Consider the following 72,089-nt stretch of genomic DNA (forward strand, 5'->3'; position numbering starts at 1 on the left):
CTTTGGTTCGTGGACTTCCTGCCTGGTCCAGTGACGTCTGTATGGTGGGCTCATGAACAGAGACGTCTCAGTGTTGCCTTCAAGGCTCCCGCTCTTCCTGGCGGGTTCTTTGGACAAAAGCGTTTCCATGTCTGCACAGTGTGTCTCACTGTTGACTGGTGGACGCATCACCCCTTTGAGATGTGGGGTCTCTGTCCAGCCTTCTGCAGAGCTCCTGATCGTGAAATGTGTGAAAGAATACTCCAGAGTTAACTCAACCCTGGGTCCGTTCATCGGAGATCTGGAGGTCCAACTTTAATCAAGGACCAAAACGGAAGTCGTCTGAGTTGGACAAGAACGTCAGCATCGTAGTCATGAATGTTGGCCCAGGGGCTTCTGAGGAGACTCAGGAACATCATTCCACTTATGGAACTTTTCCACTAGCACCTACTCAGCTCTACTCATCTAAACTCAGCCTGGTTTCTTTTCCATAACAATTCAGCACCTGGAGCAGAAGTAGGAGGTTGGAGTGAAGCTGCTGTGACGTATTTGATTGTGTGATCTAAACGAAGACAACGACACTAAAGATGTAGAACCTGGAGGAGATGATAGATGTGCTGCTGGGTCTGTGGCTTGTGTTCAATATCAAGTTCAAAAATGAGAGTGAGAGAAGCTTCAAGCTGCAACGCTTTTTAATTCTGTTTGTTTGTCTTGGCACTGCTGAAAAGTCAGCTCGAGCCGTGAGCAGCTATGAAGTGACAGAGCTCCTGGTAGATCTGGTCGTTCCTTATCGCCCATCTAGATCCCTTTTTAATTCTCTCCTCAGCCACCAGGTTTATGAACATCTGCACCTCAGAGTTGGATCATGAAACAGACTTTTGCTGCCATTGCATGTTGAATAAAGTGAACAAGAATCTGCCGTCAGAGTCTCTCTTTCACTGATGTCACATCCTGACTCAGACGTCTGACTCCAACCCCCCGATCAATCGGTGGCCTGTAGTGTGATGATGTCAGATACAGCCGACTCAGCCGCTTAGAACCTCGGCAGAATAGTTACAGAAAAGTATCTACTTGGCACGTTAGACCCCTAGTGGAAAAGAACCAAACAGAGTGGAGGCGAGCCGAGCTGAGTAGGTACTAGCGGAAAAGCGCCATTGCTGAGAGTACAAGAACTTTAGAAAAGAAAGACATGTTTTTCTTGGACGTCAGCATCTTTGGTGGTAACAGACGAGTCCATGTGTCCTGTTCTGCTGCTTCCTTAGAACTGAACCCGTTTGAAGACAAATGGACAAAGCCTGAACAGAGAATGAGCTCATCTGGACATCGATGTGTCTCCATTGGTTCTAGCAGATCCATGTTTGCAGACGTGTGATGAACTGATACATAATCAATACCTGCATCATTCCCTTCCAACTTTTATTCCAGATTCTGATACTCGCTGACGGTGAAACATTATTTGTTTATGTTCATTTCCAGATTACGGTACGAGTACGAGTATTAGGGCCAAGCAGGAGAAAAATAAAAATAATATTTTAGAGGAGGAAGATTTTTTTTTCATTATGCACTTCATTATGCACTTCGTCGAAATGACGAGAAAAAAGTCAAAATGTCGAGATTAATGTTTATTTACTTTATTTGACTTTATTCTTGAAATTGTATTTCAACATTATTCTCGTCATTTCAACTTTTTTCTCAACATTTCAACTTTTTTCTCGAAGTGGACAATAAAAAAAAATCCCTCTTAAATATTTTTTCTCCTGCATGGCCCTAATACTCTTCCATACCAGATACACCCTTACAGCCAATAAGCTTTTATTTCTCTTATATTTGAAATATCAGCTCAAAACGCTGAGCTGAAACTGAAGCTGTCTCCTTTCATCTCGTCGGTAAACTGATGGCACCGAGGTCTTTATTGAAGGGTTTTTGTGGACAAGTGTAAACACGTGTCACAAACAAGTGGCTGCAGTACACGGACTGTCAGGTTTGTGTTCAGGGCCGTGTCTGGCGTACATCTGTCTCAGTTCCATCTGTGGCTGTGACTCGGATCAGTTTCATTAACGCAGCGGTTCTGTGTCTTGGTTCAGGTTCGTTGTGGTGGACGGTCGGACTTCTCCCCGATGCTCCTTAAAGCTTCGTGTTTGTGATGTTCTGTAAACGCCTGCATGGTCGGAGCGCCGACGCCAGTAATTACAGAGCAGAAACCTGCCGTTTCCAGCCACCCACAGAACAAAACCAGGCCCACGCTTACAACCTGGTCCTGCTAACTGCTAATGTGAGAGACGACACCAGTGTTGCACAAGGTCCTACTTCTCATGAACTAGTTCAAAGTTCAGTTCACATAGTTTAAAAATGAATAATTCACATTCATAGTTGACCATTTTCATTTTGAACTAGTTCAAATTCAGTTCATTTCAATATTTTTAGGTGAGAAGTACAAATGAAACGCCACCCTATACTAAAACTGTTCACTGTTTACAATCATGTATCGTCCTAGTGGCTTTTCAACTTTACTCAGAGGCTGTAAATCTCCAACAATATAGTCCATTATCAATTTGTCTACCTGTTGCTGGGAAATCAAACCCCAGCAGTTCAAACAGTTCAAATTCCAGTTCGTGATCTGCAGAATGAACAAGTTATTTACAAATATGTTGCATATTAACTCGTGGCCACGCATTGATTAACTCGTGGCCACGAGATATTAAGTTGTGGCTCCTCCTCTGCAGAGGAACAGACCTGCGATCAGAGCGCCGGAGGGACGCCAGAGTTACCGCTGGGACCTGTCCCCCCGCTCAGACCCCTGGACGTCCCGTCCAACCCCCCACCTCCTCAGCACAACCTGCTCCCACGTCGTCTCTGAGGTTCTGTCTGACCCGAGGCCTGACAGACGACCAGCGCCGCTGTGATCAGCACCAGGAAGCAATTAACCAAACTCACCACCAAATAACTGTTGCAAACCTTCAGTTTCTCTCCAAGACGGGTCCAGGAGGATTTAACGTCAGGTTTATTTGTTTATTAATTAGGATCCCCATTAGACATCACTCCATTGTGGGAGTAATGGCTATTCTTCCTGGGGTCCCCACACAGGACACAATTATAAACATAATAAAAAGATACAGAATAACAATAAAGTATAGAATTATACGTGGTAGTAACACGGAAAAAACAAGAATATTAAAATAATTAACCACAGTGTCGACTACTAATTACAATTGGAAAAGATTGTTAAAACCTGTTTTCACACCAACTCAATACTTAGGCTTATGAAACCAAAAAATAACAAAAACAAAAGAAACCAAGAAATTAGATATTAGTCAGATATTATACACACACCTTTCTTAAATCATCTTTTTCAGTTTGCTTTTAAAGCTACCTCTGCTTTCAGGTAATAGGAGTTCCGGTGGAAGCTGTTCACCTCTACAACAGTGTTAGTTCTCCGCAGATAATGTGAATCTGTTGTTTACTGCTTGTCTTGTGTCATGGTTATGTCTGTTATTGGTCGGCACTAGTTGTAAATATAAGCAGTTAGGTTTATCAGCAGAATAATTGTGGAAGGGAAGGTAACAGGCAGTCTAGCATTAGCATCAAGGCAAGGGGCGGAGTGTATAAAAGAGGGCGGGAAGCTCACCTGGGCCTTTCTTCCTGCACTGAGACACCTGAGAGAGAGCAGCTCAGGGCTGCCTTTGTTTGGTGATGATTTGATTCTTCATGTTTGGTGAGGGACTAAAACTTGGAGTGATTGTTTACATCAGCCAAGGAACAAGATTCCAGTTGCATGTCTGATTGGGGGAGGGGACTGTGTTCCAGGCCACGTTTACACAATTATTTACAAAAACGGATCCCCCTCTACGTTTTTTTAAAATACCATCATTTACACGAACCTGCATAAATATAGTGTTAAGGTGCTATGAGCAGCCAGACCTACAGGGGGCAGTGTAACGAGAAACATAAAGTCATGCTAGCCAATCAGAATCCTAGAAAAAAACGTCAACAAATGACACATGTAACTTCCAGTTACTTCCAAGATGGAACGAGAGTCTTTTGTTTGGTTTCGTTTCGTTACTTTTAAGTGTGACATTAGAATATAAAACAAGTAAAATACAAGAAAATATTGACGGTGGCCAAACAAATTGTAAACACAGGTCGCACTCATGACGCTGGTGACGTTTCTGTGACGTTCTGAAGCCTAAATGTCCGTTTCCCTCTGGGCCTTGTTATGCTAGTGTGTGCACTGCATTGTGGGTAATGTAGTGTGAAGTCGTCGTCTCGTCGAGTATTTTAAATGTGGTGAAATGTAGTCCGTAATAATTGGACCTAAACAGTGAAGCTGAAACTCACATAATCTGAACAGTTCAAGTTCCAGTTTGTGATCTGCAGAATGAACAAGTTCAAGTTCTTTATTTGCAAATATGTTCTCACAGAAATGAATGTGTTCAATGAACGCATTCATTTGAACTCGTTCATGCACAACACTGGCAGTGGCACCACCAAGGGGGGGCCAGGGGTGGCCACGGCCCCCCCTACAAATTTGCTGGCCACCCCACTTGCCTCAATAAAAAAAAAAAAAAAAACAGTTGCCGGTCACATAGATTCTATCGTCAGTTTTGCGTTTCATCCCAAATCATTTGGGCCAAATGCACAGCCAGCCAGGCCCAGGAAGCCGACCTTGATCTTCCATCTTTTTTCGACATTTCGACTTTTTTCTCGAAGTGCATAATGAAAAAAAAAAATCTTCCTCCTCTAAAATATTATTTTTATTTTTCTCCTGCCTGGCCCTAATACTCTTCCTAATAATTGAGTGTGGCAGACAGTTTTGATTTGAGCTGAATTGGGTTGTGTGTAGTGGTGTTTGCCTACATATTTTGTGACAGTTTCTCCTTCTTATGCATAACTGCACCAGCTTCCCTGATGATGCAGCCTTGATCCCACGTTGTGTATTTTTCCTCGTGGGTTCATTTACTGTTGATTTGGTTCATTGATTTGACTGTGTGGTTTAATCCAACCATTTTATTGAGGCCTGCATGTAGGTTTTCAACTGGACATACATTGATTGATTGATTGATTTGATTTATTTTGTACATGTAAAAGACAACAATTAAAAGAGAAGATAAGAAAACAAAACAAACAAACAGAAAAAACTACAAAACAACAACTTTAACACTTAATATCTTAATTTTTACAATTTACATAATTTACATAATCCTACCCCCATTCACTAATCATTTATTAACAAGTATTTATAATAACTAACTACACTATAATTATACTCACACACTTACCTACACATACATACACATAGTTGAATATTTTATATATATTTGTACAAACATACATGCCCATATAAATATTTATATAAATATACTTATTTACACCATACTATCTCTATATTAACTCCCTCTGCTCTGTATCTCTATATATCTATTTACACATACATATTCACACACATACACACATATATACATATACATACATATACATAAACATATATACACAAACATACATAAACATATACATAAACTTTTATTCTATGCATTGTAAATAAAATCTATATTTTTTGGTATAGCAGCCTCCGGCTCCAGTTTATTCTGGGTCTTGTGTATTGAGTGAATATTCTTTATAAACAAAATAAGACTGCATGTCAGTCTGTCTTTTACCATTGGTCGATAAGCAGATAAGAGTCATAACATTGTAAAAATCCCACTTGACCTCACATTAGGCAAACATTTGCATTCAAAACATGTGTTTGTGTTGAAATACAAGAACGACGCCCCCAAAAGCATTCTCACGCTCCGGCTGAACCCTCCCCCAAATACGACAGGAAGTGGGGGGTAGATGATGAAGAGAGGGTTGAGGGGGGGTGAAAAAGTCCAGAACGACTGTAATAGGACGCAGAACGATGGTGCCACATCCTAAATACACAAACCCGTTCGAGCGCCGGCCCGCGTGGGACCTGCATTTTCTCACCGCTCGTTTATTTTCAGCTTTTCTTCTGGAAGCAGCTGAGTTTCGCTCTAAAAATATCAATTAGAATAACACCCCACTGAAACGTCAGCCTTGAACCTCCTGGCTGTTTTATCTCTGCACCAGAACAGACTGTCCAAGAAAAACAACAAGAGTGGCTCAGAAAACATTCCTGGCAGCTGGAGCTCCTCCAGCAGCGGCGCTGCGCCCCGAACCCGGGACCCGGCCGTTCCACCATAAGAAGGCCACCGTAAAGAAAACATGCGGGTCACTTATTAGAAGCCGGACCAGAGTCTCGTAGTTGGAGAAATATGTTCATTTCTGGTCCCCGGCTTCATGCAACGCTGTTAACGCGGGAAGCAGGAACTCTGCAGGCCCCACAGGCATTTCTGCTACAATCTTTATCTCCTGTGGCATTTTCTCAGGCTTGAGAGGCAGCGACGGCCGCGCAGAAGGAGATAAGTGTGCAGCTCCTAAACCACGCTCGGCACAAACGCAGAAAACCAGAAGTAGCATCACAAGTCTACTAAAGAAAACCAAATCATCACAAAGCTGAGTTAATAAAGATGATAATAATGTTGGTTGGCATCATGTGGCGCTTTTCCACTAGAACCTACTCAGCTCTACTCATCTCAACTCGGCCTGGTTTCTTTTCCATAACAATTCAGCACCTGGAGCAGAAGTAGGAGGTTGGAGCGAAGCTGCTGTGACGTATTTGATTGTGTGATCTAAACGAAGAAGACAACAACACTAAAGATGTAGAACCTGGAGGAGATGATATATGTGCTGCTGGGTCTGTGGCTTGTGTTCGATATCAAGTTAAAAAATGAGAGTGAGAGAAGCTTCAAGCGGCAACGCTTTTTCATTTTTTTTAGTTTGTCTCGGCGCTGGTGAAAAGTCAGTTGGAGCCGCGAGCAGCTATGAAGTGACAGAGCTCCTGGTAGATCTGGTCGTTCCTTATCGCCCGTCTAGATCCCTTTTTAATTCTCTCCTCAGCCACCAGGTTTATGAACATCTGCACCTCAGAGTTGGATCATGAAACAGACTTTTGCTGCCATTGCCTGTCGAATAAAATGAACAAGAAGCCGCCGTCAGAGTCGCTCTTTCACTGATGCCACCGAGGAGGACTCCACTGTTGGAACACCTGTCTACAGGTGGACAGGTGTCCAGAGGACCAGAACATTTATTTTTGAAACTATTCTATTGAACCAAAATTAAAAAGAAATTAGATTTTCATTGTTTGATCCATTTAAGTTCTTCAACACTATCCAGAAAAGGTGAGACAGTAAAGCTTGTACCTCTTTGTAAAGGTTTCAACACTGGGAAGCTTTTCTTGCGTTGACGAAACCCGACGATGAAGAATTTCATGTCCTACAAACACGTCTTTAAATCTTAAAGACGGTTGGTGAGACTGGATGGTTGTATGTCTGAGCAGGTGCTGGGCAGCACCGGGGCACCACAGGGGGCTGTAGTCGTACCCCCCCTCTTCACTGGACACCTCAGATCTCCGGTAGGAGGCCCTGTCATCTGCAGAAATACTCAGATTACTATCTATTACTACTATTACTATCCGTGATGGACCAGATACTGAGGACAGAAACAACTGTGGACGACTTTGGTAGGCATCAATGTAGCTAGCACCATGGTAGCTAGCAATGTGGCCACTAGCTTCAGGGTGTTAGCTAGCTGCCATGGCTAGCATTACCAGCAAGCGACTTTGGAAGTTTTGGTAGGAAAGTGGCGAGACACAAGTTAACAATGGAAAGACTCAAAAAAACACATTTCTGAAATTTTCATCTTATTTTCACTTTGATTCCTTTGGACCATGAGGCCCAGATGTCCCTTGTCTTTCTGAGTCATCTTGATATATTTTACTAATTCCAGTCCATAGCACCTCAGGAGGGGTTTGGACTGTGTCTTGTGAATAATCCAAACATCCGCTCCCTGAATCTGTGATTCGCTGGTTCAGGTTGACACGAGCGTGAGTTTATGGTGGTACTTCAGACTCACTTACATGCGATTATAATGACGACTTAAAACAAAAACAGCATCCACGAGTCAGAAATGTGAGAGAAAATGTTTTAAAAGGCAGATTGAAAGAGATATGGAATTCACTTCCTCCCCACCTTGTCAAACTTTCTCATGAATTATTTAAAACATCTGTGAAACATATTTTGCTACATCAAACTTCTACTTACTCAAATTTGTCGTTCCTCATTTTTATACAGTATTGTAGTTTTTTCTTTCTTTCCTTTGTCTTTTCTATTTTTTTGGCTAAGTACTTTTTTCTTTTCTTTGTGTGTGTGTGTGAGTGTGCAGTGTGTGAGCGTGCTGTGTGCGGGGGTGTGGCGTGTGTGTGCTGCGTATGATATGCATTTATGTCCATGACAATGTCCATTTTTATGCTCATTTAAGGAAGTCCTCTTGTCAAGACCCTAGAGGGGGTTTTTTTTGGACCTCCTTGCATATATGCTATCAATAGAGGGTCTGACGTCACTTTCTCACTGACACGCTCCCTTACTCTCACTGAGTGGCAAAACATCAGCAAAAATGCTGATGTTTTGCAGCAAAAATGCAACTAGTGGAGAAGACGGGATAACAGCAGATTATCGGATTAAATTAAGGGCAGTTGGACTTGACAGTGACCCGTACAGTTACCTGAAGAACCAGTGGTCCATGGACATTAATATTTGACCACGAATCGAGTTTCCTGATATTTATATGTACTTAATTTCTACGCCGGGGAAATACACGAAGCAAAGCTTGAAGGCATACAAAAGTCTTGACGCTTGGTCCTACTTCAAGGCAGGATTTGTTGGCGAAATTAAAGTAATGAGGACACCGAACTTTATGATTTGACCGTTTAACGTTAGCTACCCAAAAATCCAACATTACCTGATACAAAATGGGAAATGCAAATCCACGTTTCGGTGCCTGAAATCTAGTTGTTTCTGAAAATTGCAGCGATCCATTTGTCTCTTAAGCTTATTTTTCGTCAGTCTGTAAAACGATAACTCCGATTTCCTGCTAAATCTATGAGTGCAGTCGATCGCACAACAGCTCTCTCCCATTTTAGATGTTTTCCAGTTGCTCAAACTGAAAATCTACGCTGCCACTCAGTCTTTCTGACACTCAGTGGACGTAACCCGCTGTGAAGTCGCCTCTGTGACGTCATGTGCATTCCCTCTATTGTTTTTTTTATGGTAATTGTATTACTGACCTTTTAGTATGTGCTAAATAAATAAAAATAAACAAATGCAATGTGGAGAAGCTTCAACGTGTGAAAAACAAAGGTGGAGGTCTGGGATTGACCCGACGGAGCTGCACCAGGAACCTGGGACAGCGGTGCTTCCTGCACGTCTCTTCCAGGGACGTGAGTGAAGCCTCTGGTCTGGTTTCCACGTAAATGAACGTCTCTGCAGACCACTGGCATCTCTAGGGATGGGAATCGAGAACCGGTTCTTGTTCAGAACCGGTTCCCAGTGTTTCAATCCCTTGGAATCGTTTGGAAATTTTGCAAAACCATTCGCACGTTGCATAAGTCACCAGTCAATAGTAAACACGGTGCCCAAGTGATCAAACGCTCGACAGTCCGGTAACATTTCAGTAAAAAAGAAGACAAGACAACTTGCAATACTTGCTTAGTCAATATTTCATCAAAGGGAGGAAATACTACCAACATGCAATAACAATCAATCAATGTGGCGTTTTCAATCCACTCCGGACCAACGTCAGAACTTCTCAACCCAGCAACAACGTTAGCATGTCCTTGGCTGACTCCATGCGTTACTGCAGGTAACTAATTAACGAAAATTGCCTATCATATTAGTCTCATTTGCCTCATTGTTTTCCTTTTTTCCCCAATGAGAATCGATAAAGGAATTCGATAAAGAACCGAATCGTTAAGCAGAATCAAAAATGGAATTGGAATCATAAAAATCGTATCAATTCCCATCCCTAGGCATCTCTGCAACACGCTTGAGCCTCCAGGTTTTCAGCTGCTTCCAGTCTGTTTTCCAGGCTGCTAGTCAAAGGGATTGAAGTGACGCTCATCTCTTCTCCAGACATCAGCGGGTCGGTTCCTCCTCCAGATAAATCAGAGCTCCGTCTCTAAGTCTGCTGCCCTGCCGCGTTTCCAGGACCGAGGCCCGGTGGAAGAGTGATGACCTGATCCTGGCAGACAAACACATATTTCACCCTGCAGAGGAGTCACGCGCCTGACTCCCGTAAACGAGGCTGCGTGCTTTCTGTCAGCCGTCGGAGTGCCGACACATTCCTGGTCACACACCGTTGCACCTCAAAGTGAGGAGAAGGGGCTGCGGTGGCCTCTGCTGACACCCTGTTTATTTGTGCATGTACGAGTGGTTTCTGAGCTTGAGAGAGTTAATCAAAAACAGTTCAGGATCTGCAGAGAAACTCTGTTTACTGAAGCTGCAGACTAGAGCTGAAGCTCGGAGAAGCTGCAGGCCAGAGGTGAAGCCTCCGGCAGGAGAGTCCCACCTTATGATCCAGGTCCTGGTCCAGGTTTCTTCCCTCCTAAAGGGAGTTTTTCTTGCCACTGTTTGGCTTTAGGTTTTCTCCCACTAGGGAGTTTTTACCTGCCATTGTTTATGTAATAATTGCTCAGGGGTCATGTACTGGTCTCTGGAAAGATCCTAGAGACAACTTCTGTTGTAATAGACGCTATATGAATACAATTGAATTGAATTAAAGCTTGGAGAAGCTGCAGACCAGAGCTGAAGATGTTGGATGTGCAGTTAACTCTGAGGGCCCCGTTATGGAAGGGTGTTCAGACTTATGCAGTCAGGGCCATGAAAATTTATACTTTTTTATTTTTAACTGAGAATGTCTTGAATGATATTTAATTGTTTCTCCTCTATTTGTTTACGGAAGAGTATTAGGGCCAGGCAGGAGGAAAAATAAAAATAATATTTTAGAGGAAGATTTTTTTTTCATTATGCACTTCGAGAAAAACGTCGAAATGTCGAGAAAAAAAGTCGAAATGTCTGTTAACAAAAAGAGTTGAAATGTCGAGAATAATGTTGAAGTACAATTTTGAGAAAAAAGTTAAAATATTGAGAATAAAATCAAAATTTTGTGAATAAAGTTGAAATGTTGAGAAAAAGGGCGAAATTTCGACTTTATTCTTGAAATTGTATTTCAACATTATTCTTGACATTTTGACTTTTTTCTCGACATTTTGACTTTTTTCTCAAAGTGCACAATAAGGGGTAGGATTGCAGCAGGGAGGGTAGTTTGTTAGTTCATTCTTCATTTTTTCACAATTTAACTGTATTATTTACCATTCTATTTGCTTTTTTGTATTTGAAGTTTTCATGTGTGTGTATGAATGTATGTATATTTTTATTGTTTTGTATAAAGTTTCCTGGTGTGGTACAAAAACATCCTCCCCCTCCGTCGTCACGGATTTGAGACCAAGCGGTTCTTTGTCCCAGACTGTAAATATGTTAATTTTTCTCTAAAGTCGGACATTTGAACCTGGAGGTCAGTGGAAGTGGACCCGTTCCCATAACCTCTAGTGGCCAGTTGAGGAACTGCAGCCACTCCTTGTTCTACATGAACCTCCACCAGAAGTCAGGTGGTTGGTGCCAACCGTGCACGGGTTGAACGTCATTTCTGAAATGACTGTTTCAGATGTTCCCCAGGAACCAGGAGTTCCCCATCTACGGAAGAGTATTAGGGCCATACAGGAGAAAAAATATTTGAGAGGGGAAGACTTTTTTTTTTTATTGTGCACTTCGAGAAAAAAGTCAAAATGTCGAGATTAATGTTGAAATACAATTTCAAGAATAAAGTTGAAATTTCGCCCTTTTTCTCAACATTTCAACTTTATTCACAAAATTTTGACTTTTCTCAACATTTTGACTTTTTTTCTCGAAGTGCATAATGAAAAAAAACTTCCTCCTCTAAAATAATATTTTTATTTTTCTCCTGCCCTAATACTCTTCCGTACCCATCAGGTCCCTCCCAGACCAACATAATAATAATACATTTTATTTATAATGCACTTTACATTACTGAAAATCTCAAAGTGCTAGTTTGATAATTAAAAGGAAACAGAAATAATAAAATCAAGATAAGAGATAAAAGGGATAAAAAGTCAAGACATGGCAGAAAAGAGAATAAAACAATTAAAACCAGCAACTAGGGAAAAAAAACAGCATTGTTTAGTGATAAAATGCTTAGCTAAAAAAAGGTTTTTAGTCGTCCAACCCACCACATTTGATGTTTGGTAACATTAATGTGCTTCAGTATGGGTTTGTTGGTGTTTTACTTGTATCAGGCGTTACAGGGTCAAAGGTCACCTGAGGGAACAGAACAGCACCGACACCAGAAGACATATAAAATGACTTTATTTACAAATAGATACTCTGCAGTGACTGTAAAAGATTGTCAGAATAAAACTCTACTTCATGGTCTCCAACGTGCACCGTGCTGGACACAGCAGCACTAAACACATGCACACATCTGTACACTCTGTCACCAAAATAGATCTGATTAAAAATATAGTGCTCAGTAGAAACGCCTGCGGAACCGGCTGGCTCGGGTTTTTCACAACTTCTGAAAACGCACGTTTAAATCACGCTTCCTCTCGCTGTTGTACAGGAAAATATGGAACTGCACGTCTGCAGCTAGTCTCTGGCGGCGGCACGTCTGCAGGTTCAGCAGCAAACATGGGAGCTAACTGCAGATTTTCTCTTCAAAAGCAGTAAAAAAAAACAGCAGCGCTCCGGTGTGGCCTGTAAGGTCAGCGGCAGCCGACTGGGAAGAAGCTGCAGATCCGGCCCCGATCAGCTCAACGGTGGTGGATCCAGGTTTAATCATCTGATCTCAGAATCACCTGAATGCAAACTCCCCAGCACCAACACTTGGATATGAATGGTCCTAGAGGACAGATGAGAAAGCTCCACAACTTTCCTGAGACTTTCGCTGTTCTGGTTTAAATTTGTAATAAAGGTGACGATGAAACTAAAAATATAATAATCAGAGCAAATGAGAGACATTTATGGCACACGGCACCAACATTAGGGAGAAGAACCACCACCAGACAACAGCAACCTTGACCTGGAAACCCGTCCTGAACGCAGATCACCTCCCAGTGGGACCGGGCCGGACTAAACGAGCTAACGGAGCTAAACGGAGCACGGCTTCCTGTCATTTAAATATAAACCAATAAAACTGTGTCCATGACTCATCACACGGACATCCTCCCAGGAAACAAACCGTCGACATCAATCAGCTTCAGTGAGGTCCCCAAAGACGAGGACAATTTACAGAATGTGACAGCAAATATGGGGAATGATACAACCGGGAATCCAATGTTGTATGTGGCATTGTCCTGTAAATAAAACTGTCAGAAAATATGCCTCTAAAGCAACTAATATGACTGTTTTCACAGATTTAAAGTTAAATGAACAACTAGTAGATTTGAATTAATAATCAATGTTCCTCAAACTAAATTAAATAAGGAACCAACGAGAACAATCAGTGCTTTAAACCAGATTCTAACCACGACAACAGAAACTAACAGCAGAAGAAACATCACAGTAGTTAGCCTCGCGCAGCTCTAGCCTCGCGTGTGTTGTTTCTGTCAGTTTTAGCAGCAGAACTTTCATGTTGAGAGTCCAGCTCCGGCGTCTCGTCCCGCTCGTCTCTCAACAGTAAATCACTTCATGGAGGATGAAAGCAGCCGGACGACGCCATGACAACAATGTTTCCAGAGCAACCGAACACAAGAACAAAGACGTACTGGTGTTGTGAAGGAGACGTCAGCTCCACGTCTGAGACCGAGACAAAAACCATCAAACTTGGACTTGAAAATCAGATATCAAAAAACACTCGACTGGATCTGCGCATGTGATGGAGACGTGCACACAGATTATTTGAACAAAGAACATGTTGGATCATTGGTGTCCCAGGTCTTGAAGCTTTCGTTTATTGCAATTAATTCCCACATGTTCCCGTCACGTCCCGTACAAAAGGTTCCCGGCTCCGAGTCCAGACAGGTTTGGTGGGAGAGGAGACGTTCAGGAGCTCCAATCAGCAGCTAGTGGATGTGGACCTGGCTGAGCAGCAGTCAAATACTGCTCACGGTGTGGACTCACTTGGATCAGAGCACGTGGGCTCAGTTTAGGTGGCCGTCGTGGCCCGGCCAGATAACGCGCCTGTGGAGTCAAAGTTGGCCGTTAAAGAGCAGCAGCAGCAGCAGCAGATGTGACAGAGCTTCCCGATTCAGGCTCCAGGGCCAAGAAAAGCAAAAAGAAGATGGAGTGAAGTGGTTGCCAGACGTGTGACTGAAAGAGCAGCCAGCTCTCAGCGGTTCAGAGCTCCGTCTCCCCCTGCTGGCAGCGTCTGGTCACTACAACCACACCAGAACCACCGAGCAGCAGAGCCGGTTCTGCTTCCCCACACAGCTGACGTCTGAGACCAGCGGAGGCGCGGAGACGACCGCAGCCGCCGTCCTGTTTCAGAAACCCCCCCCCAAACACCCGAGATCCCAGACTACCGTCTCAGCTTCGGAGAGAAAAACCCTAAACTGTCTCAGTTCATCCTGGAAATGTGGATCAATGACGTTTTGTGACATGAAACAGGTCAAATCTGTGGACCCAAGAACAGCGTGTTCTAGTTATAGAGAGCGAAGACGCCGTCGGCCGCTCTGCAGGCTCGTCACAGCGAGCCCGGGAACCAGAGCCGTCCAACAGCCACCAGGTTCCCTGCAGCAGTTTAGCTCGGACCAGCTTCAGGAACCGCTCCATCCACGGCAGGCGGGAGGTTTTATGTTGGAAGGTGTTTTGTTTCGTGAACGGTACGATGGCACAGCCAGGGTTTGGCGTTGGACGCCGGTTCGTCCCGTGAACGCGTGTGAGGTGGCCGGGCGGCGGAGAAGCGCGTTAGCGGCTGTTCCGGCAGCGTTCAGGTCGACTCTTCCCGAGGACTTGATGGTGACGTGTGACGGCTGGGAGGAGTCAGAGCCACCGACCTTTCTTCCACCGTAAATCCCTCTCCCCAAACAAACAAAAGAAGAAGAAAAAAAGCCTCCGTCAATCATTGGGATGCCGCGGTTGGCGATCAGGAGCGGCAGAGCGAGCTGGGGGACGAGGCCAGAGTGCAGACGGGGGTGGGGAGGCCGTAGTAGGACGGGTCGGTGAAGGGGAACAGGAAGAGGAGGAATAGCAGCACGCCCAGCAGATACGAGGACAGGACCAGGATGCGGCGGGGGTGGTCCAGGGCGGCGCTGATGGCCGGGAAACCCATGTAGTTACAGAAGGAGTGGCAGAGCACCGGCCCCACCAGGTGACCTGCAACACAACACAACAGGAACAATTACAGGCGCCCCAACATGAATGAGGCTCCACCCACAGGCCACACCCCAACGTTAACGTGTCGTTTTTGGCAGGGGTTACGTTCCAAAAAGAACCCGTGATAAGTGAAATCTGCAAAGTAGCAACCTTTTTGAGAAAATGAAAAATGATATGAAAAAAATACAATAAGTACAGTAGGACAAATTGTGACTTGAACGTATTTCCCTGCTCTTCTGACTGTTGTTGCATCCTGACTCGCTCTGTAGCGTCTTTTTCTCCTAAAGGCGCGGTGCATATGTGTTTTTTCCAGAGAAGAACATAGTTATGGGTCGTTGTTGTCGCTCTTTTTTCATTCTGGGCAAAAAGATTCTTATAAACCGACATGCCACCATGGATTATATTTGAGACTGTAATGAACGATTCATCAAAGGCTCCCGTTCTTGAGCTGCTGCTGAAGCTCATTGGCCGTTCTCAGCTTGTTGCTAAGCAACCAACGTTATGACACAGGAAGTGAAGAAGCGGGGAGACTGTTTAGCCAATCAGAATGCAGAACACGATGCACAACGCAAATCCGTGAAGCAGCGAGACGTGAAAGGTGAACCGCGTTATAGCGAGGGATCGACTGTACTCATAGATTTAGCAAGAAATCAGAGTTATTGTTTTACAGACTGTCGAAAAATAAGCTTAAGAGAGACAAATGGGTCGCTGCAAATCACAGAAACAACTGGATTCCAGGCACCGAAACGTGGATTTGCGGTTCCCATTTTGTATCAGGTAATGTTGGATTTTTCGGTAGCTAACGTTAAATGGTCAAATCATAAAGCTCGGTGTCCTCATCACTTTAATTTCTACAACGAATCCTGCCTTGAAGTAGGACCAAGCGTCAAGACTTTTCTATGCCTTCAAGCTTTGCTTCATGTATTTCCCCGGCATAGAAATTAAGTTCATATAAATATCAGGAAACTCGATTCGTGGCCAAATACTTTGGGATGCTCCGATATAATTTTTTTATATATAGTATTTTAATTTGTGTACTTGCCGATACCGAGTACCGATACGATACTTCTACCACAAAAATAACTAGGCTAAAACTGCAATGAAAAGTGCAATGAATTGGAAGACAGGTTTTATTTGCAACAGATAAATTCAATAAAAATAAATAAAACTAGTAGAATAACTATTTTAAACCAAAAATATTCTGTGTAAATAAAAAGTCTCCACACTGGCACTGTCTTCACATTTAAGAAAATATCAAACATATAACATATCGAAACATCATATCGCGGCTCGAGTGTGTCGAGAAGACGGTGAAATCCTTCGTCTTCAACAACTGACGGTGGCTGCTCATCCAGCGCTATATAATGAGTTAGAGCCTCCGTTATTTTAACGGCCCGTGGGTTGTCTCTTGGCATTGTTTTGCAGAACCTGAGCTAATGTTGGCTGTTGTGGTCTTGCAGTAGCATTAGCAAACTCTGTATACTCCGCTTTATGATGCGCCTTGAGATGTTTTATCAAGTTGCTGGTATTAAACGACATATTCTCCTTTCTAGTCTGCCTTGCTTCTGTCGTCGTCCCTTATTTTGAAATATGTCCACACTGCTGACATCCTGCTGGCATTAATTGTCACTATCTTGCCTGAAATGGCGCTGCCAATCTCACTCATGGGTATCACTCTCTTCTCATCACCACGCTGACTGCAGCTCAACGTCTCCCCCTAGAGTCACTAATCAGTAACTACAACAACAATGAAGTGGTATCGGTGAATTTTTGCGAGTACGAGTATATGAGAGCAGTATCGGTATCGGGGCATCCCTAGCACAGAGCAAAGCTGCTCACCTGTTCTGATGAAGATGAAGGCGGTGTAGGCCCCGAACACGGCCGTGTAGGAGAACTGGAACACTGCAGCAAACAGGACAAAGCACAGTCAGTCCTCAGCCCTGTCCCCCCCCACTCGTCATGGCGCAGGTGGGCTCTCACCTGCAGACAGGAAGATCCCCGCCAGCGTCCCCTGCCGGAACCGCAGCAGCTCGATCACGTGGTGGAAGTGAGCTGGAAGACATTCACAGGTCTGAGACTGGATCTGGATCCTTCTCACGGCAGGCGTTGCAGATTCGCAACAGCTAAATTTGAATTAACTTATTACTCCACATCCATACTTCTTTTTTTTTTTTTACTCAGAAGTACCACTGCACGACTTAGTTGTGCATTCGTAACAAACTGTTTCCCACTAGGCCACCAGATGTCACTGCTGTGTCCTTTCCAAGATGTTCTCCTTGTGGTCACTGACACAAATTTTGTAGGCATCAATTTCATGTAAGTATCACTACCAACCTCCATAAATTCGAAACCAATACTGCATTAGATGAATTATGAATATATATATATATATATATATATATATATATATATATATATATATATAGTACATGCCAATTAGTAGATTTTATCTCCTCTGGGTTATTCCCCAGGGCAGCTCAATTTTGATGTTGCAATCTTGCAACATGTGCCAGACAGGTACCAATGGAAGCCACATGCTTTATCTACTAGTTTCCCTATATTTTGAGCAATAGTTTATACTACGGTTATTTTATTATGTCCCATGTTTACTAATTACTTTGAGGTGTCACTGAGGGTATATCCTATAGAAAATGAAATTATTTGGAGTGAAGTTACAAACTATCAGAGGTAGATTTGATCAAAAGCAATGGCATAATACAATGTTCATTTGACTGAGGAATGTAGCCTAAATCCCATGGCACATATATTAGCATAGATCTGTGTTTGACGGAAAGCTTTTTTTGACAAACTATCTTACAGAATACTCTCTAGGCAGGATTTGCAGCGTGTTATGGTGGGCCGACAAAGAATGTGTACAGTCAGGGAAGTCAGTGAGATGATTTGCATTCCTGATGGGATTTTATCTGACACAGAATCCATTCCAGATGATAAAATTCATGATCCAGATTTTCAGAAAAATTCCTGAAGTATACGAGTCTGACTCCAGCTTTGATGACGACGAGCCACTGGCAGCAATAGCAAGAGCTAATCCCAACCACCTTGATATTGAAATCCATGACGTACATGCAGACGATGATATGGAGGTCCCAAGTAACAATGAACCTCAGCCAGGCTTAGCCAGAGGGGCCGGGGCCGGCGGTATATTACTGTCCTTGTGTGACTGTATGTTCTCTCAAAAAAAAAGCAATAAACATATTGTTAAAAAAAAAGTGACCTAAAAAGAGATCTGGTTGTTAATAAAAGGTAAACTGGAGGTTTAAATAAAAGTTTACAGAAGCTCCATCTTACTGCCCCATGGTTACAGAGGACAACATCCAAATGTCAATAAACCCCAGTCAACTGATCATTATGGGATTTTTCCCATGTCAGAACCACTGATTTATGGCGCTTTTCCACTAGCACCTACTCAGCCCGACTCGACTTTGCGCTTTTTCACTAGGGGTCGAGGTGGGTGGAGAAGCTCTACTCATCTCAACTCGGCCTGGTTTCTATTCCATAACAATTCAGCACCTGGAGCAGAAGTAGGAGGTTGGAGTGAAGCTGCTGTGACGTATTTGATTGTGTGATCTAAACGAAGAAGACAACAACACTAAAGATGTAGAACCTGGAGGAGATGATAGATGTGCTGCTGGGTCTGTGGCTTGTGTTTGATATCAAGTTAAAAAATGAGATGAGAGAAGCTTCAAGCGGCTACGCTTTTCTTTTTTTTTTTGTCTCTGCGCTGCTGAAAAGTCAGCTGGAAGCTGCAGCTATGAAGTGACAGATCTATTGGAAAAGCGCCATTAGAAGAACCCCCAGCTCCACAGGTTGGACCAGACCCTCTCTAGACCGGGACGTTCCAGTTCAAGGATCCATCTCAGTCCTGCTCCACAGCAACTGCTGGACTCACCGACTCCGAAGAACAGAGGACAGGTGAAGACGGCGGTGGCCGGGCCGGCACACGGCACCAACATGGGCAGCATGCAGGCCCGGAACACCAGCTCCTCCGTCAGCGGCGCCACCACCTGGTTCCGGAGCCAGCGCATGTCGCTGAAGCAAACCATCCAGAAGCAGGGGTCTGCAGGACACACACACAATTGAAAAGATCCATTTTCCGATTCTAAATGGATTCTCATATTGATTCCTAAAAATCGATTCATATTAGGCTTGGGCGGTATCCAAATTTTAATACCGTCAAACTTCCTCCACATTTTACCCCGGTATACGGTATTACCGTGACTAATTAAAAATTATGACGTAAGCCTCAAGTGGTATTACCAAACTGTTGGCTTGAGCCTTCACCGTTCAGAAACTGAATACCAAACACTATTACTGAACAATAACAACATAACATGCTTAATATTAACAACGTTCATTAACAACAAATGCAGCTTATAAAAAATAGCAAATACAACAGTCGCGCACAAATCAATTAAGATCATGTCGGCGCCGACAGGATTTGGGAGGCGCACTTCACATTACCGTAAAGCCTGATTTATGGTTCCGTGTTAAATCGACGGCGTAGGCTCTGCGTTGGTGTAACGCAGAACCGTAAATCAGGCTTTACTCCTACCGTTTAAAATACAGCCATCTTTCTCCCCCTCTCTCTCCCAGTGCGTCTCTCTCCCCTCCGCACTGTCAGGTGATGACATCACGTTCATAAACTTTATGGAAAGTCTCAAAATGTAGACATAAACATATTCAACTATTTAAGTAAAACTGAAAGGTCAACCACACATAAGTGCTACTTTACATAGAATCAATTTTAATCAATTAAATGACTTTTATTTGATAATTGTTATCTCTTATACAAGTCCATTGCATTTTTTCATGACGGTATTGAAAATGATACCGCTGCTATTTTTAGACACCGACAGTATACGGTATTACCGTAATACCGCCCAAGCCTAGTCTAAAGATCGATTTTTTTTCCCCCCCATCATTACATTACAACTTTTTGGTATTTTTTTGTTTATGCATAAAAAAGGAGTTTTGTTGGACACGAGAATAACTAGTTCCATGTTTTTGCCTTTAAATAGGTTTAAAAGTATGAAAACATTAAAGTTTTCCGTTATAATTGCATACATTACCTATATTTCTTTGGTTTATATACTGCCTTGGGGTACATTTGCATAAAATGCTGAAAACCAAATTCTCAAAAATGATTTCATCCGTCTCTGTTTCCTCCCTGGATCTGTTTGGTAATTCTGCCCCATGATGTTTCTGAAAGCAGTTCTATCAGCATTCTGGGAGCTGATTGGTCCTTACAGCATCATTAGCCGCCAATACTTGCTGTTGAATCTCAATATAATACTAGTATTAATATGTTGCATAACTACAGTCATATAATTCATGCAACAGCTCAAAAAACTGTTTTAATAACACTAACCCGAATCGATATTGGAATCAAATCGGATTGAATCAAATCTTGATAATCGATTCTGAATCTTAAGAATTGCAATGAAATCGATTCTTGACATTTGAATGGATCCCCAGCCCTATCCAGCACGGTGGCTCGCTCACCAAGGGCCACCCGGATCCCGTCCAGGAAGCTCCAGGGACAGTCCAGGGCGAGCTGCAGGAGGGGCCCCAGGAACAGGACCTGCAGCACAGAAACACGCAGTTAACAAGGACAGAACCGGATCTGGAACCCAGAACAACCTGGACCTTCTCAACGGTTTAAAGCCATCAGAGAGGCTGCCGCTGCTGAGCAGAGGTCTGAACTGAACACTTCAACATTCACAACCTGTTAAAGATCGTGCTGGTCCGGGAACCAGCCCGGGGGCCTCGTGTACAAAGAGGGCGTGGATTCCATCGTGAATCCTCCCCGTCTCCTCCCTCAAGTAGAAACATTTGAATATGATAATGAGGATAAATATCCATAAAAAACCTTAACAAGGAACTTGCAAAAACAAGTAAAACAAAAAAAAAAAAAAAAAACTGTCTGTGAGCTGGAGATAGTCCTGTCAGAAGTTGAGGCCTGGAAAAAGTAATTTATTTGGGGGCATTTCTTCCGATTTAAGCTGCATTGCATTATGGGAATTGTTGTTCTTTGCTTTGTGTTGCGTTCCGTGAAGAGTTGTGGTTTTATTATGATGTAAGGGTTTGTGAATGGTGGCCCTGTGATGGACTGGTGACCTGTCCAGGGTGTAACCCCTGCCTCTCGCCTGAAAATGAGCTGGGATAGACTCCAGCAGACCCCCGTGACCCTGCAAAGGATAAAGCAGGTATAGATAATGGATGGATGGGTTTGTGAATGTTAATATTTATCGTTAGTGCATCATTACACTCTCCTTTTCTTGTTTGTATTTTAAGAACCGACACCAGAACTTAAGTTGGTGGATGAAAAACGGCTCCTCGTTCCGTTTGTGTGTCACACGTATTATATACTGACGGATTAAGACCAATGTACACCTTTTTTGAGTTTTACACATTGCGGATGTCTGCGGTCACCTCTCTCATAAGTATAACAATGTGAACAACATGAACTTATATTTAAAACATGAAGCATCACGATCTGATTCCCCTGCTGCAGAAATAAAGACAACTCGTGCCAACGGGATTATTGAGGTGCAAACGTGAGAAATAAAGAACAAAGTTGCTTTAACTCGGAGTGTTGCATCCGCAGGAGGAGAGACCGGTCTAGATCCCGGTCCATCTCCGGAGAAACACTTTCTGGATCCTGCAGCACCTGCAGCCGACTCGATATCAGACTCTGAAAGTCGCCTAAACATTCAATAACAACTTTATTCATATATTGCTAATCACATCAGTTCGTACCAACCAACCTTTCAGAGACATGTTCATTTTATTTTAAAAGAACTTTAGAGAACCGGTGATTTAATGTTTTTTCTGTCCAGACACAGTTATGGGATGTTTAGGATCTGGCTTTTATCTCCAGTAGTCCTCCCATACGGTCGTCATGGTGACAGAGATGTCCGACCTGTAGCAGCTCCAGCTGAAAGCATCATGTTGGTCTGAACCGGAGCAGCTGGTCCAGTTCAGGGCAGAGATCCAGGAGGATCCTCTTGGTACCTAAACCAGCTGATGGTCCAGTCTTAGTCCTGGACCAGCAGATCAGTGTGATCCCTGAAGACTCGCTCCTGATCCTGCATCAGCAGCTTCCTCTAACGGAGCCAAGGCTGCGATTGTGATTGACAGGTTCCCACCTTCATATGTTCATGTGGTTGATTGTGAAAGTGTTGCAGCTCCACTCGTGTGTAACTTATCTGGTGATGTGGGGACTGTCGTGTCCTTCATGTGGTCATGAACTTATTGTTGACGTCACGTTTCCTCATATTCTGGACTTTACTGCATCACCAGTGAGTGTCTCCAACGGACAAAACCTCAGAAAAGTGCGTACGCCAGACATGATGTGTGCGTGGAAGACCGCAACTTTCCACGTTCAAATCACTTTAGGAACATCCAACCGTGAGCGTGGAAAGTGGCGTACGCGCGTTTTTTGTGCACCGCACGTTTTGTACACGAGGCCCCTGGTGATGGAGCTCATCTCTCAGTTTCTGTGTGTTTCTTACCATCGTCAGCATCAGGGGAAGTAAAACCGCAGGAACGATGCCTTCAACCCGGATCCCCAGGAGAGCCAACAAGGAGGAGCTGGTCTGACACACACACATAGAGTTTAAATAAACAGTCACATATCTGCCTCAGGTTCCCTCTCTGCCTCTCCAACAACCAGTGGTGCTTTTCCACTAGCACCTACTCAGCTCAGTTCGATTCCACTCGGTTTGGTTCTTTTCCACTAGGGGTCTAACGTGCCGAGTAGATACTTTTCTGTTTCTACTCTGCTGAGGCTGCTGAGTCGGCTGTATCTGACATCATCACACTACAGGCCACCGATTGGTCGGGGGGTTGGAGTCAGACGTCTGAGTCAGGATGTGACATCAGAGAAAGAGCAACTCTGACAGCTTCTTGTTCATTTTATTTTACCAGCAATGGCAGCAAAAGTCTGTTCTGATCCAACTCTGAGGTGCAGATGTTCATAAACCTGGTGGCTGAGGAGAGAATTAAAAAGGATCGACCGAGGGCAAGTTGAGTCGAGCTGAGTAGGTACTAGTGGAAAAGCGCCACCGATGAAATGACCCGGTTTCCTCGGGGGCCACGTGTCTGAGCCAAACTCACCCTGGCCGACGTGAGCTCCCTCCAGACCCAGACGAAGAGCGGCGACAGCCCCGACACCACCAGCACGCTGGTGAAGCGCCGCTTGATCACCGTGGGATGGTCCCTGAGGAGAGAAGACGGCGTCAGCAGCAGGACTTCAGGGGTGGCCGAGGTCAGAGCGCACGGTTCTGTTCCTGCCTGTTCAACACAGCCCGCACCGCCGGCACATCTGGAGGGAAAACCTCTAAACCTTCCGCAGTCCTGACAGTAGGGCTGCAACGATTCGTCGACATTGTCGACAAAAATCGATAATCAAAATTGTCGACAATGAATTCCATTGTCGACAATTGTCGACAGACGTGTTTTTCCAATGGAGTGAGGCGTCTCACTTCAATACAATCTCTGCTGAGAGTCGCGCCTTCGCGCTAGCGGGTAAACAATAATGACGGCGTCCCATCCTGTAGTAGAGCAGCTGCATGTAACAAAACTTCTAAAGTTTTGGAGCCTTTTAGCCTCGATACGGTAAATAAAAAGATGACTTGCAAAGGTTTGCAAAGCAGACCTTGCTTATCACGGGAGTACGTTGGTAATGCACAAGCATTTGAAGAGAAAGCACGTTGGGTCTGGGTGACGAGTTTCAACAAATGATACACCAGTTCAACCCAGAGAACGTCCTGCCATCCAGAACCCATTTACCCACTTGATACAGAAAAAATATGAGACGTTTTATTTTATTTTTTATAAAACACATTTGCCTGTCCTTAAAAAATTAAAAATAATGGACAGAGATTTATTTATGTCTATACTTGTCCTTGGTTTTGATTTGTAATGAATCCAGAATGTATGACATTTTTGCATTACAGAAAATAAAGGACTTTATCACAACATTCTAATTTTCTGAGACAGTCCTGTATTTTTCATTGAAGTACACATCTTTCTTGTGTTTATTATCATTTGCCACATAATTAAAGCGACATACTAAATTTAAGAAAAAATTACTAATTATCCGATTAGTCGACTAATCGTTTCAATAATCGGTGACTAGTCGACTATTAAAATAGTCGTTAGTTGCAGCCCTACCTGACAGCCAAGCAGCTCTAACCCGTTTAATACAAGGCCAGAATGGGAGGATGGTCCTCTGCCGAGCCTCCACCCCCCGGTGGTTCTGGACTGTCCGGAGAGCAGGTCCAACACCTCAACCACCTGCTTTCATTCAAATCTACACGCTCTTCTTTGTTCTACTGTGGATAAAATAAAGTTGATCAAGTCTACCAATCACTGCGCTCTGTGGTTCCTGACACTGGTCGGGTTTCTCGGGTGTCTGGAGGTGACGGGGTTCTTGGCTGGTTCTAGTGGACCAGGGAGTCCCTGGCAGGGACTGAACCGGCACCACAAAGCCCAGCCCCTGCAGATGAGGTGTCCCTTATTTATTTTTCAGGGAGTTGGCAACTCTAGTTGAGCTGCCCAGGTGAGCCGTAGCGGTCTAGGACCAAAATACATGCTGGACCTGTTAGACCACATTCCACCGGTCATGAAATCACTGGCTTCCAGAGTTTAAAATCTTACTGCTGGTCTACAAAGACCTGTGGTCTTGGACCAAAATACATGGTTGATCTTAGTTCCTATGAAGCTCCCAGACCCCTGAGGTTCATCTGGATCTGGTTTGTTGTGGTTCCCAAGAACCAGAACCAAGCAAGGTGAGGCAGCGTTCAGTTATTCTGCTCCTCACCGGTGGAACACACTTCCTGTAGACCTGACGTCTGCTCCAACTGTAGATCCTTTAAATCAGGGTTAAAAACATTACTGTTTACTGAAGCTTACTCCTAAATTAAATACTTACCTGCTGTACTCTACTGCCCTTACTTTTTAACAACTTGTGCTTTTTATTATTTTACCTCTTTTCTTATCATTTTATTTCATTTTATTTGTTATTTACTGTTTAATTGTGTCTTGCCGCTTTTAATGTTGATGTAAAGCACTTTGAATTACCTTGTGTTGAATTGTGCTATACAAATAAACTTGCCTTGCCATAAAACAATAGAAAGAAAGCAGAACATCCATTCTGTAATAGTGCACATTTTTAGTGCAATAACAAAAGTGCAAACAGAAAACTTATAAACATATTTGTGCCTCAAAGGCCATGACTGTAGGCTACAGTTGTAGTAAAACAGAAAAAAATAAACTTATGAACTCAACAGCTCAATGACATTTTATGACTATTTTTTGACAAAGGGACAAAGTGTATGGAGCTAGAACAGTCTCATAATTTGCAAACGCACACACCGTTTCACAAATGCACACAGAACAGCTCACAGACAAAAAAAACGTTTGTAAATCAGGTTATATTTGTGTGTGCATCAAAAATACATGTGTATATCTTGTCCTAGGCACGTGTGAATTGTTCTGTTCATTTGTGAATTATGAGACTGTTCTAGCTCCATAAAAGTGCGTCCCTTTCCAGCTCAATACGGGACTTTAGTTTATAAATACGGGACGATTCAGTTTTTCACTACACCTGGGCAGCTCAGCTGGCCGGGGCGGCTCGCTACGGCTCACCGGGACGGCCCGCCGGGGCGGCCACTCACCTGGGCAGCTCGCTCCTCCACACGTACAGGCTGCCCACGTAGCAGCAGGCGAGCAGCAGGCAGGATAGCACGGAGGTCCAGCAGCAGCCCGCGGACCGAGCCTCGTCCCCGGGCATCCTCTCCTCTGCTCTCCCCCCTGGAACCGGCACGAACACCTGCTGGAACCCGCAGCGACACGCTCCGACCCGCGCTAGCACAGGCGAACACGAGCAGCGGCTACTCGCTCTCCTCTCCGGGAAGATAACGCGGCTAACGCGGCTAGCGCCTCCATTGGGCGAGCTACGTCACAGAGACGTCATCACGTCGTCTGAGTTCTTCTTCTTCTTTGTGTTTTTTGGCGGATTGTAATACCAGCTGTAAGGTGCATACCGCCACCTACTGACCCGGAGTATGTAGGACAGGATCTAGTTGTCGACTATATAGCTTTACATTAAATAATCTAATATAATAATAATAATGAAAAGAGAAAAAACCCTAAATGAAAAGAGAAAAAACCCTAAACAAAAAATAAATAAATAAATAAAATATAATAAAACAAATAAACCGCTATATACTCACTATATCCTGTAAAACAAGCCAGTGTTTCTAAGAAACTCTATGACCCCTCTCTGTGTCTCCCACACCTTATCAGAATCAGAATCAGAATCAGAATCATCTTTATTGGCCAGGTTCGAACATTGTTCAAAAAGGAATTTGACTCCAGTAATTTCGCTCTTTGGTGATAAAATAGAATATAAACAATAAAACAAATGTGGAATTTCTATTATACAGAATAAACAGTATAAACATTTAAAGGAGCTGTATGTAAGAGCAATAATACAACGAATCATAAAATGACCCCGATATGTCAACAGACATTTAAAAATCATGTTCATTTCAAATACTTATGTCACTGACAACAGCACTCAAGCCAGGATATTCCAGTTTAAAAAGAGGAGTTGCAGCCCTCAATTGATGTTTATGTTGTCATTTTTTGTTTTGGCCTGAAGCGCCACCCTCCACCTATCTCCCAATCACCAAGTCAGTATTGTTTCTGAAGCTCCACCCTCCACCTATCTCCCAATCACCAAGTCAGTATTGTTTCGGCATCCGGGTTGCCAGCTCGGCTCTAATTATCGCAGCCATGGCAGCCTACGTTCCTGCTGCATTCTGCAGCCTACCTGGCAAACCTCTGGTCGGGGGGAGGAGGGGGAGGGTACACGCTGCTCAACAATATTTTGAAAGTGACTGCAGTACCAGTTTTGGACATTTCTTACAGACGGCTCCTTTAAGGTGCAGCAGTTTGAGGTAGAGAGAGAAAAAGAAAAGAAAAGAAAAGAAAAAGGGACAGTTCTTAATAAAAATAAACATAACCTATTTACAATTTTACAGGGCAATTATACAAAAGAAATACAAAAAGATTATACAAATTATACAAAAAAATACACAGCGAGGGGTGCAGCTGAGTGAGGCAGACATGGTTGTCAAGGAAGGTGCTAGATGGTTTTTTGCACGTGATTGGTTACTCTGAGACTATTATTTGTGGGAGTTCATCAGAGCAACCGCTCTGACGTCTGGGTAGTGCTTATCACCCTTAGTTCCCAGTATCCCTGTCAGATTCCACTCCCCTGCCTCTCTCACCCTGTCTTCCAACCTGGTCCTTTCTTTGATATATTTAGTACATTGCATAATTACATGTTCAGCGTTTTCTGTTTTCTTACATATAGCACAAAGCTCTGAATTTACTTTTCCCAATAAAAATAAAGTCTTATTTAGTCCAGTGTGATCAAATCTTAATCTTGTTAAGACTACTTCCTCTCTTCTACTTATTCCCTTGATACTCTGTGTTTTGACTGTGTTTTGTATTCTATAATAAGTTCTGCCCTTACTGTCCTCGTCCCACTTCTTCTGCCAAAAATCAGATTTTTTTATTTTTATTATTGATTTAGCTTCACCTTTTCCAAATGGAATATCAGTGACATGTTTTGAGCTTAATGCTGTTTTTGCCACTTTATCTGATGTCTGAGTTTTTTTCCCCCTAAACTTTATTGAAACCCGCTGGTCCACAGTGTGTTTGTGTGGGTCTCCTTCTCCCTGAACTGACACTGCTAAAGGAAACACTTAAAATGCTCCAAATTACGTTAAGACTTTACTCTAATAATATTATCAGATAATTTTCATCATTTTCCGCTTTTTCTTTTAAAACTACAATTTGATTCTTATTACTTTCCCTGAAAAAACCTACATTATTCTTGTAAAGTTGACTTTATTCCCATAATTTACAGTTTTGTTCTTGTGAAATGATCTTATTGTTTTAACACAAATTCAATGTCAACGTTGTTTTTTTCCCCTTTGTACCTCTTCATCTGGTTTATGCTGTAGTTTCAATTCAATTCAATTTGAATGACATTTGAATGTGGAGGTCAATGGAGAATGATTCGTCTTCAGAGCCTGTCGTGGTCAGAAAAGGAACTGCAATTTTGTTCCTTCCAGGTTCAACATAGAATTTTTTTTTTTTAGCTTTTTTTTTTATTAAGTCACTTCAAAGTATCAGATGTTATGGATTGAGGTTTATAAGGCTTTTTCTTCCAGAGTTGTAGCTTCTTTGGGTCTGGTTTTCCAGAGTTCTGCCTTGTTTTCAGAGTTGTGGCTTGTTTTGGTCTGGTTTTCCTGAGTTGTGGCTTATTTCGGTCTTGCTTTCAGAGTTGTGGTCTTTTTTCAGAGTTGAAGCTTGTTTTGGTCTCTTTTTCCAGAGGTGTGGCTTGTTTTGGTTTTGTTTCCACAGTTGTGGCTTGTTTTGGTGAATGAATTTTCTGCAAACCGGCCACTAGGGGGACGTCCCAATTTGTTTGCGGTGGTTTTTGAAAACCTTATGTCCATAACTAACACCATGCCAAATATCAAAAACCTGTCACCAAGAACACATTCTTTATGATTTTTGACATATGCCCTCCCAGCAAGTGGTAACTTGGGTCTTGGCCTTGTTCTGCCACAGCGGGTTAGCTAAGCTGATCAGTTATCAAAGGCTATTAATAATTGTATAAATAATTAGTAATAATTAATAAAGTCAACTATTTATCAAATTGAATTATCAAAATGATAATAATTCTCGTATGGGGCACCACCCCGGGGCCTTAATCCAGGGAAAAATGATAACTTAACAGCAGAAAATCAGTCTCAGATGATTAAGGTTTAAGTATAGTATAATATAATTGAAGGGTGAGATTCGAACACTGGCTCTGCTCAAACAATCAGATGTGACCAAAATTGCATGAAATAACAACAACAACCACTCATTAAAAATCAATCAGAATTTATTTACATACGGGTATCAAAGCAGATGTAAATAAATACCCAAATAAATCCTGATGGCGCACTACATTATTATAAAACCATTAATTAACCAGAAAACATCAATAGAAATGAAATGAAACTTAAATGCATGGAATGAAAAAGAAATCAAGCGATAACAAACATGACATCAACGACCATCTACGGTTTAAAACATTTAAAGATGGCGGGGCGTCTGTGGTATTTAAAGATGGCGGAGCCCCCTTTGGGCCACGTGCGATCAGACAGGATGGTGATCCCGATGTTTAAACCGTGATCAACTGGCGAAACGGTGCTTTAAAACGTGAATGACTAGCAGAAAGTGGCGACGACAAAATAATCGAACACAATAATGATAGCAATGATAATGATGTATGCAGTAAACTCAGCTCTGAACACAGATTTAGCTCTGAAACGCTCTAAATTAAACCAGTACACTCAGACTCGAAACCTCACGCCTTCCGGTCGGAATCGGGAAGCTGCGGGTTCTGTCGGGGGTTCCAGTCCGATGCGGCCTCGTTTCTCTCGGCTCCTCCATGCGGCTCGGCTTGGCTCAGTCCTGCAGGGACCTCACGGGCAGGACGATCCTGCAGGGGTTCCCCGGGGCGGGCAGCCGCTCAGCTCCCTCTCCACGTTCCTCCTTCGAAAAGAGATGCAGTCTTGCTGCATGCGCACAGCCGGGTAGATCTCTCCGATCACGGAGGCTCTTGACGCGCCTCCAGGCGTGCGGGGACAGTCCACTGGAATCAGGGCCTTCGCCGTCTTTCACCAAGGCGCGGGCTCACGGACCTGGAAGAGTCTGGCTTCCCCCCCCCCAAAGGTCAAATCAAAGATCAAAGGTTGATCGGAAGTGAGAGAAAAAGGGGCAGTGGCGGCGTTTTGATCCAACGCGCGCTGCGGTGATGTCATCAGTGCCTCTCTCGGGATTGGGTGCACGTTGCTTGTAGGCGCCGCCGCCCCCCCCCCCCCAAGCAAGGCATGCTGGGGGTTATAGTCATGGATCTATAATATTAACTGGATACAGTGCCCAAAATGGCCGCCCATTCATTTCAATGCATTCTACTCAGCCAGCGCATGTGCCGAAAAAATCTCGGACTTCCGGGTTTACTTCCGCATACACTGGCCCATAGAGCATGCGCAGTTGAGTCACCTCCCATGATGCTCTGGGGCCTCCCATCATGCCCCGGGGCAATGACGCGAATATTAATATAATATGTATTAATATATTAATTAATGTATATTATTAGATGTATAGTATTACATATATTATTAATGTATTAATATAATATAATTACATAATATATATTAATATAATACATCCATGGAGTGCACGGACAAAACGTCAGCCGTGACGTCAGGCCCAGAAAAATACTTTTCTTTGACTTTTCTGGCCGTTATAAAACATTTTTGACAGATATAAAGTCCATGACTTAAAAATATAGAATACAAAGATTAGTAATTGCCGGTGATTACAGCTGGAGGTGTCCTGTGAACAGTTTTAGAGGCTTCTCTTTTACTATTGCAGTCTATGGGAAAAAAGCTTTCTGGGCCCCATGGGATTTTTTGTTGCAGTACCGCGGCTGGCCACTGGGAAAGATCGGCACACCTTCTGAGCGCGAGACTGGGGGGCTGGTTATATTTCATGCCAAGGCGGCCATTTTAGGAGGCACATTATAGCCGATTTTCGGCTGAGCAGTTTCAAAGTTGAATATACACATTCACCAAATGTTCATACATTTATAAGTTCAGAGTTCACATGAGCATATGGGCGTGGTCCAACAGCCTATAATCACTGAGTTGAAGATGAGAAGTCAGGAAGAATCAATGATGAGACAGATTCAGCTGGTTCACGGTCCGATGATGGTTTATTGCAGAGTAAATATCACCAACATGAGCAGTAGCCCGGGCTCAGTCTGAAGTTTCACTGAAAAGTTCCATCTTTTCTACAGTCGGGGCCTGAGGTTGTTCCTCCCCTCCTCCTATTATTTGGTGTATTTTCCCCAACATTCCATGTTCACCAACTTCCCTCAGCCCACATGTCCACCAGTCTGGTCGGAGCTCCGCCCACGTCACACAGTCCTTGTATCTGGTTGGAGCGTCGCTGTAGCGGTTCTGGAGAGTCCAGTCAGCAGGACCGAACCAGGTCCTGGTACGGTCACCCCTGCGACGGCTCCTCTGCATGATGTTTCCGTTGATGCTGTCTGAGGCCGAAACTCTGGTTGAACAACTTCCCGCAGAACTCGCACCAGAACACTGTCTCCCGGCGGTGGGTCTGCTGGTGGACGTCCAGGCTGTACTTCTGGGCAAAGCTCTTGCTGCAGCTGGAGCAGCTGAAGGGCTTCTCCCCGGAGTGGATGCGCTGGTGCTTCCTCAGCGAACAGGGACGCGTGAAGGTCCTGCCGCAGTCCTGGCACCAGAAGGGCTTGACCTGGCTGTGGGTCTGTCGGTGGTTCCGGAGGTTGCTGCCGTCCCTGAACGCCTTGCCGCACTCCTCGCACCGGAACGGCTTCTCCCCGGTGTGGATGCGCCGGTGCACATTCAGGTTCGCGGACTTGGAGAAGCTCCGCCCACACTGCTCGCACCTGAAGCGCTTCAGTCCGGCGTGGACACGCTGCAGGTGCACGGTCAAGCTTTCCTTCTGCGTGAAGCTCTGCCCACACTGGTCGCACATGAAGGCGTCCTTGCCGGTGTGAACGTTCTGGTGGCGCTTCAGGTGCGTGGAGGTGGAGAAGCCGGTGCCGCACTGATCACAGCTGTAGGGTTTCTCCCCGGAGTGGACCTTCAGGTGCCTCTTTAGACCAGACCCGAAGCTGAAGACCCTCCTGCAGATCTGGCAACAGTGGACCGGTTTCTGGAGCGGTTCCTGCTGGGTCTCCGGTTCCTGAAACACAATAACCAGAGGAACTTTACGTCTAAATCGTCTTACAGCTAAACTCAAAACCTCCGAACTGTGTCAAATCTCACTCCCTCAAAGGGTCAACAACTCCAACCTGATTCCGGTGTGAATCCAAGGTTTTGGGGGTTTTAGGGGTTCGGTTTAGCACCAGAACTCGTAGAATCATCCAACGACAACCTGGCGGCTCGTTAATCATCAGGTGGTGGATTCCTTCTTGACTTTTAACAAGAACTAAGCGGGAAAATGGCATGTCACCACAAACCGGCATCGTCAGAGGTCGTCCTCCCCCAAACCACCATCAGAGGTCGCCTTCCCCCAAACCGCCATCAGAGGTTGTCTTCCCCCAAACCACCATCAGAGGTCGTCTTCCCCCAAACCGGCATCAGAGGTTGTCTTCCCCCAAACCACCATCAGAGGTTGTCTTGTAATAATAAACACTTGGCCGAATACCGAATAATGGTTCTTCGCAGTTTTTTTTTAAATTTATTTTGCCAATTTTTTCACCATTGCATAAATCAAATAAATGTGCAGTGAAATATCCGCCAGTCTTATTGTATTTTTTCTCATAGGCCTAATCCTTCCTTTTCCCCCGTTCAAATCCAATTAATCGGGTTGCGGTGGGGCGGGGCTAATCTTTGCAATTTGAAGCCTTGTATAATAATTGTAAAAATCTGGGTTATTTTCTTGGAGGATCTCCAACATATCAGACAGTGAGAGTTCTCGCCCCTCACTACACACTGTCCGCTGTTTGATTGCGTCATCACACGCCGTTATTAATTGTTCGTTTTTTTCCCACTTATTCCACCGAACACGGAAAGTGTTTTTTTGCTATTTTCGGCCAAACAATTTCAGTTACTGAACATTCGATGCATCACTAATTATGGGTTTACTAAAAAATGTATAAAAATCTTGGTGGCCTGGCCCCCCCTCCCACCAACCCGTCCCCCCTCTTTTAGTGCAGTAGTCACACACCCTCATCACCAGGGGGCAGGACTGAGGTAGACTCGCTGTGCTGCCTGGGGGCATCTTTACAGGCCTTAACAAGAAATCAATCAGGCAGCTGCAGCTGATCCAGAACGCTGCCGCCAGAGTCCTTACAAACACCAGGGCTGCGTCCGAAATTGCATACTTCCACCCTAATGAGTATGCAAAATGAGTATGCGAGATTTTTTTGTGCATCCGAAACATTAGTACGTACTGTAGTGGTAGATGGACTAATAATCATTTGATTGAATGCTATTAGACGTAGAATGTTTTCAAGTCCAAACACTGAAGCTGGGAGAGAAACACCTGGGCAGTTCTCAAGTATAATGCTGATACATGTGTGTGTAACCTGTATGTAACACAAGTTTGCAACTCACTAAACTTTGAATAACCCTAAACTGTGATTGACCTTAAAACCTGTGACTGGGATATGGATGTATGGCCTTCAGGCCATATAGTCTCTCACGGTCGGAATGAAAGAAGGCTTTCAGTCTCTCACAGGAATGTGAGGGGAGTCTCAGCTGACTGAAGGAGGGATTTTCTTATGGGAAGTACCCGCTGAGTAGGAGGGCATCAGTGGACGGTGAAACAGCTGAATCTGTCTCATCATTGATTTTTCGTGACTCCTCTTCAATTCATTGATATAAGTATTAGGGGTGGGCGGTACACCGGTGTCATAGTCATCACCGGTGTGAGACTGCGCCACGACATGGATTTTGCCATACCGTCAATACCGTAATAAATCAATTATAAAATAATAAGCCTAAATAAGGCATTAAAAACGTCGGTGATATGCAAGGTTTGCTGCCGTGTTGTGACAGCAAGAGGTGGAAACACAAGCAACCTGTTTCATCACTTAAAAAACACGCACGCCCGTGAATATGAAGAGGCAACCCGGGCCAAAGCGAGCGCAAGCGGGACCAGCAGCTGCTGCTGGGACCGCTGCTCCGCTGGTGCTGGACCAGCACCAGCGGAGCACGTCCCAAGACTACACAGCTTTCAATGCAGGCATCGTTTACTGCTACACCTTACGACAAGAGTAGTAAGAAATGACAGGGCTTAAAGTATTCCCGCACCGTGCCGGATCTCCGGCGTACAGAGTTTTTTTTCTCGGCGTGCGAGTTTGACTGCTTTAAAAAAAAAAGGTTTGAGAGAAAAAAAAAGTTTGAGTCAACCGAGTTCGTCTACCAATGGAATGAGAGGAAAGCAGCTCTGGCTCAACCAAACTAACACTAGCCAATCAGAAGTAGAGCTGGGCGGGTCTTTGACGGCAGCGGAGCGCAGAGCGCTGTTTCAACCTGCTGGAATACCAGTCACCCACTTCAAGATGGAGAAAAAATTAATGAATGTCGGTTTATAAGAATCTTTTTGCCCAGAAGAAAAAAAGAGTGACAAAAAAATACCCATAACCATGTTCTTCTCTCGAAAAAACACACCTGTACCGCGGGCTTTAGAAGAAAAAGACGCTGCAGCGCGAGTCGGGATACAGCGGCTCAGAAGAGAAGGGAAATACGTGCGAGGCGGTGCTGATCTCCGCAATCTGAAGCTTTGTATAATAATTATAAAAAAAAAAGGGTTGCTACTATGTGAATATCACTTATCACGGGTTCTTTTTGGAACGTAACCCTCTCGAAAAACAAGGGATTACTGTATATGAATACTCATGGCATAAACCTGTCAAGTTTTGGATTTAAAATTAAGGGAAATTTTCCACCACCCGCTGTCCAACCAGCCCAACCGAGGTCCAGTATTAGATTTTAAGACAGGTTTACAAAATATTTAAAATATAATATAATAAAAGTAAATATAATATAATATAATATATATATATATATATATATATAAGATCTTTTGGTTTTTTGCCAAATAAATGAGAATGCATAATACTCTCCCATGTCTCTTTTTGATAAGGATACTACCATTTACTTATTATATTATAAAAATATTAACCTTATTCACATAAAGGGACAGGATAGGCTACTCCTCCCAAAACGTACCAAAAAATACCGTGATATTATACCGTCACCGTTCAAAAGATGAAAAATACCGTGATATTAATTTTAGGTCATATCGCCCACCCCTAATAAGTATTATACTTATTTAAAGAAGTACAGTTGTTTGGACATCTAGACGAGTCACAACAGTACTCAATAGTATGCTCTATCCATACTCATTCCGGAGGATGTATTAGTGTGGATTGATGGACACTAGCTAAGCAGAAACTTCCCACAATGCAGTGCAGCGGTGTTTGGTTGCTAAGTGATACGTATATGTCATAAGTATAATATTAAGTATAATAATATTATTATTAGGGCTGTCAAACGATTAATTTTTTAAATCGCGATTAATCGCATGTTGTCCATAGTTAACTTGCGATTAATCGCATATTAATTGCACATTTATTCACACATTTTTTGCTGTTCTAAATTACCTTTAGGTATTTTTTTAAAATGTTTTTAATACTGTTACCAACATGAGAAAGGGCAAATATGCTGCTTTATGCCAATGTTTAATCAACTTTCCACAAAAAAAAAGATTTTGACCTGAACATTCCTTCTTAAGCACAAACACAATGTTGTCCCCAACTTTACACTTGTAAAGACTAACTTAAGATTCCTTGTTTTTTTAAGCAGCTCAATGTAAAACAATGAACCATATGCATCACAAACATTGTACAAGAAGTGCATTGGTCAGTTACATTTTCCATGTATTTATGTCTAACCTCATATGGAGGAAAATAAAAGGTTCAAAAAATATCCCCTTCTCCTAAGTGGGATCAAAACGCATTTTTTGCAAGCTGCTATCCAACGTTGTCTGTTTTTGACAAAGGGGGGGGGCGCGGCGCGGCGCGGCACTCTCTGCAACAGTCGTATGTTTGGCTGCAAGTGGTATTTGAGACTCGACGTACTTCGATGGTAATTCATTTCAAATTGACAGTACATGCAAATAACTGACTAACTAAGTCTTGTCCAGCGAACCATCTGGCATCTTTTTGAAAGTGAACTTGCCGTTCAAAAGTCCCTTTTCATTCTCCATCTTTCCTAGCTTTTCAAAAAAGTTCACGCAGTAATCCACCATACTGTAACATTTCACAGACCAGGCGGAGACGGGCTCTTCTCTTCCACTCGCCAGTTTATTGCCAAGAAGGTAACGAACAGGTTTACAGCCATAAACAAAGAGCAAGGCAGACTAGGGCCCAGTCCCATAACACCCCATACCCCTACTTTTCAGCCCTACCCCTAAATTTTGCACGTTCCCGTGAGGGTAGTGGTGTCTCAATTCCTCTTTTCACCTAGGGGGAGTGGAGAAAACGAGTGTAGTGGCTATGAATCTGGCCCTACGGATCGAGGGTTTTCGGATGCTCACTAGCTGACCTAGGGCCAGAAAAATTTCCCAGAATGCTTTTCGTCATTTGCAGACCGAATTAAAAAAAGAAACATGGCGGACATTTCTTATTTTTTAGTAAATAAAATACATATAGAGTTAGTTTCTGCATAAAAATGCGTTTTGATTACATTTCTAGCAAGAAATATATATTTTACTTTCATAATATTCACTCAGTGAATGTACATAATCACTCGTTTGCCCGTTGTTGCGAAGTCTTTTTCAAATCTCGCCAGAATAAAGGCTGATTTATGGTTCCGCGTTACACCAACGCAGAGCCTACAGCGTAGGTTACGCGGCGACGCGCGCCGTACGCCATACCCTACGCCGCAGGCACTGCGTCGATTTAACGCAGAACCATAAATCAGCTCCCAAGCCGGCAGGGAGTTCTCATCCCGAAATTTTCGGAGCAAATTTCTTAACAGGCGTAGCTACAACTGTTAGATTTAATCTATTAAACCAAAATTTATCTTCCTAAATGATTTATTTCAGCCAGCGGTAATTCTCCACAGAGCTGCAGGTTTGTCCCCGGGACAACGGCGCAGGTTGACACGGCGATCACGTCTGTACTCCGGCCGTGAGCTGCGGTGGCTCTTATCGCCGAAAACATCGGATCAAATTTCTTAACAGGCGTTATTTGGATAAACTGAGCCCAGGTTGGGGATCTTAACGGTTATCTTTACCTGAAAAAATATTAAAACTTAATAAAGTGGCATATTAAAGGAGCATGAGGCAGGATTGAGGCAGGATTTATGAAAAAAATTCGTATACGTTTTAAGTTTTCTAGTAATAATGTCAGATGAAGTGTTCCAAACCACAAAGAATGAGCCCTCTAGTGTATCTGTCCGTTGCCTTGAACAGGCTGTGTGCTGCAAAATGTGCTGCAATTCCGGACCGGAATTTCCCGCGCTGTCCTGAGGATGTGACGTCAAATGACGCTGCATGCGCGTTCTCCCCGTTCTCCCGTGCCGGCTTCGCTGTTGGCTGCAGTACCCCCAACGGCCGTCGTGGTGAAGGGTGGCGCTAGAGAGTCTCATTTCTTAAAAGGAGCCTCATGCTCCTTTAACAGCGCTACAGCTGAAATTAAAACAGCTTTTAGCTGTCGGCTTCCTGATATGGTGCGACGTACGTGCAAACGTAACTACGCAGTCGCTTACGTAACCGAACGTGACCACGCAGTGACGTAGCACGCAAAATTTAGGGGTAGTGCTGAAAAGTAGGAGTAGTGGGTGTATTGGGACAGGGCCCTGGGAAGATTACAAGGGCCCTAAAATTTGTGGCTTGAATTTTAGGGGTAGTGGTAGTGAGGGAGGGCTAGTGGTAGAAAGTAGGGGGTGTACTGGGATTGGCCCTAGAAATCTCACTTCCCAGGCTGATTCCCAACAACTTGAATTAGAACCCCTGAAGAAGGAACTAGGGGCTCAGCCCTCCCTCCCTCCTCCCACCACCAGCTCCCTTCACGACATCACATGCAGTCCTGTGACAGACAGAGAGACGAGAGAATACAGGCGGATCTCCCCAACTTTATAACTCTCATATCAGGGTCGCTACAATACTTTTCCTCAAGCTACAGTGCCGTCGACTCCCAGAAATTATGTAATCCGCTTTTTTTTGCTTTTTTTTTTTTAATCCTGCGCGTTAATCGTGCGTTAAAAAAAATTGTCGGCGTTAAGAGGCCGTTAAGTTAACGCATTATTAACGCGTTAACTTTGACAGCCCAAATTATTATATAATATTCGTATAATATTAAATAATGTCATCTTGTTTCGGCTAGGATAAACGGGAAATAGCGGAGCGGTACTGCTACTGCGACACGTCACTTCCTCCCAACGGCAGGAAGTGACGTGTGCGCTCTTAATAGTGCGTCCGAATTAATGCACACTACTGATATTTACTCAAAAGTGTGCCGAATTTTAAGTATACTTTTTAGTATATACTGTTTAGTATGGCATTTCGGACACACCACAGGAACCTGGACACATTCCACCGGTCATGAAATCAGTGGTTTCCAGAGTTTAAAATCTTACTGCTGGTCTACAAAGCACTGAATGGTCTTGGACCAAAATACATGGTTGATCTGTTAGTTCCTATGAAGCTCCCAGACCCCTGAGGTTCATCTGGATCTGGTTTGTTGTGGTTCTAGAACCAGAACCAAGCAAGGTGAGGCAGCGTTCAGTTATTCTGCTCCTCACTGGTGGAACAAACTTCCTGTAGACCTGAGGTCTGCTCCAACTGTAGATCCTTTAAATCAGGGCAAAAAACATTACTGTTTACTGAAGCCTACTCCTAAATTAAATACTTACCTGCTGTACTCTACTGCCCTTACTTTTAACAACTTGTGCTTTTATTATTTTACCTCTTTTCTCATCATTTTATTTCATTTTATTTGTTATTTAAGCGTACTCTTAAATTAAATACTTTTGAAAACCGTGCGAAGTTATGGAAAAAACAGGAAAGTCTGAGTGTGGCAACACAATCGTTTCACTCACAAAAAAAAGGGGCTAAAAAAATGTCACCACCAGGACCACGCGTGGACACTCACCTGCACACCTGCAGACGAGTCTGGGTCTTGGTCTGGGTCTGGTCCTGGTCTAGATCTAGATCTAGTTCTCCTCTTCTGCTCGGGGTCCATGCTTTCTGCTCAAACGCTCACTACCCACGAGCTCTGCAAGCCGCGCATGCTCAGTTGCCGTCCGGGCTCATGGTGCGTTCACGTAGCTCGAAAAACCGCAGGAATCTTAGGCCACTTTTACACATAGCCATACAAAAACGGAAATTTCCCCTTCTACGTTTTGAAAAATACCATAATTTACACGAACCCGCATAAATACGCTGTTAAGGTGCTATGAGCAGGGTTGTGATCGAACCTGATCACCCCGGATCTGTTGATCGAGCTGGAAAAGTTAAAGAAGGACAGAAGACTGGGACATAATTTAATAGTCTTCTGCAGAAGGAGAAGTCAGCCTGATCCTCTGAGTTCTGGCCATTCTGTGTGTGAGACTAGGTTTTGCTTTTTCAAAGTGGGAGGATGACACCTCTTATCTCGTGCCTGGTACAGAAGGATCCTTTCAGTGAGAAGTCAAAGTAATGTAACCTTGAGGATGAACCGATAAACAGGGGCTTCCATTAAAGAGGCCAAGACGGTCAGCGTGGGTCAATCTGCCATTTATTTCACAATGGACAAAACTCTAAAATACCACAGTCATGAAGGAAAAGAAGACTGTTAAAATCAATAAAACCAACTAAAACATAAAATACTAAACTAAAATAAACGGCATTCAGTGCTATGCCTAAAAGTAAAAGAAAGCACTGTTAAAATGTTTGTAGGACCTGTTGTGAGGTTTAAAAATCATCTTTTACATACCTCTACATTTTAAAAACAGTGAAAGTTTCAGTCCTACAAACAGAGAGACCCACAATTAAAATCATTAAAATACAAATACCTCAGGGTGCATATACATGCACCCCTACATGCACCCCTACATTACCCTAACAATAAAACCACTATAAAACAATGCTAAAAAACACTAAATGTTCCTTACCGGGGGGGCAGAGAGTCAGGAACACAGGCAACTCACACGAAGGACACAGAGAGTGACACCCTTCGTCACACCTGCTTTTAAAGAGTTCCTGTGTTCCTCTTGATTGGTCCCAGCTGCTGACCTACTGCTACAGTAAACTCACACTAAGCTTAGCACATACACACATTACATTGATCAGCCTATACAGTTTAGTTATGACTTATTTTATTCAACAGCAGCCAAACCTGCAGGGTGCAGTGTAACGAGAAGCATAAAGTCATGCTAGCCAATCGGAATCTTGGAAAAAAACGTCAACAAATGACACGATTAACTTCCAGTTACTTCCAAGATGGAACAAGAGTCTTTCGTTTGGAGTGACAGCGAGTGTGACGTTAGAATATAAAACCAAGACCAAGATGGCGGCGCGTGAACAACACAAGGCTCAGCGTCTCTCCGCATTTTGCTCATATGCAGTGTTTTACCTGCTCCTAACTGGCCTGTTCTTCCAGAACAGCACTGCTTTAACATCATACAGCAGACAGGAGCTTTTGGATATAGGATTACAAAACTCTGACAGTTTAATCACGATCTCCGACTCATCCCGGAGATCTCCAGAACACCGGAGGCTGCGCACTCTTCCCGGCCGGGCGGAGGTGCTCACAGATGGCCTCGAGATCGTAAACAAAGACAGGGTATGCGCGGAGGGCTACGAGCTAGGCTAAAGCTAATGCCGCACCGGCTCCCTTTACCCAGCCTTTTCCTCGCCAATGTCCGATCCCTGGTCAACAAAATGGACGAATTACGACTCTGCATCACCAACAACAAGCGGATTATGGACTCAAACGTCATGATCTTCTCAGAGACCTGGCTAAACAGCACTTGCCCGGACAGTGCCATCGAGCTAGCAGGTCGCTACGCTCACCGGGCAGACAGGACTGCAGCCGGCTCAGGTAAAACCAGAGGCAGAGGTTTGTGCATTTATATAAACAATGCTTGGTGCACTAACTCTGTTATCACCGAGAGTCACTGCTCAGCTGATGTGGAGTTTCTCATGGTAAAATGTCGACCTTTTTACCTCCCAAGAGAACTCACATCAGTTATCATCACTGCTGTTTATGTACCACCAGATGCTAATGCTAAACTTGCAATGAAAGAACTGCATGCAGCCATTAGCAAACAGCAGACAACACACCTGGAGGCTGCTTTTATTGTTGCGGGTGACTTCAATCACTCCAACCTGAAGACAGTCCTCCCCAGATTTCATCAACATGTTTCCTGCCACACCCGGGGGAGACAAGACTCTGGACTATGTTTATTCTAACATCTCAGGAGCATACAGAGCGACACCCCTCCCCCACATAGGACAGTCTGACCACCTCTCCCTGTTTTTATCACCTACATACTCTCCACTCATCCAACGTGTGAAACCCACAGTGAGGACAATAAAAGTGTGGCCTGTGGGGGCAGAATCTGAGCTGCAAGACCGCTTCAGACACACATTGAGTATGTTTGCTGCCCAGGCAACCACTCACCCCCACACTGACATCGAGAGCTACGCTTCCTCAGTAATGGATTACATCTCCACCACCATAGACAGTGTCACCACCCAGAAACGGATTACCATGTACCCCAACCAGGAGCCCTGGATGAACAAGGATGTTCGTCTACTGCTGAAGGCCCGCAACACCGCCTTCAGATCAGGAGACGCACAAGCCTACTGTACATCCAGGGCTGAGCTGAAAAAGGGCATCAAGAAGGCCAAGTACTGCTACATACTGAAGGTGGAGGAGTACTTCTCCAAATCCAACCCCTGACGGATGTGGCAGGGCATTCGGGTCATCAGCGACTTCAAGCCCACAAACCCCCCCCCCTCATGTGACACATCCTTCCTCAACGAGCTGAACGAGTTCTACACTGGTTTTGAGAAGGATAACCACACACCAGCAATAAGGGCAGAGCTGACTGCCAACTACCCGCCACTAACACTCTCCCACTGATGTTGAAGCAGTACTGAGCCGGACCAACGCACACAAAGCTGCAGGCCCTGATGGCATCCCTGGACGTGTGCTAAGAGCATGCGCTGGGGAGCTGGCAGGGGTCCTGACGGACTTATTCAACCTGTCCCTGGCCCGTGCTGTTGTTCCCACCTGCTTCAAATCCACCACCATTGTGCCGGTACCGAGAGCTCCACATCAGCGTGTCTCAACGACTACCGCCCAGTGGCACTCACCCCCATCATCTCTAACTCACCCCCATCATCTCCAAGTGCCTAGTGCAGCTGGTCCTGGCACACCTCAAATCCTGCCTGTCCCCCACCCTGGATCCCCACCAATTGGCCTACCGCAAGAACAGGAGCACAGAGGATGCAGTTTCCACATTCAACACTGTCATCCCATCAAAGCTAGTAGTCAAACTTGCGGACCTGGGCATCACAGCTCCCATCTGCAACTGGCTACTGGACTTTCTGACCAACAGGCCACAACATGTCCGGTTAGACCACCACTGCTCCTCCACACTCACCATCAACACTGGCGTACCACAAGGCTGCGTGTTGAGTCCATTCCTCTACTCCCTCTTCACCCATGACTGAAGACCTGTTCATGGCTCCAACGCCATCATGAAGTTTGTGATTGGCCTCATCAGGAACAATGATGAACCGGCCTACAGGGAGGAGGTGGATCACCTGCTGCGTGGTGTGAGGACAATAACCTGAGGCTCAATACCTCAAAAACCAAAGAACTGATTGTGGACTTCCGGAAAAATGCTGTCACTCATCCACCCATCCACATCAACGGTGTGGCAGTGGAACATGTGACCAGCTTCAAATTCCTGGGGATCCACATTTCACAGGACCTTCTCCTGGACAACAAACTGCTCCAACCTGGTCGAGAAGGCTCATCAGCGCCTCTTCTTCTTGAGGACTCTGAGGAAACACCACCTCTCTTCAGACGTGCTGGTGAACTTCTACCGCTGCACCATCGAGAGCATCCTTACCAGCTGTATCACAGTCTGGTACGGGAACTGCTCTAGCGCTGACCGGAAGCTTCACTTCCTGCCATGAACACCATCCACAGGAATCATCAAGGACTCCTACCACCCAGCACACAGACTGTTTGCCCTCCTGCCCTCTGGGAGGCGCTACAGGAGTCTCCGCACACGAACCACCAGGTTCAGGAACAGCTTCTTTCCCACAGCTGTCTCCCTGCTGAACTCTGCCCCCCCCAGGCCCCCACCCCCTTTCACTCACACACACCAACCCCCCATCCCCTCACCCCCCCAGAAGTGAACGGGGCTAGTACCATGGATCTATTATAAAACTGGATGGGAAATTGAAAATGGTCGCCCATTCATTTCAATGCATTCTGCTCAGCCAGCGCATACGCCGAAAAAATCTCGGACTTCCTGGTTTACTTCCTGGTACACGGGCCCATAGAGCATGCGTAGTTGAGTCACCTCCCATGATGCTCTGGGGCCTCCCATCATGCCCCGGGGCAATGACGCAAATATTAATATAATATGTATTAATATAATATATTAATTAATGTATATTATTACATGTATAGTATTACATATATTATTAATGTATTAATATAATATAATTACATAATATATATTAATATAAACATCCGTGGAATGCACGGACACGGCTGTGACGTCAGCCGTGACGTCACGCCCAGAAAGAGACTTTTCTTTGACTTTTCTGGCCGTTATAAAACATTTTTGACGGATATAAAGTCCATGACTTAAAAACATAGAATACAAAGATTAGTAATTGCCGGTGATTACAGCTGGAGGTGTCCTGTGAACAGTTTTAGAGGCTTCTCTTTTACTATTGCGGTCTATGGGAAAAAAGCTTTCTGGGCCCCATGGGATTTTTTGTTGCAGTACCGCGGCTGGCCACTGGAAAAAAACGGCGTGCCTTCTGAGCGCCAGACCCGGGGGCTGGCTAGTACCCACTGACTCTTTGCACTATTCTGCACATAATATAACTGCAGTGGACTTTTTTACCAACTCCCTCCTCGCATGACTGTAAATACTTCCACACTGTGAATGCTGCAATCACCCATGTACATGCTGTAACTCAATCTGTTGTAAATCATATAATCACATCTCATCTGTTTATAATATATATTATCACTCAATCATGTCTGACCTGCACCTTATATCATTATTTCATTAATTAATTAAAATACAATTCATTTTAAGTAAAAAAATATATTTATTATTTCAGCATTTAATTAATTAATGACACATTTAATTAATGGTTTTGTGTTGCGTGTGAATCATGAAATGTAAAACTGCATTTAATTAATTAATGACACATTTAATTAATGATTTCGTGCTGCGTGTGAATCATGAAATGTAAAACTGTCAGTTTCACTCGTCAAACTCAGGGGGCGGGACTAACGTGAATCTAGTGGAATCCACTGCTTTGGTCTGAAACTGGAGGTAGAAGATGAAGCCTTTGTAAACATGGCAGCTGTGAGTTGCGTGTTGTAGAGAGTTGCATGATGCAGCAGCAGGTATCTGCTGTGACGGAGCCGCTGGAGCCGGAGGAGTTCTGCTCAGAGCTTCTTCAATTAAATTCGCTGCTTCTCTCAGCAGCTCTGGGCAGGATTTTGACATTTTGTACACCTTGCTGTTTCAACATTTGTGGTTAGAGGACCGAGTCTTCAGTGGTTGCCAATAAAATTTTGGAGTAGAGTAAAAATTTTGGAGTACAGTAAAAATTTTGGAGTATCCAAACCAACGTAGAGGTGAATAGCGCCACCTAGTTTATCGTAAAGTGTTCACAAGACCTGCAACAATCCATTATGTGGATTGGATTTGCCTTGGCTTGATGTGCAGGGGAACCAATGAGGGGTTTGGAATCGGCCCACTGAGTTTGACGAGTGAAACTGAGTTTTACATTTCATGATTCACACGCAGCAATACGAAATCATTAATTGAATGTGTCATTAATTAATTAAATGCTATAATATATATATTTTTTTTACTTAAAATTAATTGTATTTTAATTAATTAATGACATATTTAATTCTAATTGTAATGAATTAATGACACATTTAATTAATTAATTATATATTTAATTCCCATTTAAAGGGGACATATTATGGCATTTAATGTATATTTTAAACAGGCCTTGAATGTCTTAAAAACAATCTAAAGCTTGTTTTTTCTACATAAATCAGAAATTCAGTCTCTGGGCCATGTTTTTATTTTTTCCGCTTCTAAAGCCTTTTTCTGTGCTTCATTTTCAGGGCGGGGGGGGCTATGATAATGAGGCTCTGCGCTGATTGGCTGCTTGAATGACGTGTAGCAGAGGAGGAGACAAAGCGTCACTCCGGGGAGAAGAGCAGCGGCTGCGTAGCAAAGCGTGTCCACGTGTCACAGTTTCACAGTGTAGGATAGGTTTTTTTTTACTGTTTAACTCACTCCCCTGTTTTTCCAGATCCTGCCACCCTAATCAGCCAGAGATCCACTCATTCCCTTCACCTGTGCTTCCCCACCCAGCTCCACACCTGGTTTCCCTCATCAGCAGTTCCCCTCATATACCGGCCCATTTCCACCTTCTAGTTTGCCAGATTGTCGTGTGCTTTTGCCTCGCTTTCCAGCCTTCCTGATTTCTGTCCTGTTCCTGCCTGCCTGCCTGTAACCCTGCATGATTCTTGGTTTATGGATTTTTGCCTGCCCGTTTTGGTTTTGTTTGCCTGATCTGCCTGACTACCCGGTTTGACCCCTGCCTGCCTTTTGACAAAGATTAAAGCCTCTTGGACTCTGATCCTGCCTGGTGTTGTGCATTTGGATTCTCTGTCCTGTCTGAGCTGTGACAGTACAATCTGGCCAAAGACTGAACCCAGCCAACATGGACCTACCACTTAAGGAAGAGGATTTGTGGGATTTTTTTATGGGGACCAAGTGGCGTTCTACCACCGTACGGTGAAGGGGACGGGGACATGCCCCCAGTTCCGGCCTGTTGCTGTTCCCGAGGTGGTCCCGGACCCACCCCAGTCCCTTCCCCCTTTCTGGGGAACACGCCTGGCTCTGGGTGGGCCCAGGAGCCTGCAGGCTCAGGGGAGGCAACGACGAAGGCGTCAGCCCCAGCCCCGGCTTGCTCCGACTCCTGCTCCTGTTCCGGCTCCCCGCATCCTGTCTGCTCCTGTTCCGGCTCCCCGCATCCTGTCTGCCCCTGTTCCGGCTCCCCGCATCCTGTCTGCCCCGGTTTCCGGCCCCCCGCATCGTGTCTGCCCCGGTTCCGGCCCCCCGCCTCCTGTCTGCCCCGGTTCCGGCTCCCCGCCTCCTGTCTGCCCCGACTCCGGCTCCCCGCCTCCTGTCTGCCCCGACTCCGGCTCCCCGCCTCCTGTCAGCCCCGACTCTTGTTCCTGAGGCGGTCCCGCCGGTCTCTGTTCTGGAGGTGGTCTCTGTTCCCCTTCCTGAGGCGATCCTGGATGGATCTGCCGCAGTCCCAGACCGACCCCCTGACCAGTCTGCCGCAGTCCCAGACCGACCCCCTGACCAGCCTGCCGCAGTCCCAGACCGACCCCCTGACCAGCCTGCCAAGCCCCCAGACCGACCCCCTGACCAGCCTGCCAAGCCCCCAGACCGACCCCCTGACCAGCCTGCCAAGCCCCCAGACCGACCCCCTGACCAGCCTGCCGCAGTCCCAGACCGACCCCCTCCACTCATTCTATTCACCTGTGCTTCCCCACCCAGCTCCACACCTGGTTTCCCTCATCAGCAGTTCCCCTCATATACTGGCCCATTTCCACCTTCTAGTTTGCCAGATTGTCGTGTGCTTTTGCCTCGCTTTCCAGCCTTCCTGATTTCTGTCCTGTTCCTGCCTGCCTGCCTGCCTGCCTGTAACCCTGCATGATTCTTGGTTTATGGATTTTTGCCTGCCCGTTTTGGTTTTGTTTGCCTGATCTGCCTGACTACCCGGTTTGACCCCTGCCTGCCTTTTGACAAAGATTAAAGCCTCTTGGACTCTGATCCTGCCTGGTGTTGTGCATTTGGGTTCTCTGTCCTGTCTGAGCCGTGACACCACGGTTCTGCGTTAAATCGACACGTACCCTACGCCGTAGGCTCTGCGTTGGTGTAACGCGGAACCATAAATCAGCCTTTAGTCACCTCGTCTTCAAACAGGAAGATTGAATTTAATTCTAAACGGTTACACCACGGTTATTTATTCCAATTCCTCATTTCACTTTTTATGCTACAAGACAAATGAATCATGTTAAAGGGAAAGTTCGTTTTTTTACAACCTGGACCTTATTTCTGACATTTTTTATGGTTGTATACTCACCCAGGCAAGTTTGGAGTCCTTCGGAAGATATTAGGGGTTTTTTGCGAGCCGCTTCTCCATATAACGGTAGTGAATGGGGCACAGCGGGACACAGACGATGCAGCGTCTAAATAACACATTATTGCCGCGAAACTCGTCATTTCTTTTATGAATCACTAGATCTGCTTCCAGGACCTGTTGTCTACATCCGGGGCTGTGTGTGTAACAAATAAATCAGTTTGTAAACAAGACCTCTGACCTGCATGACGTCATCTCTGTGCGTGCATTGCAGACACAGCTCTGTGTACAGCTGGAGTTTGCTACTGTTAGTTATTTGAAACATATCTGAATATTTGTCAAATTCTGAGATTGTGGACGACGACTTTGAATATGATGGACGTCCTTACCGTTTTGAGTCAGAGTATACGGCTGAAGAGCTCACTGAACGGAGGACAGAGTGCGCGCACAGAGATGACGTCATGCAGGTCAGAGGTCTTGTTTACAAACTGATTTATTTGTTACACACAAAGCAAATTTACATTAGTCCAAACATCTGTCAGTTAGTGGTACAATTGAGGGTTTCCACACATCCATGTAACACTGTAAACATGAGAAAAATAAATGCTAGGCTATATCATCGAAAGACAGGACGAATTCTAAGAAAGGGGACCAAGCCTTTATACATTTTTGTCGAGATTTGAATCTGTTGTATCTGAGTTTTTCTAAAGGTATAAAGGATATCACATTCCATGAATGTTGGGGGTTTGTCAGATTTCCAATTGCGGAGGATAAGTCTCCAGGCTATGAGAGAAGAAAACGCAATAAAATTGTCTTGAGAAGAGGTAACTGGTGCATCATCCGTGGGAACTCCAAATAATAGAAAGTGTTTGTCTGGTGATGGAGGCCGGGGCCGAGACCGGTCTCTCCTCCTGCGGCTGCAACACTCCCGAGTTACAGCAACTTTGTTCTTTATTTCTGACATTGGAACAACTTATCTTTATTTCTGCAGTGGAGGAATCAGATCATGATGCTTCATGTTTTAAATATAAGTTTATGAGAGAACTTAAGAGATTTGCAGGTTCCATGGTTGTGATTGACAGGTTCCTACCTTCATATGTTCATGTGGTTGATTGTGAGATTGTTGCAGCTCCACTCGTGGGTAACTTATCTGGTGATGTGGGGACTGTCGTGTCCTTCATGTGATCATGAACTTATTGTTGACGTCAAGTTTCCTCATATTCTGGACTTTACTGCATCACCAGTGAGTGTCTCCAACAGACAAAACCTCAGAAAAGTGCGTACGCCAGACATGATGTGTGCGTGAAAGATTGCAACTTTCCACGTTCAAATCACTTTAGGAACATCTGACCGTGAGCGTAGAAAGTGGCGTACGCACGTTTTTTGTGCACCGTGCGTTTTGTACATGAGGCCCCTGGTCCAGGGCCAAGCAGGAGAAAAAATAGTTGAGAGGGGAAGATTTTTTTTATTTATTGTGCACTTCGAGAAAAAAGTCGAAATGTCGAGATTAATGTTGAAATACAATTTCAAGAATAAAGTCGTGATTTCGTCGTTATTTTTTTCCTCAACATTTCAACTTTATTCACGAAATAATGTTTCGGTAGTTGTTATTGTTTATTTGTTATATATAGGTTATATAATTTCAGTAACTACTTTTACTAACTGAAATTTGACAATGTTTCCTAATGGCACCGATGTCTCAGTGCAATCTTCAGTTTCTTAGAAACTGTATTAACCAGCAGACTTTTTTCTCAACATTTTGACTTTTTTCTCAAAATTGTACTTCAACATTAATCTAGACATTTGACTTTTTTCTCCAAGTGCACAATGAAAAAAAAAAAAAATCTTCCTCCTCTAAAATATTATTTTTATTTTTCTCCTGTCTGGCCCTAATACTATTCTGTAAAACAATAACCTTAAACCTCGTCTGAGATAAAAGTTAATTATAAGCCAAGACAAAATTAACTTCATTGAATAATTACTGTTTTACCTAATTTCTCTCATTGGCTAAACAAATCAGTGGATCAATATTTGTTTTTCATCCAGAGGAATCCTTTCCTGTTGGCGAATTCCCTTGGTCAGCTTCACCTTCAAAATAAAAGCTTCACCTCTGGTTATCGAAAGTAGTGTCTTCATAAGAAAATTAAACAAAATAAAATCAGTAATGTGAGCTGTAAAAACACAAGTTAATAAATGTGAAATACCACCCTTCACGGGTCAACAATTTGAGATTCCCATTCGTCAAAGTTTGGATGTGTGAGCGTTTCCCATGAATCAGATCAATCAAACATCTGCACTGCTGAATGAAGCTGAAATCACAGGTACTTCAGTAGTTAGGTATAAACAAATATAAAGGAGTAAAGCATGGTTTCAGAGCTGCTGGATCTTTATTAACAGTCCACCTGTATCAACAGTATTGTACACGTTAGCATGTAGATGTTGCTCCTAGAACAGGAGGTGAACAGGACGTGATGCAGATGTGCGTGTTGGACAGCAGCAGCACGGGTCGTACTGGTAACGCAGACAGGAGACGTACCAGTAATGATGTGCTGCTACAGCCTGACACGCTTCTCAAGTCCTCCCCCGCGTAGCGCTCAGACTCCGACTGACGAGCTCCACCATCAACCTCTGCCTCTCCAGGTTTGGGTAGGGGCTTCAGCAGAGCTCCAGACCTCCATGTCTTCCAGGAAGACAGAGGAGTTCTGGGCCAGCTGTCTCCTGAGTCCACTTCGGGGCTTCATTCCCATTGGACTGAACTGGATCAGCTCCTCGGGGAGATGTCCAGGAGGAACTGAGTTATACAATGATACAAATGCTCCTGTAGGCAGAGAAGAAACACCTGCTGAACCACAAGCTCCGCTTGTATGAAGGGAATGCGCATGACGTCACAGATGCGACTTCACAGTGGGTTACGCCCACTGAGTGGCAGAAAGACTGAGTGGCAGCGTAAACTTTCAGTTTGAGCAACTGGAAAACATCTAAAATGGGAAAGAGCTGTTGTGCGATCGACTGTACTCATAGATTTAGCAAGAAATCGGAGTTATCGTTTACAGAATGCCGAAAAAGAGACAAATGGATCGCTGCAATTCGCAGAAACAACTAGATTCCAGGCACCGAAACGTGGATTTGCGGTTCCCATTTTGTATCAGGTAATGTTGGATTTTTGGGTAGCTAATGTTAAATGGTCAAATCATAAAGTTCGGTGTCCTCATCACTTTAATTTCTACAACAAATCCTGCCTTGAAGTAAGACCAAGCGTCAAGACTTTGGTATGCCTTCAAGCTTTGTTTCGTGTATTTCCCCGGCGTAGAAATTAAGTACATATAAATATCAGGAAACTCGATTTGTGGCCAAATATTAATGTCCATGGACCACTGGTTCTTGGGGTAACTGTACGGGTCACTGTCAAGTCCAACTGCCTTTAATTTAAGCCGATAATCTGCTGTTATCCCGTCTTCTCCACTAGTTGCAGCTGTTTTTGCTGATGTTTTGCCACTCAGTGTGAGTAAGGGGGCGTGTCAGTGGGAAAGTGACGTCAATACATACCCTCCATACCAGGAGGTGAAGGAAGGATTGTGGTTATGTAATTCAGCATGTTTCAGAGGTTTTGAAGCTGCAACGTTCACAGGAGTCCACATGCTGCTACAAGTGATGGACATGGTTGATGTTCTCCATTCACAAGGGATGAGGGATGAATTAAGATTACAGCCTGGCTGTGTTCTTAATTAATCACTCAAACTCAGTACGTGCACATGCAGCGATTCAAGGTGGTTGGAGATCTGATCAGATAATGACATGCAGAAGATTGGATCAACTTGTCTGATTACACATGCTGTTCTGAGATCAGACTGAATCAGATTGAATAAACCACTGTAACCAGAGCATGGCTGACTCCGTGACGCTAGGTGGCGCTGTACCCGAGGTAACCATGGTAACCATTTCAACAAAGAGCCACTTCCGGTTGACCTCCGCTTAACAACGAGGAATGGAAAAAGTGCATTCTAAGGGCCAATCCCAATTCTCCTTCACTCACCCTTCTTTTCTTCCCTAACCCCTAAAAAAGAAGGGGGAGATTTTAGGGCACTTGAGATCTAGGGCACTTGGCCCAGGTGCCTGTCCCATTTCTCCTACTCCCCCTCGTTTTCATCCCTAACCTGATCAGGAAGCAGAGAGCCAAAAGCTGTTTTAATTTCAGCTGTAGCGCTGTTAATATTGCACTTTATTAAGTTTTAATATTTTTTCAGGTATAAAGGTAACCTTAAGATCCGCAACCGGGGCTCAGTTTATCCAAATAACGCCTGTTAAGAAATTTGACCCGATGTTTTCGGAGATGAGAAGAGCCGCCGCCCCCGGGGAGCAACCTCAGCTCACAGCCCGAGAAGAGACGTCTCCGCCGGGTCAGGCTGCTGCGTCAGCCCCGGGAGAGAAACTCTCTCTGGGACGCTGCTCTGTTGAGAATCACGCCGGCTGAAATAAATCATTTAGGAAGATGTTGGTTTAATAGATGAAATCTAACAGTTGTAGCTACGCCTGTTAAGAAATTTGCTCCGAAATTTAGAGATTTCTTTCTGCCGGCTCCGGAGTTTATGCCGCGTTCCATTTACCTCAGAAATCGGAAGTGGGAACTGGGAATGGCAGCCATCTTGGAATGGTAACTCGGGGGTGGTGAAGACTCTCCCACTTTCCCAGTGGGAAACCCCACTTCGAGGGGCGTTCCAGTTGAAAATTCCGACTGGGGACTGGGAAATCCCCACTTCCGAGGATAAATGGAACGCGGCATTAGGTCCGCGTTAAATAGACGCAGCCTACGGCGTAGGGTACGGCGTATTTTGTTTTTTTTATGCCACAGTTTGCAGATTGATTGTTGATGCGTGGGCTAACGTGTCTGCTGGGATTATTTTGCGAGCTTTTGCAAAAGCGTGCATTTCCGAGGCACGGCACGGCACGGAACGTGACTCTGACAGCGAGTAATTCGGACTGGCACAGCTGATTTAGCGGAGCTCTTTAATGCAGAAACAGAGGATGAGACTTAATGGGTTTGATTAATGTAAAAACTGAAATAAAGTAGCCTACAATCAAACAAAGTTTTGCTCCCGCTGTATTTTTAAATACGCACACTCCTGTGCTTGTGTGTGTGTGTTCTTGTGTGTGTGCCGTTTCGGTCGGTGCGCCGTGTGTGTTTTAAATACAGAAATATGACACAAGACTGAGGCTATGCCTTTTCACACGGCGCCCGTATGGTCGCGAAAATACAGTATTTATATATGAAATGTCAGAATAGGAAATATTTTGACGACACCCCTGAAGCAGTCACACGACACCCCAGGGAGCTACTACTGAGCAGCGTTGCGTCCTGCGTCGTCTCCTTTCACTTCCAGGTGAATCCCCTCCCCCGGGGGAAAACCCCACCCGGGGGAAATTCTCGAGCATGCGCAGACTGTAATATCCATGTCTCCGTACACATGGCATTAACAAGGCGGTTGCGACTGGCTTATCTAGGTGCTGCAAGCGGGTTGATGAATCCAGTCTGATCAGATTACTTGACTGACTTAAGGTGTTCACATGCAGTTTAAAAGTCAGTACGATGTGTGCAAATGATCTCCAACCAGTTTGAATCGCTGCATGTGCACGTACTGACTGACTAACATTCAACCAGTTTCACCTCAGAAGCTGAAGTAACTCAAAAATCACCCGCCAGTGTCTGTCTTCCTCAGCGCATTCACCCCGAACCAGCAGACATTAAAGTGCACGTGTTGGCAAGGCCTTCCATTTTTAAACAACCAAATCATTTAAATAAACTTCAAAAAACACTGAATTGGAAGTATCTGATCACAACTTTACAGCTGGAATTTAGTGACAAAACATCACATTTTGACAGGGGATAACACCTGAAAATGACTCCTTATGTGCCCAAGTTACCATGGAAACAATAATCAGATCAAAAGTGACCATAACTGGAATGGGATCATTACTGTTGCCAATAACCGATCTATAATAAATGTAAAGGATCATAAGTGATCATGTCTGTAACCAGATTATAACTGTAAACAGATCTTTCTTGTTGGAAGACAGAACATTCTTTCCACAGACATTTATGCTCGTCATCCATTTCGTCTCCTCTGGTTCTCGTGTTTTGGAGGTTTCCATCTGAAGCCTATCTCTAATTTTTTTCTCCCTCCCAAAAATATACCATTATGCTATATGCAGTACATATATTATCATAATATCATTATATCCCACCATTTGTAGGCCAGAAAAAAAAGACAGAGCAACAGAGATTCATTCACACGTGATAAATACAATCTCAATGTGCGTTCACTGGATTAATTGGACAGACGTCATCGGCGGCTCTTGCAGCCAAAAGTCTCTGGTTAATATTGCTGCTATGTGAGCCGGGCTTTGCAGCTAATGAGGAAAAAACATGAAACGTCATGAGTTCCTAGTGTCTGAAAAGAAATAAAAGTCAAAGTAAGAGTAGCAATCACTGCAAAGTCTTTATTTCTGTTGAAACTACCCATCATCACCGTCACCAGCTGACTTTATGAATGGTGTATGTGGGAATGAAGAGAAGTCATCAACTGGTCTCATTTTTGGAACAAACAGGAAGAAATCTTTACCAAACCATCAATAAAAAAAAAATCACATTAAAAGAAAAATCTTCCCATATTTAATTAAATTGTTTTTTGTTTTTTAATAATCATGTTCTGATTACAAATCTGGAATGTTTGTATCCCAGACTGCTTCACCTGCGGCACCTGAATTCACTATCAAGACCTATTTCACATCTAAACATGTTTAGATCATAAATATCTGACCTGGATGAAGAGTTGTCCTCCAAGGACGAAGACGAGGCTGGACATGAAGTTTCACAGAGGATCCCAGAGCTCACAGAGGCAGCACCTCATGGTTTGGAGCCATTCAACACATTTCTACAAAACATGAAGTGCTGCTAGAGCGCACCCCGGATGCTCCGGTCGCTCCGGTCCAGATCCACTCCGGCTGCATCAGGACAGAAACATAGCATCCATTTAATTCATAAAGCACGTCTTGGCTCAATGTGGTCCCAGAGAACAGGGATTAAAGCAAAAAAAAATCCCAGGACGGAAAGTTTTTTGAGTAAATATCAGTAGTATGCATTCATTCGGACGTACTACTCAGAGCCACACGGCACTTGGGAGGGGGAGTTGTTACCATGGTAACAACTTCTGTCACAGCAGCAGCACCGCTCTGCTCTTTCCCGTTTATCCTGGCCTAAACAAGATGACATTTTATAATATTATTATATACGAATATTATAATATAAATATTATATAATTATATTATTATACTTAATATTATACTTATGACTTATACGTATCTGCGCAGCACTTAGCAACCAAACACCGCTGCATTAAATTGTGGGAAGTTTCTGCTTAGCTAGTGTCCACCAATCCATACTAATAAATTTCTCCGGAATGAGTATGGATAGTGCATACTATTGAGTACTTACTAATGTTTCGGACGCACTAAAAAATCTCACATACTGTTTTTGTATACTCATTAGGGTGGAAGGATGGAATTTGGGACGCAGCCCTTGTCTTGCTAAATATCACTGACCATACTCTAGAGCTAATTTCAGCTGTGAAGGTTTCATTAGCCTGTTAACGTGGCTTTATGGTCCTCACACCTTGATTCAAACATACCTGGAAGTCAGCATTAAATACACTGAGAAGCAGTCAAATAACTGAGCCAGCATTTGTGTTTTAGAGATAAAAGAAAAAAAAGTGCAAATTCTGCCTTTTTTCCCCTGAATTTTTAAGAAAAGAAAAGGAGAATAACGGCCTTGTTTCCTGAGGATTTTACTCCCTCATCCCGCCACCGATGTTTTACCCCACACATGGACCTATGACAGCCGTGCAGAGAGTCCAATGTTTTTAACAGGATTCATTCCCCTTCTTCCAGGGGGTTAGCAAAACGACCCAGCATGTCCTGGGTGTGGGTCTGCCCCAGGTCCGGCCCAAGCCTCCATGGGGCCCTAAGCAAAATTAGATTTTGGGGCCCTCTATTACTGCCAATAATACTGATTATTGATCATTCACACACCCACTATAAACATATTTAATGTTCTTCCCTGTCATTACAAATACACTTGTAAAACTAGATGTAAGAACTTTTTGTTGTAGTTAGATTGTAATGCACAATGATTAAGACCATGGAAGCAGACAACAGATTAACAAACTTGCAGAAAAATCTTTCAAAATCAGCAACTGCCCCTACTGGCCACACAGAGAAGCAATAGATGAAAGGTCAAAGAGCTGCACAGTTGCAGCAGTGTTGTTTCTATCATCCTATTGTCAGCCTGGCATGTTTTTACCCATTTATGGTTTTTAATCTGAAATCGGAGCAAATTCAGCTACAAGAGCGGCCTGGGGTTGATTTACACTTAATATTTAAAGTGATATAGTACTAAGTTGGATACTGAGTGTCATCTACAGTGTAGGCCTACTAAAAGAAACAAAATAATCAAATGGATCATTTATAAACCATTTACTGTAAACACGTTATCTACTTTATTTTTGGTTTTAAATAAACTGCAACAACAATGTGCAACAACAATTTGAAGTGGAACTACAACAATTAAGGGGAACAACAAAGTACTACAAAAACTAGAACTATAATTAAAATCACTCAACTTAGATAAACAGTACCTCGTCAATATTTCTCCAATAAATTAAAATGTACAAAAACAGACCTTATTAAATAGAATAAACAAATAAAATCAAGCAAAAACTTAAAGGGGACCTATTATGAAAAACACGTTTTCTCTTGCTTTAACATATATAAAGTGGTCTCCCCTCAGCCTGCCAACTCAGAGAAGGAGGAAAGCAACCAAATTCTGCAGGGTCTGTACAGCCGCCCGGATGAGCCATCCAGCGTGACGTGGCTTCTACGAGCCGTTCAGATTCTGCTCCCGTCGTTACATAACCAAAATGCGATTTACATAGGTTGGCCTCCGATGCGTGAAACCACGACACAACTAACTCCGCCGGCCGGAGCTTCCGCCATTTTTTCGTAGCGGTGTATCGCGTCATTCAGGCAGTCAATCAGCACAGAGCCTCATCATCATAGCCACCCCGCCCACTCACAATCCCTCATAGATAATGAGGTTAGAGACTGGGAAGATAAAGACATGGCTCAGAGGCTGAATTTCTAATTTTGAATTATTTTGCAAAAAAAATGAAAAGCTTGTTTTTAAAGACATTCAAGGCCTGTTTAAAATAGGTATTAGATGCCATAAAAGGTCCCCTTTAAATAATGATGTAAATCATGCTGATGAGGATATTTAGATTTTGGCCATATCTTGTTTCCAAAGTTTAATTTGACCAAATCGTTACGTGCAGACTTTATCCTCGGATGTGCACCGCCCGGGTTTTAATGACAAAACTGAAATAGTTACAAAAAACTAAAACAGATAACAGAACAGAAAATACACTGCTTTATTAGGATAATAATGGTTTAGATAATTGCAGTAAGATGGAAACCAATACACACCCTTAACATCTCCCATTGCTATTTGACTTTTCTTGATATCATCTATCTGGAAATATCTACAGCCCAAATCTAATGCAAAACAACAAAATATTTTATTTTGGTATATGGCAGCAGATCAAATTAAAGCCAAACTTGAAAGATGCATTTTAAATTGATATAGACTACCTTGTTGCAGCTATCCTTGTCCAGTTTTTGATATTATTATGTTTTGCCCTTGTTTTATTTTGTCCTTTTTTTTTGTTTGTTTTTATTGTTGTATTATCTTTTTTTCTGTTTTCCTTATTATTAATTGTTTTCATCGAATGCTTAGGTCCGAGGGGTGGGTTTGGAAGAGAGTGAAAATATGTGTATGATGTTTGTTTGACATCATTGTGGATGCCACCGTTTATAATTAAAAAATGAAATATAAATAAAAACATTTGATTACAAAAAAAATAATGGTTTAGGGGCTTATTCATTTTAAATATGCTCTTAGTTAACTATGGCTGCGCTTTAGAGGGAAAAAAGCAAGTACGCAATTGTGCCCTGGTGATTAAACCTACAGCTTTTACTCTCTGGCCTCAAACATATAAAGAAACCGTACAGCATCAAACAGACTCACTGTGCAGCTTATCCACAATTCTCACTAAAAGTATTATCACATCCCTATTCTGTTGACTGTCTAAGCTAAAGCGAGACTAGACTGGAGGCAGAGCAGTGCAACTGAGGACAAACTGAGACGGAGGATTTCCTGATTACTGTTCTGGTAACAGATGAGTCCAGTCTGGGTCTGGATCAGAGGAAAGAGGCATGAATTTCATACAGCCATGTGACCTTCCCGCTGTAGTCCCGTTTTTTTAAATTTTTTTATTCTCATTAAATTATGGAATCATTTTTCAAAATATGCCTATTTGTGGAAAAGATATGTAGTATTTGAGTTAAATAAAAGCTTGTTATTTGTTTTCTTCCTAATTGTCCTTGTGGTCAAGAACCCCCAACACAAAAATGGTTTGGCCACTGATCAAAATTTGATGTTATCATTTAATTCAACCATTAGAATGGTCAAAATGTCCGGTCAGTACAAGTCCGGTGCTCAGAAAAGAAGAGAAAAGAGAAGAAGAGAAGAAGAAAATAGAGGCCTCAGAGATTCTCTACACAAATATTTTAAAAAGGGTGGTGACAGTGAAGCTGGAATTAAAAGTCAGCGTAGAGCAAGGTAAGAAACAGCGCAGCCAACGTTTACCAACCTTGTAACTTAACCTAACTGGCTAGCTCTAATGTTAACGTCCATTAGCTTACATAAAAACCTGAAGAGCAGAGGGAGAGGAGAGATCCGGGGCGCAGGGGGGCCCATCTTAGATTATTTTGTCCGGGGCCCCGGCAAGACTGTCAGCTGCCCTGAATACATGTATATTCTCAGTACGGTTTTATTTCTACAGCGTCTATTGCAACACAAGTTGTCTCCAGGATCTTCCCAGAGACCACAACATGACCCCGATCAATTATTACATAATCAATAACAGGTAAAAAGTCCCCTGTATGAGGGAATAAACCTGGACCAGGACCTGGACTAGAAGGGGGGACCCTCCTGCTGAAGACCAGGCGGGTAGAGCAGCTGCTTTAGTCTGGTCCTGCAGCTAAAGCTCTGACACACTAGCCTCCTGAACCCAAACTGGAAGTTGGTTCCATAGTAACGGTTCCTGATAGCAGAAGACCGTCCTCCAGATCTACATTTGGATCTTGTAGATCAGCACACATTCATGTCAGGGAGGAGTCAGGAACATCACAGCTTCCACGTTGTAAACATCCTGGAAGTGAGAAAAGTGCAGTTCCTCTACTGACCACTAGGGTCTGGATCCAGACCCGCAGTTCCTCTACTGACCACTAGGGTCTGGATCCAGACCCACAGTTCATCTACTGACCACTAGGGTCTGGATCCAGACCCACAGTTCCTCTACTGACCACTAGGATCCGGATCCAGACCCGCGGTTCCTCTACCGACCACCAGGGTCTGGATCAGAACTGCAGATCCTCTGCAGACCAGCAGGGTCTGGATCCAACAGCGAGTTCACCTCGATTGTTCTCTAGGTTAAATCGTTCAGCAGAAAAAAACCTTTTTACAGTCTGGTACTAAACCAGTTTTGGTCTCCATGGTTACATTTCACATCCATGACACCTGTGATGTGGTGATATTTTGCACCTCATCAGGTAAAATCATATAAAGCAATTTATGTATAATCAGGGGCACGGTTTTGTGATTAGTAGCCAACACAGCCAGCGACTAGCTGTCATCATTTCGTGACTTAGCGCTGTATTGACTTGACTTCTGACCTGTGACTTAACATATAATCACTATTTTCTCCTTTTTGTTTTGTTAATTTTACAAACAGACTGCCATAACTGTTGGTGGGCTGGACTGAAGGGTCCGAGGCTGAAGCTTGGCTGAGAGCAGCCAGCTTGTGCTAGCTGAGCGTCGGCTAAACGCAACAGTCTTTTTTGATTTTGCCACTAAAACAAAACGGGAGGTTCTGCTAACATCAGTGGCAGCTCTGTGGCTATTTCAGGGTGGAACACCTTTTAACATGGCAGAGTAAATGGAAACGAGCCATTATGTTCACCATGGATATCACAATGAACATGCATTAATCATGGATGGACACATCAGGGCCGTACAGGTCAATGCGAGTGTAAAACACGTGCTACAATTGTTTTAGTTTAGTCCCGATGTGACAGGAGGTTGCTGCCTTCTGTGTGCGTCACTGCTCAGCAGCACGGCACCAGAGGACGTGGTAGTTGTAGTTCTTGGCTCCATCTCCTCACTATTGTTCCTACACAAGTCAGGAGCGGGGCTGATGAGGAGTAAATGAGCCGGCATTAAAAATCAAATAAGGTTGATAGTGTGTTCAGAGTTTGTTATTCACAGCGACTCCCTTCAGCCCGAAATTGTGTCATCAACATTTTCTATTTGTATGCAGTTCGTATTTAATTTAGATTTATCTTAAACACAACAGTTTACTACACGCTTCATATATGAAGGCCTGAAGACTGGCAGAAAGAAATCCATCAAGAAATTAAAAAAAAAATCTGTTTTAATGAAATTAAAAAAGAATAACGTAAAACAATGGTTGAAAAATAAATGCAAATGTCATACCAACCAATAATCAATTAATGTGAAGACAATTGACAAACTTATCAGTTATCCAAAAAGAAAAAAAAACTGTAGCCATAGCCAGCACTGGATACGAGGAAAAAGCAGAGACTTAAAAAAAACTAAACGTTTACTATTTTTAGCCAAAAATGCTGTTAATGACGTGTCTGGTTTGCTCAGTAGGACCTTCACTACAAGACAGCAGACCTGCTGGACTAAAGACTTTCACTTCCAGAAAAGTTGGATGGAAAGGTTCAAAATGAGGATGGATATTAAAATAGCAGGCTAAATCCTCCATCTGAAGAGACGATTAAAGACGAGGCTGCCGTGAAGATAAAAGATGAGGTCAAGGAAAGGCACTTTCTCTCTCTCTCTTTTTTTTTTTTACACGAATGTGGGCCTTCCAGTCTGCTCGCCTGTCAAGCAGCAAGGTGTCTCCCAGTCTCGCTCGGGAAATAAAAAATAAACATTTAAAAAAAGACAAGAAAGAAGCAATAAAACAGGCCGAGGAGGGGTGAATGACAGGGGGAAGCGGGAGAGGAGGGGGCTTCACAGAAGCAGAGGCCATGTTAAGGAGGAAAACAAATGCTCACTTACCGTCTGCTGATCAGAAATAAAGAGGAGTGATGGAAGGAAGGAGCAGCTAACCCTGACGAACCACAGAACCAGTCAGCACATGGAAGTCATCTTCAAGTACCCTGAATGAAAACAGCACGCACTCACACACCCATAGACAATGCATGTAATCTACAGGATGGCCAGGTCAAAAAGGCAGAGACACACACCAAACTAATCACATGGAGTGTCAGAAAGGCCTGTCAGGGCTCCTGTTCTCCTCAGAGTGGGGTGTCGGGGGGGGTGGACTCTGGTCGGTGACCCCCACCCCCCTCACATCCTCACCGTCCTCAGCTGCCTCGCTGGAGCCCGAGCAGCGCTCTGACTCAGTGACGAGGCTCGGCCGGCAGGCAGGAAAAACCTGCAGCCTTTTTCCCCGGCGCTCACTTTCTACAGGCTGAACAGACACCCCTGACAGGCGCGGAAAAATCTGGAAAAAATGCAGCGTGGCCCGCCAGGTGTGTGCATGGCAGGTGAGGGCCGAGGGGTCGCTCGGAGCTGCCGTTGGGGACTAAAAAATTAATTTGTGGAATGCGAGGGGGGCTGCGGCGGGAGGCCTGCCGAGCAGCTCGGCTGTCACACTGAGGGGGGAGGGAGGGAGGGAGGGAGGGAGGGAGGACGAGAAAATGAAGAAAGTGTTTCTGAGAGGAAGCACTCCATCCACACACACACAGACGCACACACACACACACTTTCTCTAAAGAGACCCATGCCACAGATGTGAAATAAAATCTCAAACAACAGCAAAGACGAGTGGGAAGTAAAGCAGCAGTCACCCTCTGACGAACGTGCACGCGCACACACGCGCGCACGTATGGTTGTACACGTACTCTGGTGTATTTTGTGCTGTAATTTGCTCATGAGATGAGCTCAACAGGAAGGAGGCCGGCCTTCACAGAGCTGAAAGTGCTGCTCTCAAACCACACGTTTTTACCAAGACCACACCGAAGCCCCGCCCACCCCCTCCTGCACCACACACACACGCACGTACACACACACACACACGCACGTACACACACACACACACACACACACACACAGTGCACGTGAGAAAAGACCACGGCACTGCTCTGAGTCCAAACCTTCAACCGGACACAATAAGAGAGTCTGAGGCCATCCCCCAACACCTCCATCATCTACAGGTCCATCCACTGAGCAGCCCTGAGCCCCGACTCTGGACCAACACCGGACCAACCTACACCTGCTTTAATACGTCCACACCAGGGCTGGGGATCCATTCAAATGTCAAGAATCGATTCGATTCCGATTTTAAAGATTCAGAATCGATTATCAAGATTTGATTCGATTCGGATATTGATTTGGGTTAGTCTTATTAAAACTCTTTTTTGAGCTGTTGCATGAATTATATGACTGTGTAGTTCTGCAACATATTAATACTAGTATTATATTGAGATTCAACAACAAGTATTGGCAGCTAATGATGCTGTAAGGACCAATCACCTCCCAGAATGCTGATAGAACTGCTTTCAGAAACATTGTGTGGGTCAGAATTACTAAACAGATCCAGGGCAGCAAAGAGACGTAGCAAATCGGTTTTGTTTTTTCCCACATTCCATTTTAATTTTTTCCATTTTCGGTCTATTTCGCTTATTAATTTTTGAGAAGTAAATAAAGTAATGAAATATAGACAATTTATGCAATTATAACTGAAAACTTTAATGTTTTCATACCTTTAAACATACATTTAAAGGCAAAAACATGGCACAAATCAAATCAAACTTTATTTATAAAGCACCTTTCATACATAAAATGCAACACAAAGTGCTTTACATAAAACAAATAAACATAAAACGTATTAATGCCCTGCCCCCCTCCCCCCTCCCCGCACACACACAGACACAAGCACACCCCAATTCACCCAAGTTACACACACAGACACACGGTGTAGACATAGCTAAGCACAGTGAGGAAATGGTAACAGGGAGCCATCCACGCCAGGAGATCTCATAACCCGCAGCTACAAGGAGGGGGGGGGGGGGCACAGAGACCATCCCGGCCCGGACGGATAGAGGAGTCCACACACCACAGTTATTCTTGTGTCCAACAAAACTTTCCTTTTTGGGTATAAACAAAAAAAAATACCAAAAGTTGTAATGATGGAAAAAATAAAATAAAATCGATCTTTAGACACGAATGGATTTTTAGGAATTAATATGAGAATCGATTTAGAATCGGGAAAATCGATTTTTTCAACACAGGCCTAGTCCACACATGGGTCATATATTTCACAGGATTTTCAAAGATGGAAACCTTCCAACTCAAATGAACAGGACTAAAGTGGAGATGAGTGCAGGGTGACCTTGAAGGAGGAGTTCAAACACAGTTACACCCGTCCATGTCCAATCACTGCAAGTAACCAACACTAGAGAGTAGAAAAAATACACTCCAAAAGGCTACCAGGCTGTCAATATTTACATATTATAGCAACGCTATTGCTTCTTTCATCATTTAGAACCGATATATTGATGTCGATCATTATATTCTTCACCCAGAATATTACATTCAGTTTTCTCCATTTGGATTAGCACATATGGACAATAAATGATGTCTGTATGCTGAAAGTGGAGTTGGAGGTGAAAGATGAATGAGTATTGTATGATATTTGATAAAAAAAGTGGTCAGAGGAAAATTTGATGCCGTTTACAACTGTCAAGAGTTCAGTGATGTAAAAGCAACATAACTTCTAATTTAATTTACATAACAAATCTACCTGGGGACGGACGAGTAGCAGTACAGAGGATGAAAGAAAGAAAAAGAGAAGAAACTGAGAAGACAATATTAAGAGGTTTAGATCTATTAGCTTGGAAACATTAGGGGACTGTTTTTTTTAGTTTTTTTTTTTTTACAGATTTTAGGAATGAGAAATAAAAACCAAAAACTTGAACTTTGGGCTTTGGGGAATCTATTTTGTGGTTTTATTTAAAGTTTTTTTTTTATTGTAAAATCTCTTCAACAGATATGAACTCAAACAAGTATTGTTATTATTATAATAATAATAATTATTATTATTATTATAGTTTGTTATTTTTAAACAGCTAACAAAGTACAGACTACACATATTAGCCACGAGGGAAAAATATACATAAATAAAGTAATTGTTAAAAAATAAAAATGAAAAAAACCTGCAGTGATGGTAGAAAAACTTGTCATAGTGGACCGCTACTGATGCCCGTATATTTTTAAATTACATCGAATTTTACTTCTTCTCAGGAGAAGAATCTGTTCACTTAATTCAACATTCATGGAATTGTTAAATTACATAATTCATTCAAGTTAAACTGTCGTTTTCAAATGTTGCTAATTTCTTTTTTAAAATGTACGAGTTAGTATGCAGGTGCACTTATGACCGAACTAAATGAGTAAATCTAGTTGTGTTTGATAGATTACCACCACGTCCCCATTAGAATTAATTCTTCTGTAGCTGCTAAACGGGAACGTTCGCAGAACTGCCCAACTTAACTTCCCAGGGAAGTTTCCGAGACATTTGCAGTCCAGCATGTCTTAGACAGTCTGAGCAGGAGTTTAGCTCCAGACCCTCCTTTTCAGGATGCTCTGCTCAGTTGACATTTAGATCGTCTCATGGTTCTGCTAAACTTAGCTGTTATTTTACTTTATATTTACAGTTTTTTGTTTTTTTTTATTAATCTTCAGCCAGACTGAGCAGAGTTTGAAGGCCACTCTCACAGAGACAAGTACAAATAAAATGAGGCAGATTTCATCCTCCAGACCATGGTGAAGTTAGTCTTAGTTTGGATTATAAGCAGGAATTCACTGGGATCCTTTATCCTCCCTCATCAATATAATCAATAGCATTTACACCACATGACCCAATCACTTCAAACTAAAGCAGAATTGTAGTACAACAAGAAACAAATGAGTCAAATCTCTTTTTACTACATTTGACTACTTTCTCTATTTTATAATGTTGCTTTGGGTTTACTTTTTATTCCTTTTCATGAAGCCTTTTTCCAACAGCTGTCACAGCAACTCCCAGATGTTAAGTATTTGCTTGAATTGTAATTAATGTTGACTAAACTAATAACAACAATAATAATAAAAAAAACATGCCTGTGAAGCAGAACTGAACTTGTGGGACAGTCCACAGTACTATGTGTTCAGTTAGTAATGCATAGTCACAGGTTTCATGTTTTAGAAAGAAGAAACTCAACAACAAAAGACATAATCCAAAATAATGCTAAATTTTCCTGTAAAAACAGAGGAAGCCCTGAAACGCAGTGAAATGAAGCTGCGTCTTATTTCTCTCTTGTGGCACCACAACTGCCTGGACTTACAGGGTCACATGGTGTTGATGTCATCAGCAAAAATAACATCACAATGAATAAAAAAACATTTTTCCAGCTGAAAATATAAAAGAGGACATAATTGTGTCAGTTGTTTTCACACCAACACACGAAGGTCAGCCCAAAGGAACTGTGGGTACGAGTGCAGTTCACACCAAAACAGCCGTATCCAGACCACTTGAGGAAGGTCACCCAAGGTCACCCAACTCACCCCAGCTAGTGACAGACTACAGATCTGAGCTAAAACACAGCTGGAAGTGCATTGTGGGTCGTGAAGGGAGCACATGAACAAACGTGGCAAACGAGGGGCATGGACAAATGTTTTCCGGCCGGCCCCACACTTCACTTACATACGGCGCAATTTTATTGTACAAACTGTAGAGTTTATATATTAAACTCTTCTTCCGAGTTTAGTTTGCCTCGAGAGGGACAAACCAACAATTGATTGAACAGCCAACTCCGGGTCAGAATGTAGTTTTTGTCGTTACCCCTTTTCATCTCTGGGCGCCCCACACTGATACCGACGGCGCTGACCGTTGTCATGTGGGATGTGGTGCGGCGTTTGGCCTGGATGTAAGAAAACACCCGTGAACTCAAACCTAACTCACCTGCAGCTGCTGAGAAACGCACCGCAGATGCTCACCAACACATCTGAAAACCGCCTCACGCTTTCTCTTGTAATATTACATCTTGATTTAGCGAGGAACAGTACTGGGAAAAATGCACAATAATGAAAAAAAGATAAAAAATTTACATAAAAAACAAAACACTATAAAATAAGGGAAGCCCTGTTGCGCCATGGAGTGAGATGTACCTTATTTGTACCTTATTTCTCGTCAGTTTGTGTGAAATAAGATCTGGAAACAGGCATTGTGGCATAGAATTGTCAAATTGGTTTAATTCACCATACGAATTGTTACAGATTACTTTTGTAATACTGTATTTGACCCGGTCTTTGTACGTTTCGACCGTATAGAAACATAATTCTTGCCATTGTAAGAATGAGATGTCTGCTGTACTCTACTGCCCTTACTTTTTTACCTTACCTTTTATTATTTTACCCCTTTTCTTATCATTTTATGTTTTACTGTTTAATTGGGTGTTGCCGCTTTTAATGTTGATATAAAGCACTTTGGGGTGTCGTTTTTAAATGCCAGCTGGTCTCCAAATAATGCAGTCCAATGCAAACAGGACATTAGGTGAAAATCAGATCACATTTTTAGGCAAATTAAAGCAGAAAACCTGTTAATTACAGAAGCGTACTCTTAAATTAAATACTTACCTGCTGTACTCTACTGCCCTACTGCCCTTATCTACTGCACTCGTTTTTTATCAACTTTTGCTTTTTATTATTTTACCTCTTTTCTTATCATTTTAATTGTTATTTAAGCGTACTCTTAAATTAAATACTTATGACCCGGTCTTTGTACGTTTTGACCGTATAGAAACGTAATTCTTGCCATTGTAAGAATGAGATGTGTACCTGCTGTACTCTACTGCCCTTACTTTTTAACAACTTGTGCTTTTTATTATTTTACCTCATTTCTTATCATTTTATTTGTCATTTACTGTTTTATTGTGTCTTGCCGCTTTTAATGTTGATGTAAAGCACTTTGAATTACCCTGTGTTGAATTGTGCTATACAAAACAACTTGCCTTGCCTTATTTGTGCATTGTTGTACTATTGTTTGGAATCACTGGGTCACATGTTTAGAAAAAAATCTACATAAAATGATTAAAAGTAATTAAAAAAAAAAAAACTATTTAAACGAATTAACTGTAATTATAAATATGTGGTAGATCCAAAATGCCCCCCCCAAAACAGTCCCACATCTGTCACTAAGTATTATAATTAGGCTTTGCTCTGACGTCACTTGGTCACGTGGTGTGGGGGCTATGAAGTGAAGCCGATCATCCAACCTGAGAGCAGCTTCAGCGCGGAGCCGAGGGGGCTGTGGGAGTGGCAGTTCCCCGAAACTCTTCTGTTTATACACTTTATAACAAGCGGGGTTTGTTAGTCTGCAAGGATAAAGAAGCTCGGAGGTGTTTTTAAGCGATGAAAGCCGGAGAAACACCGAGTCCTGCTCGGGCAAGCGTTTGTTTCAGAACCGACGACACTTAAAACTGAAAGCAGGACCTTACAAAACTAAACACCAACTTAAAAAAAAAAAAAGTTTCTTCAGAAATACGAGCCCAGAACTACAATATCCACCACGCACACGCACACACACACACACACACACACACAGACACAAACACGAGCAGAAATAAAGAAATATAAAAAATAAAAAAATGTTGGGAAAAAAATGAATAAGCTTACCTCGCGAAGGAAAAAAAAGTCCCGTGAAAAGAGCGTTGATGTGTGAATAATGATGTGAAAAAGAGGAGATAAGTGTTGTGTTTGGTATTTGAAGCGCGGTGTCTCTGTGTCAGTGCAGGATTTGAAAGTGGCGCCAACGGCAGCGCTCCCCAGCTCTAACCAGCCCGACCGGGAAAAAAATTAGTAGAAATTCAAACCGCAGCCGAAACATTTTTCACACGGACCAAAATGTCCGTGACCGACACAGCAATTCATCCGTGCCGTCGGTTTTCATTTTTAATGCTTATCCGATTTTTATTTATTTTTTAAATGTTAAAAAAGTCGGAGCGTTTCAGGGGCCGCGGTGCAGGACGGGAGATTTACGCAAGGCGGTTATGTTTTGAATTTCAACCGACACCGAGGAGGGAGGGGGGCGGGGCTGTGTGTGTGTGTGTGTGTGTGTGTGTGTGTGTGTGTGTGTGTGTGTGTGTGTGTGTGTGTGTGTGTGTGTGTGTGTACTACCTTGGTAACCAACTGTCAAGTGAAAACTGCACTCACAAACCCCAACATTTGAAGAACATGTTCATTTTGAAGCTGTATTTTTTACATAACAGTGAACCGTGTGGCTGAACTAAATTTTGTGCAGGACCCCGAGCCCTGCAGAGGTTTTCCTTTATAAGATTTCTTTTTCAAGCAGTCTTCTTAGGGTTGCCAACTCCCTGAAAAATAAATAACGGACACCTCATCTGCAGATTGCCTTCACCCTTCCTGGCCTGGTGAATTTATTTAGCCCCTTTTTTTTTTGTGTGAGTGAAACGATTTTTTTAACTATTTGACTCGATCCTGAATTGAATTAGATGCATATTTTTGAATGCCATGAACACATGGAAAACACATTATTATCCAGCAATTCACTTTAATACAAAATAACAAAATGAACTGAATAAATTAAGTATCTTTCTTAAACAGAAACGTGTCCTGCTTAACATAAAATTGTATAAATTAATATAAAACAATAGAAAGAAAGCAGAACATCCATTCTGTAATAGTGCACATTTTTAGTGCAATAACAAAAGTGCAAGCAGAAAGTCTGTAGAAAACTCGTAAACATATTTGTGCCTCAAAGGCCATGACTGTAGGCTACAGTTGTAGTAAAACAGAAAAAAAAACTTATGAACTCAACAGCTCAATGTTTCCATTGGCATTTTATGACAATTTTTTGACTCTCACAGTAATACAGGACAAAGTGCGTCCCTTTTCAGCTCAATACGGGACGTGGACTGTAGTTTATAAATACGGGGCCATTCCGTTTTTCAAGGGACGGTTGGCAACCTTCTCCAGTTCATCTATTCACTCCTTATTCAGTCAGTCTTTTTTTTTTTTTTTTTTTTTTTTTTTAGGCAAAAGACACAAGTACCAACACATTTGTCCACGTCTGCCCATACCTTTATGGGATCTACAGTTGCTAGAGAACGGTTGTAACCAGACTTATGTTTTTGTCATACAGTATGAATTGAAGCCTGCTTCACAAAGGAGGTTCAACAAACTCAGAGTCATAAAACTAACTTTAATCTAGGAACAAGTCCTCAAAAAAGGCTTTAGTTTTCGAGATACCCCTACCCAAGGTATAATCAACCACAACAATTATTTTTATTACCTTTAGGGTCTCCTGTTAGTGAAATTGGATGTGTGTTGTGTTGTGTTGTATGTTGTGGTTTTTGATTTTGGGGGAGAATTTGTTTTTTTGGCTCTTCTTTATACTCCAAACACTGAAAAGGGGCCACATTGGGCCAGTTTGAACAGGTGCATGTTCTCCCCGTGTTCCCTTGGGTAGCTAATCACAAAAACATGCAACAGTCCTGGGCTCTACACTGCCCCCTCTGGCCAGCCGGGGCACCACATGGGGGTGGGGGGATCTGGCCGGAATAACGTGATCCTTCCACGCGCTACGTCCAGCCAGAGAAACCCCACCCTGTCTGGTGAAAAGAAGCTGCTGCTCACTCCTCAGGTTAAGAAGGCCTGAGCTCAGTAAAGGGCCCTCCCAGGGTTGGCAGAGGATGGGTAGGAGCACGGGGTGGTAAAAATGGGGGATAAAAATATTAAGAAAGAAAAAAAAAAAAGAAAGTGATTCCAGGTCCCACCTTTGGGGACGACACATCATAAAAAAGATTGCAAAACGGTACTAGTTTTTTCTGAGCAGTAGTAAGATTTTCGTCCGCGGGTCGAGGCACGGTCGTCACGTGATCAACACCAATAGGATGTTACTAGTAAACACAATATATTAATAACCCAATATCGCGCTACAGTTTGTATCGTGACGTTTTTGTATCGCGACACGATATATTGTTACACCCCTACTAACGTCACACTTAAAGGGCTGTATATACTTGCTGTTCAGAACCATGGATGTATTATAGAAACTGGATCGGAGACTAAAAATGGCCGCCCATTCATTTCAATGCATTCTGCTCAGCCAGCGCATAAGCCGAAAAAATCTCTGACTTCCGGGTTTACTTCCGCATACAGCGGCCCATAGAGCATGCGCAGTTGAGTCACCTCCCATGATGCTCTGGGGCCTCCCATCATGCCCCGGGGCAATGACGCGAGTATTAATATAATATGTATTAATATAATATCTTAATTAATGTATATTATTACATGTATAGCATTACATATATTATTAATGTATTAATATAATATAATTATATAATATATATTAATATAAAACATCCGTGGAATGCACGGACACGGCTGTGACGTCAGCCGTGACGTCACGCCCAGAAACAGACTTTTCTTTTACTTTTCTGGCCGTTATAAAACATTTTTGACGGATATAAAGTCCATGACTTAAAAATATAGAATACAAAGATTAGTAATTGCCGGGGATTACAGCTGGAGGTGTCCTGTGAACAGTTTTAGAGGCTTCTCTTTTACTATTGCGGTCTATGGGAAAAAAGCTTTCTGGGCCGCATGGGATTTTTGGTTGCAGTACCGCGGTTGGCCACTGGAAAAAATCGGCGCGCCTTCTGAGTGCCAGACCCGGGGGCTGTTCAGAACGCGTACGCGCGACGCAGGATACGCGTGACGTCACGTCACGCGTATCCTGCGTATCCTGCGTTCATTTGACGCGTCGACGTGCACGTTCTCAAAAAGACACTGAACGCGTACGCGACCTGCAGTTCTCGCTCTGGCCGCTAGTATCGCTGTTCCCGGTCTGATCCCAGCTGGCACTGCTGCTCTCCCCTGGAGAAAGTTCCCCATGCAGGTTAACTTCCCCCCAGGGTTTCCGTTGTCCAGTAAAATATGCCGAAGTCCGGTATTTTATAATCTCTCCGGTCAAAATGTCCGGTGAAAATACTCACTGGTGCTGCGGGACTAGAGTCCCCGGGAGTACCGCGGATGGCGAGTCCCGGCCGAGTCCCGGCCGAGCACCGGCCGAGCACCGGCCGAGCACCGGCCGAGTCCCGGCCGAGCACCGGCCGACCCCCGGCCGAGCACCGGTCGACCCCCGGCCGACCCCCGGCCGAGGGTTGGCCGAGTCCCGGCCGAGCACCGGCCGAGCACCGGCCGAGTCCCGGCCGAGCACCGGCCGACCCCCGGCCGAGCACCGGTCGACCCCCGGCCGAGGGTCGGCCGAGTCCCGGCCGAGCACTGGCCGAGCACCGGCCGACCCCCGGCGGAGGTACGCGCCGAGCCTCGGTGCCGGGAGCCGGGAGGAAGCGTGTTCCTAATATGATTTCAAGTCATTCATTCATTTGCAAGTCATTCAATAGTATTTTTATTGAAAAACAGAGTATTTAAAATAAAATAAAGTCCCGTCAATTGACTCCTGGCTCCCGGCTCCGCTTCCTCCCGGCTCCCGGCACCGAGGCTCGGCGCGTACCTCCGCCGGGGGTCGGCCGGTGCTCGGCCAGTGCTCGGCCGGGACTCGGCCGACCCTCGGCCGGGGGTCGACCGGTGCTCGGCCGGGGGTCGGCCGGTGCTCGGCCGGGACTCGGCCGGTGCTCGGCCGGTGCTCGGCCGGGACTCGGCCAACCCTCGGCCGGGGGTCGACCGGTGCTCGGCCGGGGGTCGGCCGGTGCTCGGCCGGGACTCGGCCGGTGCTCGGCCGGTGCTCGGCCGGTGCTCGGCCGGGACTCGGCCGGGACTCGCCATCCGCGGTACTCCCGGGGACTCTAGTCCCGCAGCACCAGTGAGTATTTTCACCGGACATTTTGTCATGCTAGCCAATCAGAATCCTAGAAAAAAACATCAACAAATGACACATGTAACTTCCAGTTACTTCCAAGCTGATACGAGAGTCTTTTGTTTGGAGTGACAGAGAAGTGGAGTTACTTTTAAGGCGGGAAAATACTCTACGCAGGGTATTCAATTGACGGGACTTTATTTTATTTTAAATACTCTGTTTTTCAATAAAAATACTATTGAATGACTTGCAAATGAATGAATGACTTGAAATCATATTAGGAACAATAAACCAGATGGAATGTCTATTTGTAAGGAAAGATTGTAACTATTTCAGTTTCAAGACACCATTCATAATATTGAAATCGATCACATTCAACATCATCATAGTTTTTTACCATGTTAATCTTTCTTATATATTGACATCTACTTCTCCATATGAACTTAAAATTAACTGTATTTATTGTTTCGTCATTCTTGTTGAGATGGGTAAGGAGAATGCTGGATAAATTAGTCTGGAAAGACTATCCATTTTTGATAATAAGCAATAATAATAAGATAAGATAAAATAGTCCTTTATTACTCCCTCAATGGGGAAACTCACGTAGCAGCAGTACACAGACACACAGGGAAGGGGGTAAAAAAGTAATATAAAT

The 72,089-nt window shown here is 43.7% G+C and overlaps 2 protein-coding genes across 2 annotated transcripts; both read right to left on the reverse strand.

Moving 5' to 3' along the window:
* Nucleotides 1-12,294: 12,294 nt before the first annotated feature.
* rce1a (Ras converting CAAX endopeptidase 1a) lies at nucleotides 12,295-26,238 on the reverse strand. The gene is made up of 8 exons (XM_061710030.1): nucleotides 25,961-26,238; nucleotides 23,397-23,499; nucleotides 22,793-22,876; nucleotides 20,781-20,859; nucleotides 19,168-19,335; nucleotides 17,238-17,309; nucleotides 17,097-17,159; nucleotides 12,295-15,257 (listed from the first exon to the last, which is right to left on the reverse strand). Exons 1-8 carry the CDS (start codon nucleotides 26,074-26,076, stop codon nucleotides 15,028-15,030), a joined length of 915 nt encoding a protein of 304 aa, XP_061566014.1. The 5' UTR covers nucleotides 26,077-26,238; the 3' UTR covers nucleotides 12,295-15,027.
* A 3,042-nt stretch (nucleotides 26,239-29,280) lies between these two features.
* On the reverse strand, nucleotides 29,281-39,186 carry LOC133420189 (zinc finger protein 239-like). The gene is made up of 2 exons (XM_061709791.1): nucleotides 39,076-39,186; nucleotides 29,281-32,150 (listed from the first exon to the last, which is right to left on the reverse strand). Exons 1-2 carry the CDS (start codon nucleotides 39,163-39,165, stop codon nucleotides 31,425-31,427), a joined length of 816 nt encoding a protein of 271 aa, XP_061565775.1. The 5' UTR covers nucleotides 39,166-39,186; the 3' UTR covers nucleotides 29,281-31,424.
* Nucleotides 39,187-72,089: the final 32,903 nt, after the last annotated feature.

This window comes from Cololabis saira, chromosome 20, assembly GCF_033807715.1.
Source record: "Cololabis saira isolate AMF1-May2022 chromosome 20, fColSai1.1, whole genome shotgun sequence".
Classification (NCBI taxonomy): Eukaryota; Metazoa; Chordata; class Actinopteri; order Beloniformes; family Belonidae; genus Cololabis; species Cololabis saira.

Coding starts and splice junctions, on each gene's coding strand:
- rce1a (XM_061710030.1), bottom strand. CDS start 26,076: ATGCCCGGGGACGAGGCTCGGTCCGCGGGCTGCTGCTGGACCTCCGTG. Junction 19,336..20,780: donor CGGGATCCGGGTGGCCCTTG/GTGAGCGAGCCA, acceptor TGTGTCCTGCAG/ACCCCTGCTTCTGGATGGTT. Junction 17,160..17,237: donor GGGGATCTTCCTGTCTGCAG/GTGAGAGCCCAC, acceptor TGTTTGCTGCAG/TGTTCCAGTTCTCCTACACG.
- LOC133420189 (XM_061709791.1), bottom strand. CDS start 39,165: ATGGACCCCGAGCAGAAGAGGAGAACTAGATCTAGATCTAGACCAGGA. Junction 32,151..39,075: donor ACTCGTCTGCAGGTGTGCAG/GTGAGTGTCCAC, acceptor ATTGTGTTTCAG/GAACCGGAGACCCAGCAGGA.